The sequence below is a fragment of the Saimiri boliviensis genome, chromosome 18, assembly GCF_048565385.1.
Source record: "Saimiri boliviensis isolate mSaiBol1 chromosome 18, mSaiBol1.pri, whole genome shotgun sequence".
Classification (NCBI taxonomy): Eukaryota; Metazoa; Chordata; class Mammalia; order Primates; family Cebidae; genus Saimiri; species Saimiri boliviensis.
Genome location: NC_133466.1, coordinates 22,325,413 through 22,397,501, shown reverse-complemented (window position 1 = coordinate 22,397,501; position 72,089 = coordinate 22,325,413).

Sequence of the window (72,089 nt, the reverse complement as noted above, 5' to 3'; positions counted from 1 at the left end):
GATACTTCTGTATAGCAGTGTGAGAACTAATACAGGAAACTGGTACTGGGAGTAAGGCACTGCTATAACGATAACCTGAAAATGTTGAAATGACTATGGAACAGGCAGAGGTTGGAATAGTTTGGAGGGCTCAGAAGACAAGATGTGGGAAGTTTGGAACTTTCCAGAGACTTGTTGAATGGTTTTGACCAAAATTCTGATAATAATCTGGACAATGAATCCAGGCTAAGGTAGTCTCATACGAAGATGAAGAACTTATTAGGAACATTAGCAAAGGCCACTCTTGCTATGTTTTAGCAAAGAGACTGGCAGCATTTTGCCCCTGCTCTACAAATCTGTGGAACTTTGAATTTGAGAGAGATTATCCGAAATTGGAACTTATGTTTAAAAGAAAAGAGGAGCATAAAAATCTGGAATATTTGCATCATAAAGATGTGATAGAAAAGAAAAAAACTATTTTTTCTGAGAATAAATTCAAACCAGCTGCAGAAATTTGCATAAGTAATGAGGAGCCAAATGTTAATCACCAAGGAAATGGGAAAAAAAAGAAGTCTCCAGAACATGTCAGAGACTTTCATAGCAGCCCCTTCCATCACAGGCCCAGATGCCTAAAGGGAAAAATGGCTTCTTGGGCAGAGCCCAAAACCCTGCTGCTGTGTGCAGCATCAGGACTTGGTGCTCTACATCCCAGCTGCTCCATCTCCAGCCATGACTAAATGGGGCCCTGGTACTGAGGGAATGTGTTCTCTTCCCGGGTCTACAAGTGGGGGTATTTTAAGGGCAAGAACTTCCCAGCACCATGTCCCCCCTCCCATGTCTCTCCATCCAGGGGATTTAAAGGTCTTTGTTTTCATTTTCATGAGCTAGGGAAGAATCAAAAGTCAGTCACTCCAGTGGAAATTCTAAGGAACTCCTTTCATTGGCCAGCGGTCTTAGAGAAGGTGGAAGTTCCTCCCAGGTTAAAAGTCCCCTTCTTCCACACTCTTTCGGACTCCGTGTTTGGGTCCCTTTCCACTCCCTTCATGGAAGCCGTCTTTCTCTCTCCTGGATTTCCTCTCTGGAGTCCCCTTCCACACTCTCTCATGGAAGCCTGTCTTCCCCTCCTAAACTCCATCTCTCTCTATTCCCTTCCACTCAGTGTGGAAGCTGCTTTCCTCTCCTGGATTCCATCTTTCTGAATTCTGTCACTCAATGTGAGAGTTAGCTGTTTCTTTCTCTCTCCTTCTCCAGTTTTTTTTCTCTCTCTCTCTCTCTCTAAATAAATTACTTTCTACAAACACTTTTGAGTCTGGAATTTACTGTGCACTGTGCCTTGATGCCCTCTCTCATTCTTGAGAGGGCAGGAGACCAAGAACCTGGAGAAACGTCTTCTCAGGGGAGCTGAAAGCACCCTGAACTGCTGAACCTGGAAACAGTATAGCTCAGGCCATTGCTTCAGAGGATGCAATATCAGTATTTAATTTTTTACATAATCACAATGGAAATAGAGTTTATTCTCTTTTTACTTCTAAGAGCATGCAATGGTTTTGGAAACAATATGAAATTGTAACATTATTGAGCTAAAGCAAAGATAACATTAATTGTGCAAAATTTATCTTAAAAGTTAATTAAATGATGGCAACAGAGATTTAGCAAGTAGCCTGTAAGTCCAAACCAATGTATTTAAAAACTAAAAGAAATAGAGAAATATATTTTAAAAGATTTATCAGTGAGATATTTTTCTCTTTACCTAAAGAGAAATTAGAACAGGTAAATAATGCCCCTTGAAATTGCAGTTTCAATTTCTTTTTCCTTTAATACTTGGGTGTCATAAAAATGAACTAGATTTCATATTATTTTTCTTAGAAGACAGGATTGAAGAAGGGCATTTCACTAGAAGACCTATTACTTATACAATATAAAGAGCAATCCATCATGGTAAGTGGAAGATTAAAAAAAAAAAAAAAGCCATATCCCTTTCTTTATTTTTGGAGCACCTTAAAATAACATAACCTCTAGTTTGTTCTTTCACCTTGATTGTTTTCTGTAATGTCTCTTCTCTGAATTCTTTTGCTGATAATCTCTGTAACCGCTTTAGGAGTTCTGCTGCTGCCTAATTTTACTTGATGGTAATTATTTCACTTCTCTTATATGTTACTTTTCAACTAGACTGTAAGCCGTGGGAGAAATATCTCTGATTCAGGATGATCTCTCAGTTCTCCCACCTTCATGGAGTGGCCCGCCCTTGATTTTATTTGTGAAGGGAAGAAATTATGGTGTCTCATTTGTGAGAGACTATTCTATCTTGAACTACAAACAATATTCATTTATTAATTTATTAGGAATAATACATGTTTATCAAGTTTTCTTTCCCCATTAGTTGACATATTATCATAGCTATTTACTTGTGAATGTTACTACATACACTTAAATATAAAAGCAATTTTCCAACTGAAGAAGAGTTTAAACAGAAATCTGGGGTTAGCAGAACTCGGTGCAACAAGTTTAATGTTAAGAAAAGAATTTATTTGAGTCATAATGCGTTGTTTCCCTTCAGTATCTCCTAATTACAATAAAATATATATTCATTAAGATGAAATAGGTCGAACTATATATTAAACACTCTTAAGATCCAGAAGACCAAAAATGGGTTATGTCTGGTCAGACTTCAGCTGCCTTAAAGAACAGAGTAGCTTCAGGACTGCAAGAGAATGGAAAACAGCCTGCTGAAAATGAAATCAAGGATTCAGGAAGTAGGACTAATTTAAGAGAGGGAAACCAGATAAAAATTTTAATTTAAGTAAAAAGAAGAGTCTCTATTATTAATTCAGTCTAAAAATATTTTTTGAGCACCACCTTCTTTTTCAGAGATGATTCTCCATGGCTCCTTATGTTTCTGAACATCTTGCAAGCAGAGGTACTGACAGCTTTTTTTTCCAGACTGTATTTTCAAGGATGTCTATATAGTGAATATCCCTAAAAGATACAGATAGTATCTTTCTCTAGAGCAGAAAGATATTTTTGCTGGACACAAGTAAAAAATTTGGTCTTCCTATGAGGCAAAGTTTGGGCAGGTTTGAGTATGTTGCATGACAGAAGATTGGCATTTTCTGAAACTGAAATTCTCTGAATGTGAGAAAAACATTGCAAGTGCTTAATCCATCTAGAACAATCTGAATCACTGCCATGAGACCCGAGAGGCACAGAGAGCCAGAGTAAACATGAAACTCATGGTATCTGTTTTGCTGTGAATTAAAACAGCAGCACCAACAACAAAAAATCACCTTTACATCTGATATCTGATGCAAGGGACTTGGGTTAGCTTTGAAAGAAGAATAAAATCTCAGCCCATGTAGTTTTTGACACTGACTATGTACCAGGCATATTTTTAGGCATTGGAGAACATGAGTGAACAAAATAGAAAATGAGTTCTGCTTTACTGAAACTTGTACTCTAGGGATGCAAAATTTTAATTTCTATGGTTAAAACTTTTAAAAATAAATAAATAAAATATAAAATATTTAAATATTTAAAATTTTAACAAAACAAAATTAAGTCTGGTGTTAATTTTTTTTCTAAGGTAGTTGCCTGACAATGTAACATTGGGCAAAGGCTGCAAAGATGCTGTTTAGTAGATAACGATGGTAAATACATTATGACTGCAGTCTAAAATGAATAAATTAGCATATATTTCACAGCTAACTAGAGACCCCTTGTCGGCTCATATTTTGAAATTACTGATCACAGTAAAGATAGAAAAAAAGGTAATCATTTGTGTTTCAGAGAAAGTGGTGTAATTACAATTTAGCATTCACTTTAGAAAGGGGCTAACACAGATTTCAAAAATAATTGTTAGTCTGAAATTGATGGAATTGAAAATAGACAGGATAGCCATGAAGATAAAACTATGATCTTGAAAATGAGTAATGTGGAAACTGATAACATGAATGAGAGGGGAAAATAAGAAGGAACTTCACTTCTATTTTAGGCATCTTGAGTTTGAGATGACAGAAAGTGTAAGGGCTCATGAGACACTTAGAAATTTGGCCTACAAATTTAGAAAAAAATTTAAATATGAGGCAAGATTTTGGTATCATTCCTGTGGTGTAGATTTCTAATGCTTTGAGAATAGATAAACTCTAAAAGACAGTGCTAAAATGGAAGAACAGATGACTAATGACCTAATGCTGAATCACACTCACATTCAGAGATGTATAAAACAATCAGCTAAACAGAAATAGAAGAGGAGAAAGAGAACAGGAACAGGAAGAGGAAATTCAAGATAGTACAGATCCCTGAATACCAGGAGAGGTGAGAGCATCAGCAAAGAGGGGATAACCACATTGCAGAGTGACAAAAGGATTTTAGCTCCAGAGAAGAAAGTATAGGTAACCTTCAATTTTGTAAAAGTAGAGGTTACAGAATTCATAGATATGAAAACAAGATAGTTTTAAAACAATTATTTTAAATATTATCTATACTTATTATTTTTTTAAAAAAATAAATATTCTAATTCTCTACTTTAATAGTTTGAACAGAAATAATTTTATTTCATGAGATACTTGATATATGAAGAAACGATTAAGCCAAACTTATTCTTCTGTATATGTAACGTTCCAATGTTAAAGCTAATAATGATGGCATCTAACTATAGTTTTCTTTATTTTCCACAAGTCCTTTCTTCTTTATCATTGCTGAGTTTGGCAGAATATTTATGAGGTTCTTTCATCCATTCAGCTTGTAAGTGGATAAAATGATGAAATCACTCAGTATGAGCCAAGAAATGTCACACTGGAATAGCAATAAAAATATTTCATATTTTTCTTCACTTTAAAAATTTCATTAACTTACTGGGTATCTTTGGAAAAAAAAATCTATTTCCACTACAATTATTAAATTTTTCATATAGGGATAATAAAATCTGCTATAAACGCATCTAAAATTATATGATTGATTTCTAAGCAAGAGGAAAAAGAAGAGACTGGGAGAATATAATTTGAAGTTTCAGGAATGTTTAAATAGTTGGGGGGAATTCCTTACTGTATTATTTAGTTTAGCAGCACCACCTTACTATATTAAGCAGTAATGTGAAAACATATGCGTTTTTTCTAAAATACATGTAAATCCCTAACTCTCTATCTCCCTAACCTAATTCTGTCCAGGTTTATGAATAATCACTGAGTTCATTAGAAACTACTGATGTGTGAAAAATAATTTGGTAGTTCATAACTTCGTATATTTAGCTTTGTAAAAAAATATTGTAAATTCTATTAGATTTGATGGGGCTTTTCTAAGCCACATTTTTTATGTAGCTAACACGTTTTGTATCAACTGGAATGAAAATTAAAACGCAGCGCTTTGTTAGAATGCTAATTTTTATGACTTTTTGAAAAGGTTTTAGTAGACTATTATATACTCCATCTTGGAGAAAAGAAAACAAATTATACTACAGATTATTTACTGTGTTTTATGTCACCATAGTGTCATCATAAGCCTGGTAAAAATTTAGTCATTTCACCTTCATCTCTTTGTAATTTTCACTTTCATACTTTTATGAGAAATGATTATTTACAGACCAGAAGAATGGACTAAGAAAACAGCAGAAAGATATTGTAAAGCTCTATTTAAAGCAAAGATAACAAAAATAATTCAACATATACCTGCTACCACCTACAGCTTACAAGTTGGCATAAAATTTCAAGGACTATCAATTCAGAATATAAGCTATTGCCCTATTGTGGTAGTAAGAAATATTACTCCTGAGTTTTATTTTGTACAGGTGGAGATGGATGCTTCATGTATTATTATGACTAAAATGCTAGATTTTGAAGTATGTGACACTACTTAAAATTAAAATAATTGCATTAAACTACAAACTCCCAATACACTGGGAATTGACTATATTCTAAGCACTGTATTTGTGTGCAGGTTTTCATTTAATTCTTAAAATATCTACATATCCTTGGTATTATTATCCCCATGTCTAAGTGAAAAGAAAGAAAGAAGGGAGGGCTAAAAGGAGGGAAGGGATAGTCTCAACAGCATATAAAAGAAGCATGACATAATCGCAAGATAATTTATTATGTGAATTAAAAATGCATATTAATAGTTCCTCATTATATGTTGCCTAAAATATCACTGTTAACGGTAATATGCAATGTGAGCAAATAAACAAGTCTATGTTTTTTTAAGAATTATAGTGAACATTCTCATGTAAACTCCAACATTAACTGGAAAATTCTATTTTTTAATGAAAAATAGGTTTATTCTTGTATGATGTAAATTATAAGTACATTTTTCTCTCCCATCACTTTCCTCTGTACCAGCCTCATTTCAACAAACAGTTGTATTTTCTTTCCTTTTCAACAGTTACATACTCCAACTATAGATAGCCAGATTATACAATGAACAAATATTAATCAGTTTCTACTTGAAATGGGTTACTTCATATGATAAGAAGCAATTTTGTTTTCATTTCATTAAAATAACACAGATAATAATCAATATAAACAAGCTTGGTCAGTACTGAAATATCCTTCCATGTCATTCACATAGGTTTACTCGGTCACAGTGATCCTTCCAGACTTTTAATCAAAGATTACGTTTTATTCACCATTGTCACAAATATGCATGTACTTAATTATTAAATCTCCATACTCTAAACTATTGTTATTTTACAACCAATTTATGTTTGATAGCCTGACTTAAAAAAAAAAAAATCTTATAACCATGTGTCAACATCGGGAATTAGAATTGAACATGAGATTTGGGTGGGAATAAAAATCCAAACCATATCATTCCACCTCTGGCCACTCCCAAATCTCATGTCCTTCTTACTTATCAAAATATAGTTATGTATTCCCAACATTTCCCTGAAGTCATAATTTATTTTAGCATTAACTGAAAAGTCCACAGTCCAAAGTCTAGTCTGACTCAAGTCAAGTCCTTTCTGCCTATGAGCCTGTGAAACCAAAAACAAGTTAGTTGCTCCCAAGATACAATAGAGGTATAGGCATTGGGTAAATACTTTGGTTCACAAAGGGAGAAAATGGCCAAAACAAAGAGGCCACAAGCTCCAAGAAAGACCAAAACTCAGAAAGGCAGTCATTAAACCTCAAAGCTCTGAAATAATCTCCCTTGATTTTGTCTCAAACCTGGAGCACACTGGTGCAAGAGACCAGCTCCCAAGGCTGTAGACAACTCTGCCTCTATGGCTTTGTAGGGCTCAGGCTGCTGCAGCTGCTTTCATAGGCTGACATTGAGTGCCTGCAGCTTTTCCAGGCTCAGAGTGCAAGCTGCAAGTGGATCTACATTTCTGTGGTCTGGAGGACAGTAGCTCTCTTCTCACAGCTCCACAAGGCAGTTCCAAAGTAAGTATTCTATGTGGGGGCTCTGACTCCACATTTCCCCTCAGCAGTGCCCTACTAGAGGATTTCCACTAGGGTTCTGCCCCATGAAGCCTTCTGTTTTAACCTCTAATATATCATCTGAAATCTATGCAAAGGCTCACAAGCCTCAACTCTTGCATTCTGCACATCTGCAGGCTTAACCCCACATAGAAGTGACCAAGGCTTACAGTTTGCATCTTCTGAAGCAGCAACCAAAGCTGTACCTGAATTCCTTTTAGCAACAGCTGAAGCTGGAGTGGCTGGAATTCATGGAGCATTTGCTGCAGTTGCCCGGGGTAGCAGGACCCTAGCTGCCTGCAAAGGTCTCTGAAATGCCTGCCTTCTCCCCATTGTTTTGTCTTGGCTGATAGCACTTGCCTTCCTTTTATTTATGTAAATGTCTGCAATCAATTTGCATTGCTCTCCTGCAAATGAGCTTTTCTGTTCTACCACAAGGCCAGACTGCAAATTTTCCAAACTTTTATACTCTGCTTCCCGTTTAAATGTAAGTTCCAGTTTCAGGTCATTTCTTTGCTTACACATATGAAACAAGTTGTTAGAAGCAGCTAGGCCACTCCTTTAAATTTCTTAGAAATTTCTTCCACCAGACACCCTAAATCATCATTCTCAGGTTCAGTTTCACAAATCCCTACAGCAGGGGAACAATGCAGACAAGTTCTTTGCTAAGGCTTAGCAAAAGTGACCTTTACTCTAGTTCCAATCAGTTTCTCATTTTCGTCTGAGACCTCCGCAGCCTGACCATCTCTGTCCATGTCATTATCAGCATTTGGGTGGCAACCATTCTACAAGTTTTTAGAAGTTCCAAACCTTCCCTTATCTTCCTGTATTCTTCTGAGCCCTCCATACTCTTTGGGTCTCTGCCTGCTACCCAGTTCTAAAGCTGCTTCCACATTTTCAGGTATTTTTATAGCAATGCCTACTCCATATCAATTTTCTATGTTAGTCTGTTCTTGCATTGCTATAAAGAAATAACTGAGACTGAGTAATTTATAAAGAAAAGAAATTTAATTGGTTCTTGGTTCTGTATAGCTGTACAGAAAGCATGATGACATAACCCAAATGTCCATCCATCAACAGGATGAGGAATAAACTGAGTTAGAAACAAAATACATTGGAATACTACTGAATCATCAAAGGGGAGAAAACACTACCATATTTCCAACAACGTGGGTGATTTTAAACCACATCTGAGCAAAAACTGCTGTAGGAAAAAAAAAAATTACATGCTATGTGATTTTATTCATAGAAAGTAAAAAGATAGGATTAAAAAAAATAATAGTTGGTTAGGGGATTGTCAAGGTAAAGATTGACTAGGAAAAGGCATAAGAGATCTTTCCATCTGTGATGATGTAACTCTTTTGTATTTGATACCAGGGAGGGTCATTCAGGTATATGTCAATATACCAAAGCGATGTCTCATTATGTTTCCCAAGCTGACCTTGAACACCAAGACTCAAGCAATCCTCCCGCCCCAGCCTCCCAAGTAGCTGGGATTACAGGTACAACCCTGTCTGGCTGTAAATATCACTAACTACAGAAATGTAAATACACACACACGCGTGCACACACACACACACACACACACACACACACACACTCATATAGCTAGAGAATTATAATTTTCCTGAAGATATTCTAGGCATTTTCTTGATATCAGACATACATTGGTTGAGGTAGGCTGTTAACAGTATCATGTGTTATCTAAAGTAAAATGGAGAGTTTTTATATGAGATTTAAAAAAAGATAAGACTTATACTAAAGTTTTTCTGCAAACAAAATGAAAAATTTCTCTGAACTTCAGTGTTATTTCAGATCTGTATCAGGACATGCAGAAAATTTTCCACTACCTTAGCTAATAACTAACACTTTATTGTATCTAACAAAAGCTAACTGCCACGTATACAATTTGCTCATAAGTATTTTTGATAATTTATTTTGTATTTGAATCCTATTGTTTATTTAAAATTCTATTCATTGCACATTTTGCCCTATTGAAATTAAGAAATTTGAATATGTAATTAGGATAGGAAAATATTAGTGAGCAACCCATGATTAAATCTGAACCAGTCACAATACAATGTGAAAAGTGACATATTTTGATGCCAGAATTGTCTTTCTATTATCAATCTATATCATTATAATTGCTTCATGTAACAAAATTTTAAAATAAAATTCAGGTAACTTCAAAAAATTAATCAGTTGCAACATTATATTAACAAAACAGTATCTATAGGAACTTGATTTATTTGTATAATACTTAGACATATTTTAGCAAAAGTTTATCCATGGCTGAAGGAGACACAGTATTTTTAGACAACTTTAGAAAACAAGAAAGGAATCCATTTATAATAATTTTTACTACTAAGTTAAATGCTTATATTGTTCTACCTGTAAAGTATATGCTGTCTCATTTTAACAACTTGCCTTTAATTTAATGACCCAGAACATTTAATTGAAAATGACACATTTTTTCCATACCTATACACATTTTTTTAAAGTCTAGATAAAATCCACAATGACTCAAATTCTTCCTCTCTGTTCATTGCAGCATTTTCATATTTTTCTCTATTTTTCTTTTAATTTCAAACAATCTATATGAAGATTAAAAGTAGAAACATGGTGAAAGATTATAGAGGAAAGCAAAATAACTTTAAAGATGATAAAATCAGATTGTTTAATTAATGTCCTTTATTAAATATATGACTTATTTTAAATATATGGTGATGGAGGAAAAAAGGCTATTTTCAAATATGTATAAACGCAGGGAAAGTGGCTTTTGTAAGGCTATTTGACTGAGTTAGAAAGTTGAGGCATACAGTAATGGGGGCAAGAAGTTTGTGATGGAGAAATAAGAGATTACCAAAGATAAACATCCTGTATTTGACATTTTTGCTAGGAAATGTGAGCTGTTCTCATTTCCCTCTACCTCTTTCACTTCCTGACTGACTCACTACATGCATATGTAGATTTGTTTCGTCATATCCATTTCTCTTTCATTTTTTACAATGAAGCTCAGAACAAATTCTAGCTACTACACATGCTTTAATATTGTAAAAGAGGATACGTAAATAGAAACTCTCACAAAGATTGTTAAAAGTATGAGTGTTTCAATACCACATTTTCAATTTTAATGTGGTATTTCTTTTAGGGCTTCCCTGAAGCAGTGTTGTTCATATCTGGCTGCCTATTCCTACAGCCTAGAAAGATTTTAAAATACAAGGAGAAACACATCAGTATATATATTTAAAGAACCCCCTTTGATTCAAACACTTAGCTATATATAGAAGGAGCTACTGCCAAATATCGACTAAAACAATTGATACACTCAGTGAACTTTCATATATAATGGATAACGTCATCAAAATCAGGCAAGAAAATGATTTGTTAGAATGTTTTCCAAATATAAAGTGAGATACAAGTGTTTACCATGTTTACCCAAAAAGAAGAGTGAAAATATTGATTTCCAAGATGAAGATGCCAGAAAGTACCTTTAACATGCATTATGTGCTTCCTCTTTTTTTAAAAAAAAAATTTACTTTAAAAGCAAAGATATTATATTCATCCTCTTCCCTCTCTACTTTTTCTACTGCCATAACACAGCACAGGAGTTACTGGACCAACTATCTATTTTAACTTTTCATACACACACACACACACACACATACACACACACACATAAAATTGCACTTGGGTTCTGGAGTACATGTGCACAACATGCAGGATTGCTGCATAGGTATATACATAGAAAGGCTGTCACCTATATCTGGCATTTTTCCCCATGTTATTTCTCCCCAACTCCCTACCAGCCTGCTGTCCCTCCCCTATTTCCCCCCAGTGGACCCCAGTGTGTAGTGCTCCCCTCCCTGTGTCCATGTGTTCTCATTGTTCAACACCCGCCTATGAGTGAGAACATTCTGTGTTTGATTTTCTGTTCTTGTGTCAGTTTGCTGAGAATAATGGTTTCCAAATTCATCCACGTCCCTACAAAGGACACTAACTCATTTTTTATGGCAGCATAGTATTCCATGGTGTATATGTGCCACATTTTCCTTGTCCAGTCTATCATTGATGGACATTTGGGTTGGTTCCAGGTTTTTGCTATTGTAAACACTGCAGCAATGAACATATGTGTGCATGTGTCTTTATAACAGAACGATTTATAATCCTTTGGATATATACTCAGTAATGAGATTGCTGGGTCAAACGGAATTTCAATTTCTAGGTCCTTGAGGAATTTCCACCTTGTCTTCCATAATGGTTGAACTAATTTACACTCCCACCAATAGTGTAAAAGTGCTCCTATTTCTCTACATCCTCTCCAGCATCTGCTGTCTCCAAATATTTTAATGATCACCTTTCTAACTGGCATGAGATGGTATCTCAATGTGGTTTTGATTTGCATTTCTCTAATGATCAGTGATGACGAGCATTTTTTCGTATGTTTGTTGGCCTCATACCTGTTTTTTGTTTTTTGTTTTTTTGTTTGTAAAGTGTCTGTTCATATCCTTCACTCACTTTTGTATGGGTTTGTTTGGTTTTCTCTTGTAACTCTGTGTTAGTTATTTGTAGATTCTGGGCTTTGTCAGATGGGTAGATTGCAAAAATTTTTTCCCATTATGTTGGTTGCTGGTTCACTCTAATGATTGTTTCTTTTGCTTACAGATGCTCTGGAGTATAGTTAGATCTCATTTGTCTATTTTGGCTTTTGTTGCCAATGTTTTTGGTGTTTTAGTCATGAAGTCCTTGCCTATGCCTATGTCCTGAATGGTTTTGCCTAGGTTTTCTTCTAGGGTTTTTAAGGTGTTAGATCTTATGTTTAAGTCTTTAATCCATCTGGAGTTAATTTTAGTATAAGGTGTTAGGAAGGGGTCCAGTTTCTGCTTTCTGCACATGACTAGCCAGTTTTCCCAACACCATTTATTAAACAAGGAATCCTTTCTTCATTGCTTGGTTTTGTCAGGTTTGTCAAAGATCAGAAGGTTGTAGATGTGTGGCATTGCCTCTGAGGCCTCTGTTCTGTTCCGTTGGTCTATATCTCTATTTTTGTACCACTACCATGCAGTTTTGATTGCTGTAGCCTTGTAGTATAGTTTGAAGTCAGGTAGCATGATGCCTCCAGCTTTGTTCTTTTTGCTTAGGATTGACTTGGTTATGCAGGCTCTCTTTTATATGAAGTTTAAGGTGGTTTTTTCCAGTTCTGTGAAGAGGGTCATAGGTAGCTTGTTGGGGATAGCATTGAATCTATAAATTACTTTGGGCAGTATGTCCATTTTCACAATATTGATTCTTCCTAACAATGAGCATGAATGTTTTTCCATCTATTTGTGTCCTCTCTTATTTCCTTGATCAGTGGTTTGTAGTTCTCCTTGAAGAGGACCTTTACATCCTTTGTTAGTTGTATTCCTAGGTATTTTATTCTCTTTGTAGCAACTGTGAATGACAGCTCATTCTTGGTTTGGTGCTCCTTAAGTCTATTATTGGTGTATAGAAATGTTTGTAATTTCTGCACACTGATTTTGTATCCTGAGACTTCTGAAGTTGCTTATCAGTTTCAGGAGATTTTGGGCTGAGATGATGGTGTCTTCTAAATATACAATCATGTTGTCTGCAAATAGAGACAATTTGACTTCCTCCCTTTCTAATTGAATACACTTGATTTCTCTTTCTTGCCTGATTGCTCTGGCTAGAACTCCCAATATTATATTGAATAGGAGTGGTAAGAGAGAACATCCTTGTCTAGTGCCAGATTTCAAAGGGAATGCTTCCAGTTTTTGCCCATTCTGTATGATAGGGTGGGTTTGTTTTAAATAACTTTTATTATTTTGAGATAACTTCTGTTGATACCGAGTTTATTGAGAGTTTTTAGCATAAAGGGCTATTGAATTTTGTCAAAGGCCTTCTCTGCATCTATTAAGATAATCACATGGTTTCTGCCTTTTGTTCTGTTTATATGGTGAATTACATTTATAGACTTGAGTATGTTGAACTAGCCTTGCATCCCCAGGATGAAGCCTATTGATCATGGTGGATAAGCTTTTGACGTGCTGTTGGATTTGGTTTGCCAGTATTTTATTGAAGATTTTTGCATCTATGTTTATCATGGATATTAGCCTGAAGTTTCCTTTTCTTGTTGAGTCTCTGCTGGGTTTTGGTATCAGAATGATGTTGGTCTCATAAAATGATTTGGGAAGAATTCCCTCTTTTTGGATTATTTGGAATAGTTTCAGGAGTGGTACGAACTGCTCTTTGTATGTCTGGTAGAATTCAGACATACATACATGTGAATCCATCTGGATCTGGGCTTTTTTTTGGTGGGTAGCCTATTAATTACTAACTTAACTTCAGCCCTTGTTGTTGGTCTATTCAGGGTTTTGACTTCTTCCTAGTTTAGGCTTGGGAAGGTGCAAGTGTGCAGGAATTTATTCATTTCTTCCAGGTTTATTTTTACTTTTCTATTTGTAGAATCCTTTAAAAGAAAGCATGACCCATAAGAAAAGTGGTGCTTAATACGACACAGAAATTCTTTTAATAAATGCAATATATAGATTTCAGTAACTTAAATTTGAAAAATAAGTTTTATTTTGAAATACCTTAAAAAGGAAATTAGTTTGATAAGTTTAACTTCCAAAAAAACAGAAATTAATAAGAAAAAAGTGCTTATAAAAATAAATACAACACTGAAATGCATATATTCTGTTTTCCACAGGGCAAAGTTGATTTGATATCACAGTTTGGCCTAGAAAGTTATTTTCTATATCATATTCTGGGAAAATACCATGCCAGACTGGTTTACTTCAGAAATAAGTAACGTATGTATCTTCTTAGCAATATATCTAAGATGACCTTGATTTGTGCTGGTTCTCAAGGTTATTCATGATTCTTTATACATTATTCAAAAATTGTTCAGTTTTCTAGGAAACATACAGTCTCAAGGGTTTGATTTTGTTTCTATGAATAAATTCTGAATTCCAGAAAATTTCAGGTTTTAAAGATATATCTGAACTTCTATTGAGACCACATGCTTACTTCAGGAAATACTGATTTTTAAATCAAAAAGATTCACATAATCTATGAGCTATTGTTTCAGAAAGTGTCTGCGTCTCTGGCTTTCCATTTTCCTGTGGAGAATCTTCAGCTGAAGTAACACACCTGCCTCCCTCTTACCTCTCAGTCTCTGATCTCCCTAGGAGGCGACCTGTGGTGAGCTTGAGAAGAAGAAAAAATCTGAGCACATCTGGTTCTCTCCTCTACTCTTTAAAAATTTTATCTGGCTGAAGGAAAAATTCATTCTGGTTCATCCTTTAAAATAATGTTATCAGAGCAGGTTCCCTTTCCTTGTATATGTGGGATAGTGTGGATGGAAATTCATGGGACGAATGGGGTTCTGGGGAAGAGGACTGAATTGTCTACCCATGCCAATAACAAGGTAAAAAACATGTATATTCTTGTGATAAAATGTTATCAAGCTGTTTTGACTGAAATGTTAAACCATATTTTCACTGAGTTTACATATAACTGAGCTAACATTTTGATCTCTATTTGCTAGTCTTGTCTCTAACTTTTGTTTTCTTCTGAAATGTGGAAATGAATAGATAAATCTTATTTAATTGGCTTGCTAAGACCTTAACATTTTGGCACATTAACCACAGAAATAGATAATAAGAAGTGAGATTTGGAGAACAGTGTTAAACACAGAGATAGAGGATCCTGGTCCATCACAGGAGGTGGTTCTGAACATATGCCTCATGGGGTTGAGCATGGTGAGTTATAGCTAATTTCTACTACTTGCTGACTATTTTAATGATTGCTTGAATGGTTTTAATTGCAGGCAGGCAGTATGTGGATAAGCAAATACCAACTGCTTGGTAAGAATACACGAATCTGATTTAGACCAGACCTAGTCATGTGTTACTCAAACAGATTCAACTATAAGGCAGGGAGAATATTTGCATATCTAAGCGTCTATGTATCCATGGACTTAGTTTCTCAGCCAGGAGTGCAAAAGCACTTGTTCCATTTTGGAGTTTCTTACAATATTGCCAAGTGCATTCAAACAAACAGCCCCCAAACTGCTTTTGCTTTATGTTAATTTGAACTGATTTCAGGGCCCGTTTTGGGATGAATGTTTATATCATCTCAAAATTTGTAGGTTGTAGCCCTACCCCCCAGTGCAATAGTAATTAGGAGTTGGAATATTAGCACGGTGATTAGGTTATAAATGTGTGTGGTGGGGGTCATGATGGAATTAGTGGCCTTATGAAAAGTGGAAAAGACATCAGCACCTAATCTCCCCACTTACATTGAAGAAAGGTCATATGAACATACAGTGAGAAGACAGCCAAGTGAAAGCCAGGAAGAGATTCCTCACCAGAGCCTGACTATGCTGGCACACTGCACTTTGGATTTTCAGCTTCTAGAACTGCAGTGAGAAAATAAATATCTCTTGTTTAAGACACCTACTCTATGTCAGTTCGTTATGGTAGCATAAGTAGGCTAAGTAAGGGCCAAAAGAAGAAACTGTGAATAAGCTAGCCTCCTGTGTCCATGTGACTCTTTGATAGGCAACAAATTATTCTAGTACCACATGGTCTCGACTTAACTAACTACATAAACTCTGAATATGGTGTTAGGGAGCAGACATCAAAACTGTTTAATCACCCATGGAAGAAAAAGGTCACACATTTTATAAACAGAAGAAAAAACTGAAGAAACAGAACGTGATATTATTTAGTTGAAGCACACAAAAAACTTGTTGAAATTATTGTAAATTAAAGACAAACATTTTAAGACATAGCTACTGTAATATGAAAATCAATTTTATTCAAGAAATCAGGAAGTCTTGGGTTGATTTGAATTAAAAATTGATTATTGATGTTAAAAATGAATGAAAGAAATAAAGAACAAAATCAAAATAATATACTGTGGAATGTGACTCACTTGATAGAAGCACAGATATTCAGTCCCTCAAAACTTCAATAACTGGGAATGGCCATGATTTACAAAAAAACTAGTTTTTAGAAAAGGGTGCATACAAAGGTATTAATGCTCCCTCTGCAATCTCCCAGAGGTTCAGACTCCAGGAGCATCAGTTCAGGAAACCACAGAGGCAGTTTCTTCAAAATTGCTTAATTTTCACATATTTGTAGATATCCCACATTTTCTCTCTGTTATTGATTTCTGATTTGATTTCATTGTGGTTGGAGAAGATGCTTTGTATGATTTCAGTCCACTTAATTTTACTGGGACTTATTTTATGACTTGCTGTACATCCTATCATGAAGAATATTCCATGTGTACCAGAGAAATAAGTGTTTTGAAATACGTAGGTTTTTAGGGTAAGCAGTTTTATACTAAAACTCAGAGAAAAAAACTAAAATACCAACTTGCAAGAGAGCAGAGAACAGGGGTGTTATGTCACTCAACAAAGCCACACCCACTGAAGACCAAGGACCAGGCGTAAAGGGCTCCATGGGAAAGGATGACTTAGAAGATTTTGGATTTGCTGTAAATTTCTTGGCATTTCAAGAAGGCACTGATGTATTCAATGCCTCTCTATGAGAGAGAAGATACCCCCTCTCCTACTTGATAATTGGATAATGCCATAATTACTGTTTAACGTGCAGTTCCTTCAAATAGAGACTATGTATACTGGCCATAGTCTCTGAACTACTGACATAGAGGACTGGTTTAGAGGGGAAAACAAATGTATCACTTCCTCATGGAGAACTGAGCCTCTGCAACTGTATTTGGCAACAGAAATGAGGGTCAATATTAAGCAATGAGTGCTGAGTCTCAGTCCATTTGGGGAAACTGCTATAGTGGGTGAAGGTTTCTGTTTTTTTTTTTCTTTCTTTCTTTTTTAATGTTATGCATAAAGATTGATTCTGAGATGGTCTTGGGTGTTGCACTCTTAAAGATACTAAAAAAATGAAGCATACTAAACAGCTTGAACTAACAGAACTTCTGACCTAGAAAAGAACCCAGGCCACCAAGTTTTACTGGCTTTGGAGGGTCCCACGGAAGACACAAAATATTCTATAATTGTTGAATTACCCACAAATCCACTAAGACAGTTGAATAATAATTTGGAAAGCAGTTTTACGACAAGTGGAAGCCAAGTGCTCTGAAATTATGCTGGTTTTGGCACAGGGAGATTACCATATTCTGATGAATCATAGGTTGACTATTAAGCCCAATGCATTAAGAAAGAGAAACGTGTCACCATCCCATGGCTTCAGGTTGTCATTGCAGTGATTCCCATGAATAATTTTCATGATCTCTTTCTTCACTTTTCCCCCTCAGTATAATATCTTTAGCTTTACATTCACTAATTTCAGTAAGTTGAAAGTACCATCACCTTACTAGTACCTAAAGCAATAGTGTTGAAAATCATAGTCACGCTGAATTCTTCAACTTCCAAATTAATGTTTTAACCGCGTTCTTTGAGCAACACAATATTTAAATTACTATGTGATTCAGCAATTCTACTTCTGGGTACATAACCAAAGGAATTGGAGGCAAGGACACAAACATATATTTTTATCTAATGTCATTGCACCATTATTTACAAGAGTCCAAAAGTGGATGCAACTTAAGCATCTATCTGTGAATACTTGGAAAAACAGGGCATGAATAGAATATAGAATAGAATAGGATAGAATAGAATAGAACAGAACAGAACAGAACAGAACAGAACAGAACAGAACAGATCAAAACAGAACAGAACAGAACAGAACAGAACAGAACAGAACAGAACAGAACAGAACAGAACAGAACAGAACAGAATAGAATAGAATAGAATAGAATAGAATAGAATAGAATAATTATTCTGCCTTAATATAGACAGAGAGGATTTTGACATATGGTACAACATGAAAGAAACTTATTCTAAGTGAACTTAGGGATAAGGGAAAGAAGCAAGTCACAAAAGGACAAATATTGTATGATTTTATTTATATGATGTACTTAATACAGTCAAATTCAAAGAGACAGAAAGTAGAATGGTAGTTGCCAGGATCTGGGCATGGGGGAGCAGGCAATGGAGAGTTATTGTTTAATGGGAAAAAAAAATTCCATTTTGGAAGATGAAAAACATTCTGAAGGTGGATGGTGGTGGTTCCAAGAGGATACAAATGTGCTTACTGCCCCAGAACTGTACACTTGAAAATGATTAAAACTATAAATTTTATTATGTATAATTCACCAGAAAAGTTAATTAATTTTAAAAACCTTATTAGATAATGCAATTCTGGTATATTAATATTACACATGCAACACTGCTCTAAAATCATGTGTTTGAAACTTCTGTTGCTAATTTCTATATGCTTATCCAGTGTAGTGGTTTTCTTATTAGATTTTTCACCAAAATCCCTTATGATGGATAAATCCTTTATTAGTCTAGGACTTTATTGTATTTTTTTTCTTAATCATAGCTACTTAAACAAAGAAAAAATAGAACTTTCATTTGATTTGTGTGTTTATTTTCTGTAAACAGCATAATCAAATAACTTGCACATTAAAATATTTCTGCTGAGTTAACTTCTTAAAGTACTTTCAAGTATATATCTAGATGATTCACACCTAAGCATAAATAAAATAAATAAGCTCCTTGGAAATTGTCTCATGTTTTACTTCTCATACGAGTTTTACTTCAAAATATACATGTATTTCTCTGACCAGAATTGGGTTTCAACCAAAATAAAACCAATAGAGTCAAATAAACTATCCCCAGTATTTTTCAAAACAAACCCACAGGTTAGGCGACTACCAAAAGATTAGTTTGATGAGAACAAAACTAAACCAATAACTTGTCAAATTAATTATTAGTAAGAATAGTAAATAAAATTTAGTTTAGTTTTTTTTTCCTCATGAAAACTTTGAACTGAAGAAAGGAAGATGTTTGACAGAATGAAATTTTGCACACTCCAAAGGCATCTTATAATTATAGGCATTATTTTTGTGTCTATATGTACTTTGTGTCTATATGTATTTAATAGTGTGGGTGTGTATGTGTGTGTATCCATCCTTGAAATTTAATCCCAAGTTATAATCTTTCTTTTTTTCTCTACAGCTGAAGAGCAGTGACCAAGTTATTATCCTCAACTCTCTCAAAGGGTGAAGAGAGAGAAGCAACATTGAGTCAACTGGCTTTTTTTTAATCCCTTTCCCTTCTTCAGTTGTGGGCTGGAGAAGGATGTAATTCCAAGGACATTGGCAAGCCTTTTGTTATGTGGATATGCTTTACATAACTACAGTTTATCCATCAGAATGAAATATAGACAAAAGCTGGAAAAACAATCAGTCTTCTTAAAAGATGGAAAGTGATCCTTTCTGTTTCCAAATAAAATCGAATTATAACATTCTTCATATTTCTCTTGGTATGCATTTTGTTTAAAAATTAGAAGTTAAATTTTTAAAGTAGACCAAAGTTTGTATTTAGAGAAAGACATTTTTACTGCAATAGTGATCATTATTATAAAATGCTTCTAAAGTCCAATCAATGATAAATGTCAAAATCATAACAGAATATATTGTGTGCTATGTGAAAGATAAAATACATACAGCAAATCCACTTTAAATGGTTAAAAAAAAGAGAAAAAAATATTAGAGCTTTTCTCTAGGAAATATTCTATAAAGGAAAATTACAAAGTTGTGCATTAAAAAGCCAAATTCAAAGAGTTGAACAAAGAGTGGAATAATTTTTATTTGCTTTCTGCTTTTTTCAATCAGTGTTTCACTGAGTATGATTAATAGCACCATTTACTATTACTAGAACATTGAATTGGTTGGGTGCATCTGTGGCTCCTACCTGAGTAAATCTCTGCATTTAAGGAGGCCAAGCCAGGAGGATTGCTTGAGGGCAGAAGTTCGAGACAAGTCTAGACAACATAGTGAGACCTTGTCTCTACAAAAAATTAAAAGAAAAAAAATTAGCTGGGAGTCTTCACACAGGCATGTCATCGTTGCTTCTCAGGAGGTTAAGGTGGGAGAATTGCTTGATTCCAGGACTTTAAGGCTGCAGTGAGCTGTGACCACACCACTACACTGTTAAGGAAAGGTAATCATCAAGAACTTTGTGATATCATATTTGATATTAATGTTAGTATTCTAATGTAGATAATATTATTTTCAAGAGGTCTGTAACTTACAATATTCACACAAACTGCTGGCTTTATTCTCTGGCTCTCATTACCTTCCTGAAAGAATAAGGTTAAAAACATGCTGCAGGTTATGTATTTGATGAAGTAACATTTGGATGTGATACTGAATTGGGAAAAGGTACAGGAAAAACGTATGCAAAACTAAGAGATTTCAGAATACTTGTCAAAGGTCTCTGTTGAATTTTTAGTCTTAGCTAAATTATGGCTGAGCAAGCGGTAATGCATCAGAGTTCAATTGAGGTTAAAAAGGACCATATAGGTCAATGCCTGGGAACTTAAAGACAATTCCTCTGAGAACCTGTGTGACTAGGAACCTAGAATCACACAGTTAATAGAAAAACAGAACTTTGTAGATATGTGTTGAGAGAAGTGGAATTAGATAATATGGGAATTGTGAAGTTACGTAAATCAAAGGCACCGTTTGAGGGACCTGCCGTCTGCAGGTCATGTTGACCTTCCTGGCCAGGGAGTCTCATTGTATATGTTTTATGAATAGGTTTTGAGGATTCTGAGGGAAAAGGGTTTGAGGAAAACTAACTTCTCCCAGTGTTTACAGAGTTATATGAGAGGCCGAATGGTTATAAAATTTGATGAAAGAAATACAAGTAGTAGGAAGGCAGAAATTTTTTAAAGTATCTGAGGAAATAGAAATAAAGTCATTGTCAGGACATAAGATGTGGTAGAAAGAGGGATGTGTTGCCCAGATGCCTCTTCAGGGAAGAGCTTATTGCTCAGCTCTAGAGAGTACAGTCAGAAGTCTTTCCCCCTTCCATTACCTGGTGTTGGTTCTTATTAAATGTCATTCATACCAAATTCTGTCTCAGAATCTTCTTCTGGAAGATACAATCTGAAAAATAAAAAGTTATTAAATCAAAAAATGTGTTTCAAAAAAAAAAAGAAAGAAAGAAAGGATAATATGTTTCCAATAATGAGATGCAGTGCTTACAGAGGCTCTAAAATGAAGGTCAATCTTGAAAAAATAATGAAATCTCCCCTTGTATATGAAGATCTTAGAAAACCTTTAGTCCTTTTTAACAGAGAAAACATTGAAACTGGAAAGAGAAGACTAAATTTAGTCTTCCAGATTCTATCCTTTGTTTAATTAAATAAACGTGAGCCAGTCACTTATTATTAGTGAACCCCAATTTCTTAATGGTAAATTGGTTGGTACATAGCTAATCAGAGTGCATGTTCTCTTTCTCCTTTGGATATTTATTGTTGCTTCAATATCCTTTATAAATTGTACTAGAATGACCTAGCAACTAGAAAAAATGATAGATATGCAATAAATAATTTAGATGCATTATATATAAGATATGACTTTTTAAAGCACCTGATCAGTAACACTTCGGTTGTTTTTCAGAAACTAAAGCTGCTCCCCAAATTCCTTAATTTTACCTTTAGTAATTTGGAAGTATTTGTCCAAGAACTTGTATAAACTAACTTTTTTCTTCTAATTGAATTTAGGACATTGGGACAAAGTAGAGTTTATTTAGAAAGCAAGAAAAAACATTCCTCACCTCAATGCAACATTTTTTTAAAATCCCACAAGAATTCTTCTTTTAAGTTATGTATGATGGGTCACTGACATTATGATGATGCTTATAAGCTGAATAAAACTGACTATTCCTTGCTTTTCCCTTTCAGTGTATTAGGACTGCGATTACTTTTGCACCAACCTAATACATGTGCGTTTCTATATGTTTCTCTCAGATAGACTATGAAACGTCAAAAGCAATGAATACCTGGGCCCTGTATCCCCAGCAGTTTTCAAGTGTTTGGCATATGCTAAGGAAAAATATATACAATAAACTAGTTATGAGTGACTTGGGTATATACTGCAATAAACATATTTAAATTGTTCTGTGTTGAGTTACTTATTTTCTAAGATGGCAAGAGCAAATGGAGGATTGTTCTCTTTTCTTACTCCAACCACAGAATGATTATAAGTAGTTGAGACCAGTAAGAACACTGGTTCATTACATATTTGTGCAAATCCTGTATTCTACTTCTACCACATTCCAACAGTGTGAGCTCATAAAACTTTTGTAAACTTCAAGGACTTTGTCTGTGCAATGGGTGTAATAATGTCTACCTAAAAATGTAATTTTCAAAACTAAATAATGAATGCAAGTTTTAATGTGGTATCTGGCTACAGTTAGTATACCACAGCAATTTTTCTTCTTCTTCTTTTCTTTTCTTTTTTCTTTTTCTTTTCTTTCTTTCTTTCTTTTTTTTTTTTAACTATCCATGGCCCAAAAAGAGCTACCTCATGTAGTGAGTTTCCTCCAAAGTACTAGAAGATGGTGTAGCTACCAAGATCACTTTATTGATAGAATGCTGGTTTTGAGGTTGTAAGTCTTAAAGAGTTCATTCTAGCTCTCAGAATCAAGCCATGTATTGATGTTATGATGTCTGTCACATCATGGAAGCTAGGATATGGACTTCGGCACAACTCATGAATACATTTTCTTATTAAGACTCATACAATAAAAAGAAGTACTTAGCTTAATGTAATATTGATGTCAGCAGCAGCCCATCTGGAACACGATGCCAGCTGCAGTGAGGGAGGTTCAGCCAGGTCTGTGTGCTCTCTGGAGCTGGCAGGAGCCAGGAACAGGCAGGAGCCATGCCACCTTCTGAGTTAAAAGGGTGGGGTCCCTACCCTCCAGAGAACAGCTATAGCTACTCAGCTATAGCTGCAGACTCAGGCATTCCTGGGCTTTCTGGAGCCCCAGAAATACCCTTGCCCCACAGTCTTGGAAATGCATGCCCCTCTTGCCTGGCCGCTCCCTGTTCCTGGTGCTCACTCCAATTTCAGAGCAAAGTGATTGCTGAGCCTAGGCACTGTTGCTACTAGCCAGGTGTGTACTCACTCAGGGCAGTGCTGGCTTGCCAGCCCTCTGCTGCCTCAGACCCTTCTGGACTTTGGGCTTCAGTGAGCACAGGAGGGAAGCCAAGTGGGGGCAGAGAATAGCTCAGCATGGACCTACAGGAGACCCTCAGCACTAACAGCTGGGGCACCATGGATGACAGATTGAGAGTCGCAAGAAGCAGACAGGCTTCTGGGCAGAATGCGGTGGTTCCTGGTGAAGCCCCAACTTAAAGCCAGAGAGGGCCTGAAGCCTGGGGACTGGGCTGCCAGTTCTGTGAACCAGAGTGAGAACTTTTGGTGTTTTTTATGGACCCATCCATTGCCACCCATGGACCACTGAGCATGCATTTTCTTCCTTCTGAAGCCCATAAAAACCCTGGACTCAGCCAGACTTGGACAATGAAACAGCCTGTTGGCAGATAGGAGCTATTCACTGTGGGTTTCCTCTCTGCTGAGGGCTATGTGGATGATGGAATGTCCTGCTGGCAGAAAGGACCTACCCACTCTGGGCTTCCCCTCCACTGAGGGCTGCAAAGACATTGGGACTACCAGTTGCAGAAAGGAGCTACCCACTTTAGGTGTCCTGAGAACTGTTCTGCCCCTCAGTGAAGTTCCTCTCTGCCTTGCAGACCCTCCAGTTGTCTGTATATCTCTTCTTCATTCCTCCTGGATGTGAGACAAGAACTTGGGACCCACTGAATGGTGGGACTAAAAGAACTGTGGCACAAACAAAACTGAAACATGCTCCTTGCTCACCACACTGTGGGCAATGAGAAGGTGAGAAGAACTGAGGCCCTTTGTGAAGCCCAGACCTAGGGGTTCCCCAAGCCAAAGCTGTGACACTCTTTTGGGCATTCTGCAGTTCCTGGCATCTCCAAGCTTCTGGCACCATTATGTTTCTTTTTTCTGCCATGGGTGCCCTCAGTGGAAGTCACATGCAGTACATATGGTCCAGCCATGGCCATGCATGGAGCCAGCACACCCCTCGCCACTCTGTACCTGGCTCACATTTGGCAAATGCAGGATCTGAGTTGGTAATGGGAGCCGAGCTCAGCCTGTTGGGTCAAGTGGGTAGAACAACCCAATGAGCATGAGCAATACTCAGATAGAAGGTGCCGCCGGCCACAGAGGATTATGGCTGGCCAAGAGACACTTTAAGGATCCTGTGACAGTATTTGCCTCACTCCGTTCACTTTTAACTCCTTTCTAAGGAAGTGATTAGCAAGTCCTCCATCACAAAGTTAGATCATAATTCAAGAATGTCTTCAGGTTTCTTATTTTCTTGCAGTGTACTCATTTTATCTGCCATCAATAGTGAGTCAGAGATTCCATTTCTTCATCTGAAATTATAAAAAGACTACCTTTACAGGAATTTGTGGGAATTAAATGAGTTCAAGATTCTTATAAAACTAGAAATAATTTATTTCATCTGTATGTTTAATACTATTATGTTATTACTGGAACCCTTACTATTGATTTTATTTACCTACACTTTCCAGCTACATAAAGCAGAAATAAAATTAAATTACATAAATTCTATATGACAGCATGAGAAGGAATGTATAATAGCAAAAGAAAATTGTATTAAAAATAAAATACCTACATTTCTACAGTCTTATCTCATTTTGTTGTGCTTTACTTTATTGTGCTTCTCTTTATTGTGTTTTGCAGATACTGCAGTTTTTTACAAATTGAAGATTTGTGGCAACCCTGCATCCAACCAGTATATTGGCATCATTTTTTTCCACACCACATGAACACTTTTTGTCTCTGTGTTATAGTTTGATAATTCTCTTAATATTTCAGACTGTTTCATTATCATTATATCTGTTACGGTGATGTATGATCAGTGATCTTTGATGTTACTATTGTAATTTTTTTTAGAGTGCCAAGATCTGTGCCCCCAAAAATGTGGCTAACATATTCAATTAACAAAGCCCAGACAGACTGAAATCCAGGCCTCTTATGCCAGACAGTTAAACATGTTGTCAACAAAAAGAAAAGTTCTTGAAGGAAATTAAAAGTGCTACTCCAGTGAATACATGAATAATAAGAAAGCAAAACTGCCTTTTTTGCTGATACAAAGAATGTTTGAGTGATCTGGAGAGAATGTCAAACCAGCATCATAATTTTCATAATCTAAAGCTCAATCGTGAACTTGACTCTGTGAATGCCGAGGGAAGTAAATAAAGCTGCAGAGGAAAAGTTGGAAGCTAGCAAAGGTTGGGGAGGTTTAAAGTAAGAAGCCATCTCTGTAACATAAAAGCACAAAGTGAAGTAGCAAGTACTGTTGTAGAAGCTGCAGCAAGTTGTTAAAAAGATCTAGCTAAGATAATTAAGATGGTCACTCTATAAAACAAGTTTTCAATGTATATGAAGCAGCCTTCTACTACAAGAGAATGCTGTAATAGAAGGACTTTCGTAGCTAGAAAGAAGTCAGTTTCCTGGCATTAAAGCTTTAAAGAAATGGCTAGCTCTCTTGTTAGCATTTAATGCAGCTGATCACTAAGGTGAAGCCAATGCTTATTGACCATTCTGAAGATTCTTGGATGTTTAAGAATGTACTAATTCTTAAACGGAACAACAAAACCTAGATGACATCATGTCTATTTATATCGTGGCTTACTGAATATTTTAAACCCACTATTGAGACCTATTGCTCAGGATGAAAGATTTCTGTTAAAATATTACAGTTCATTGGCAGTTCAGCCAGGCACCAAGAGCTCTGGTGGAGATGCACAAATTTAATGTTGTTGCATGCCTGCTAACACAACATCCATTTTGTAGACCATGGACCAAGGAGTAATTTCAAATTTCAAGTCTTGTTATTTAACAAATATGTTATGTAAGGCTGTAACTGTTATAGCTAGTGATTTATCTGATGGATCTGGGCAAAGTAAATTGAAAATCTTTTGAAAATAATCTACCATTCTAGATGGATAATTTGGAAGAAATTAATTCCAGCTCTCACGGATAAACTTTAAGAGTTTAAGATTTTAGTGGAGGAAGGGAGTAAAGATGTGGTGAACATAGTAAGATAACTAGAATAAGAAGTGAAGCCTGAAGATATGACTTAATTCCTGCAATCTCATGCTAAGAAGTTAATGAACGAGAAATTGCTTCTTATGAATTGGCCACAAAAAAATGGTTTCTTGAGATACAATCTACTCCTGGTAAAGATGCTGTGAACACTGCTGAAATGGCAATGAAGCATTTAGAATATTACATGACTTATTTGATAAGCAGTGGTAGGGTTTGAGAGGATTAGCTCTAGTGCTGAAAGAAGTTCTACTATGGGTAAAATCCCATCAAACAGCATGGCATTTTACAAAAAACAAACAAACAAACAAAAACCTTGGTGAAAGAAACAATCAATCAATGAAGCTGACTTCATTGTTGTCTTAGTTTATGGGATTGCCACAGCCACTCCAACCCTCAGCAACTACCATTTGCTCAGTCAGCAGTCAGCAGCCATTGAAATTCAGGCAAAGGTTTCCCTCAACAAAAAGACTGTGACTTGATGAAGGCTCAGACGATACCATTTTTTAGTAACAAATGTTTTTAAATTAAGTACTTTTTACTACTACCAACTACTAGACTACGTTATAGGCAAACATAGCTTTTATATGAACTGGAAAATAAAAAATAAATGAGTAATTCACTTTATTGCGATATTTGTTTTGTGGTGGTGATATGTAGTAGAACCCACAATATCTCTGAGGTACGTCTGTACCACTGCACATCTATTAGAATGGTCAAATCCAGAATATGCATAACACCAAAGGCTGGAGAGCATGCAGGGCAACAGGAATCTTATTCATTGCTGATGGGAATGCACTGGTATAGCCACTTTGGAAAACAATTTGGCAGCTTCTTACAGAAGTAATCATACCGTTAAGATTCAGAAATTGAACTCCTTAATATTTATCCAAAAGAATTCAAAATATGTATATGTACAGCAACATCTGCACTCTGTTTATATAATGATAGCAACTTGATTCGTAAGTGCCTACACTTGGAAGCAACCAAGATTTTCTCCTGTAGATAAATGGATAGGTAAATTTCATTACAAACCAACAATAAAATATTATTCAGCACTAAAAGAAATGTGCTATCAAGCCCTGAAAATATGTAGGAGGAACTTAGATCCTTATCACTAAGCAAAACAGGCCAATTTGAAAAGGCTACATACTATATAATGCTAACAATACGACAGTTTGGAAAAGTGAAACTGTGCAGACAGGAAAAAGAGTAGCTTGTAAGGGTTGGAGAGAAGGGAAGGATGAATAGGTAGAGCAGAAAGGATTTTTACGACAGTGAAACTACTCTTTATGATTTAAAAAAAAAAAAAAAAAAGTGGTGGAAAAATGTCATTATAAATTGTTCCAAACTCATTGAATGAACAATTCCAAGAATGAACCCTAATGCAAAGTATGGATTTTGAGTGATAATAATGTGTTAATGTAGGTTCATTGATTGTAACAATTGTACCACACTGTTGAGAGATGTGGATAATGCTGGAGACCACACAGGTGTGGAAACAGGGAATATATGGGAAATCTTTACCTTCCTCTCCAACTTGAATCACAAGCATTTATGCATGAAATATGAGAACATAAAGAGAATATACAGTCACACTATGATACCTCCTGTCAATTACAGATATAAGGAGCATGAAATATCCAATATTGAATTTGTTTTAAATGTGCTTTATTTGGATTTTGTTTTGCATTTTCTTCTATTCCATTTAAGTCAAAATTCCTTGAAGGTAAGTTCTTCTACATATTAGACTTAAACCTTGTATCGATTCTGTCTTCTAAAATAACACACAGAATAAGTCAATATTCAAAAAATTTACAGCCATATTTATATTTTAAGATAGTAGCTTTTCCTTTGAGACATTTCCAAGGTATTCTCTTCTACCATCTATGTACCCAAATATTTGTTTAGGTTGATTATAATAAAATGCAAAATAATACAATAAGGCTTGTCTCTCAATATGTACAACTTAAAAAATCCAGAACTATGATTAAAATATTGTTTTAAACAAGGGTTTGATGACCAACTGGAAGAAATAGTACAGTGAAAATTTCTACATGAGACATAAGTTAAATCTTAGTAAAATCTTTTTATTCACACTATTCAAAAACATTTTCAACTTTATGGATTATAACACACATTTTAATACCTATAATACAAAGATAACATATAGAATATGTAGAAGTGTTCTGGTTTTATTTTACAAAATTTGGTTTAGTAATTTGTTTATTCGTCAACAAATTGATTAATAAGGAGAACATAAAAGCATAGAAAAGTTGTTTAGCTATCTACATTTATTTGTTATCTGTAAATTATAAACAGTTTAAGGACTACAGAATCTTTAATAAATCACACATATATTTTTGAAGATGTTTGATTGATTGAAACATAACGGATGTACATATTTTGTGGTATCTGTGATAATTTGATACATTCATGTAATCAAATCAGGATAATTGAGATATCCATCTTAAATATTTATCTTTTCTTTATGCTAGAAACATTCAAATTATTCTCCTCTAGCTAGCTATTTTGAAATGTTCAATTGATTATTGTTAACTGTAGTTACCCTACTGATCTGTTGACTAAAAAAAATGAACAAAATACTAAATAAAAATATGAAATAACCAAGAAAGCATAGATTTCCTTAAAATCTGGTTATTCAGTAAACTTCACTTTTATTACTTTTACAGGTGCCTTATCTACATCTTGTCTGGCAGCATTTTATTAATGACTCACTTTTTAAGAGTAAACCATGTATTTTAACTTTAACAGAATACATTACTCTTTCAAAACAAGTTTGATTAGTTTATCAAACTATTCATTTAAATTTAATCAGTAATTACAACAACAAATATCACCACCAAGCTCACAAAAAATGTTGATTAATGCTATAGTTGTTTCAGTTTAGTCTGATTGAGAGAGCTCTTCTAGTCTGTAGATATTACCATGTGTAATGGCTATGTTGCGATTTTTTAATGGACATATTTTTGTATACAAAAAATACTCTCCTATTTGTAATGGATTAAGTCTTCATTATTTTATTTTACACAATTCACTATGACCTAATGGTTTTAATTGTTTTCCCATAATTAAATAAGAATTTATAGAGGACACATTTTTCTGTAGCAGTAAATGACATTTTTTAAAAAGAGTAGTGAATCTTCCTAAAAGTTTCTTCCCCAAGAAGACACAGAACATATGTCCATACTTTTGTTTAATATTCTCAGTGATTCCCCCTCCTAGACATTATTATTCCCATATTACAGATGAGGAAATTGAAGGTGTATTTACTAAAAGTCCCCTGAAATAATTTGTATAAGTATTTTTCCTATAAAGTAAATGGAATATTTTCATGACTTTATTATTGAAAACAACAAATGTACATTTCTTTTTTAGGTTTTATATTCTCTACTCTTGAGCTATCCTTCCTACGTGCAATCCTGACTGCCCTGCCCTTTATCTCAAAGATCACTGTCCCCTTTGTCAGCACCAACTTTAATAAATTGTCTTTAATCTTTACGAGCTTGCAACAGTTGTTATACTACTTCAGTTAGATTAAAATGTGTCTTTATTCATGCAATAAGTGTCTTTATTCATGCAATATATGTAGATATTTTCCAGAAATGGTTATGTTATTTTCAAGTATTACACATATTTTATTTTCTTTGAAATGACATATTTATGATATTTTGACAAAGAAATTTAAAGATATAAGTTCAAACATAAAATAGTAAATGAAAATATATTATTTACACTGATCTTAAAAATACATTTCAAAGTAAAAAGATATATTATTTGTAGAGTACAAGTGAACAGCCTTAAAAGATGGTATAGTTTACTAGAAAGAACATAAGACTGATTATGAAACTTTTTGGATTCTGTTCTTAGTTCTACTGTTGCTTAGCTTTGGTAAGGTTTAAAATATAGTCAACTCTTCACTTACTTCTTGCATATGAACTAAATTAAATGATTTCCCTCCCACCCATATGGTAGTATTTCTGCACAGATGCAGTTAGTAGTACATGCTGTGCAAAATCCCAGCTGTAAACTGAAAACAGGGCTTTCATTTATTTTCTATTGTTTTTAAGTAAGTTTTTTTTTTTAAATAGGTTTAGAAAGCAAATGAAAAATGGAAAACAGAAACAATGCATTGGTTAGATCCACAATTAGTGATGGAAGATAGAAAGGACTAGAAACAAAAAGGAAAAATATGAAGACATTTAAGTGAAAAGTATGTTCAATATGGGGAAAATTCACATTTGTAAGCTTCTTAAAATATATGTTCTTCAGAAGAAATGTCCTCAAAAGAAATACTCAGTAGCCACAAATGCCCTCCAAAGTTCTATTGAAGAAAATAAGCTCTTAGAGGAAATTCTTATGCTATGTTTTATTCCAAGGAATATATAAATCTGAAAGTGAGGTAGAGAATGTATAGTAGCTCACATATATATCGATTGGTATTTAATTAAAGCCATGGACAATTCTGTTTTAATACTAAGTTCTAATACAGGTATGTTTAATATAAATTATTTGCTAGAATTTAAGTCTTTTTATGATACATTTTTGTCTAGAATATTCTTTGGTTCCAGATTCTTATAGGCGTCGTCTCTGTTGAGAAGCAGATTTACAATTCTTCAGGCTAAAAGCCCATTTGAATATTTGAAAGGAATCAGCATTGGGGTGTATGTGTATGTATAATAGGCAAAAGCAGCAATATGTTCAACTATGCATGTTAACTTTCTAAAATAATGTCTATAAAAAGTATAGAATTCAGCGTCATTTTTATGATAACATTATTTTTAAAAATCTGTATGTAGGTAACTAGTTTACCATTGGTTACAGTCTATCCCATCTATGGCCCTGTCTCTATCTCTCTCTCTTAGTTGAAGTCATCTAGGTAGGTGTCCAGAGTAACAAGGTGTGACCTTTGCTGTTTATTCTCATCAGTCTCATAAGTACTTCTCTTTATCCAAAATAGATATAGATATTTTGTATCATGTGAAAAAGGGTGTTGAGGTTGATGTCAAGTTGATATTAGACTACTCAATACAGTCCCCAGCAGAGATGAATGCCCTCCCATTCCACACAGATACTTCTAGAACCCAGCGCCATGTGAGATTTCTTCTAAAGACAATGCCTTTGAAGAATTGTTCACACAGAAAATTACAAAGCACAGAAACACTTCATTTTCTCTGAAAGTGAGTTAGCAAAAAGCAAAAAAAGGGAAAAATTGACACTCACAAATGTACAGATATATGTCTGAAATTTATTTTACAAAAATATAGCTAAAGTATTCAAAGAGATAAAGGAAAACTAGATAACGCACCTAGAACATTTTTTTTAAAAGGATACATTGCAGAAAAGATTAATATTGCCCTTTAAATTTAAAAGGGATCAATTACAGAGATAATTAATTAACTTGTTAATTAATTATTTGTTCAATAACTCTGAAGAAAATACTAAGAATTTATCACAGTGAGTTTAAGATGAGGATTGTGCTAAAAGTATATATATATATGTCTAAAGAAACACCAGAAGATGAGAAAGAAAAAAGCAGAGGCTATCTTTAAATAAAAAATAAATTTTCTCCAGAAATATAGAAAAAAATTCTCACACTGCAAAAGCACAATGAGTTTTGAATAGGAAAGTAAAGCAATCGCGATTTTCAGAACATCATGGGTAAAGAAATAGTATTTTCATTTACTTCTATGTGTACACACGGAATTGTGGGAATATTTGAACAATTTAGATGCAGAATAACAGCGAAAGTCCCTTCCAACTAAACCAGATACTGACTTGTTCTGATTAAGATGAACCTTATATATGCACCTGAAAATTAGGAATAGCTATGGATTCTAACTGCATCAGAGGGATGTGCTTAATACAAAAGCAGGCATATTTTGTATTTAAGTAAGAAACTTTACAGGAACATGCAAATATGGGTTCTTGGCTATGTCCATCACTGATTTGAACTCTTAAGGTGTAGTCATGTGTCTTTCATTTAGTGATTGTTGCAAAGTTTGTTGAAAATGTTTATTAATATGAAAAAATAAAATCAGAAAATAAAACATTTGAATGGGATGTTATTTGGGGAAAAAGTTGTAAGACAGAGGATAGACAAAAATTTATAAATTCTCATTTCCATTAAAGCATCCTAACTTTATCCAAATGATTTCATTGTAAGAATTAAATTGCTGCAATGAGCAAACAAGTTCAAGGTCAAAACTGCTTTCAAATACAAGAATAATTAGTGATAAAGAATGGTGATTTCTGGTTGTTCTGACCACCTTAGAATTAGATCTAAACAGACAAATCTTCAAATTTGGAGACATCATATTAAACTATCACTTTTCAAGAATGAACTGAGTTATATAGGGGGAGATATGTGGAATGGCAACTGTGTTAATGTAAACATTTACAAGAGCTTTTGTTTTTGTTTTTGCTTTTTAAGAAAAATGATTTGGAAAATCAAGATTCAACACAAAGTCTTCTTGCTTATAGTTTCATAAGTCACTATCATAGGAAACGAATTTATCAGTGAATCAATAAATTAAGTATGTGGTAGCAAACTTGAAATTTTAAAAATGGAAGAGGGAAAGACAAATTGTTTTTTATTTTGTTGTTTTGTTTATAATTTTTATAATGCATATCACAAAGTGAAAACATGTAATGTATACAATATAGCATATATTATTTATAGAAAATGTTTCACAAAAAAGTCAATGTCTGTAAATCAGTGATTTCTCAAAGAACAGATTCTTTTAAAACCAAATTATCTCATTCAAGTATAGAATGAATTTTCATAATGAAAACAGCTGTCTGTATGAGTACTTTCACAATACAAAGTTATCAGTAGCTTTTTCCCCAAAGAGGTCAAAATAAATTGGCACCACCTGAATCAAGGTTATGACTTCCTTGAGGCTTATTTCTGACAGATTCATTTTTCTGTATTTTTTTTCCTGTTAGCAACTATTGTCTGCCAATTTTCTGCTTCAATATATTCCCCTGTCTGTAAATCAAAAATGATTTAATAATTATTTGCACTTTTGTAAACAGTCATATTCAATTAAAATTGACTCAATTAAATATAAATTATAGTTTTTAAATTTCTGTTTTTTCAGATGGCAGTCTACTAAGCTTTAATGATGCTGTCTGACTGGAGTTGGAGAGCAGTGAATGTGACTGGTATTGGAGAGGAGAGAGAAAATCAATCTCTGTGGACTGCTATTATCCAGAAGAAATGGAGCTCTCCCAATGACCAGGCATTGCACTGAGCAGCAGGGCTTACTTGCCTCTTCTCTCACTGAAAACAGCACAGATCATGCAACACTTGCCTCACTCCAAAACTTCATGATTTTGTTCCATTTCAGGCAGTGTTGAATGCTGACTTAATAAAATACAACCAAAACAATTTGATGATGAGACAAAGCTGAGTTTATTTTTTTACTACGGTAAGAGTGAACACTACCTCAGCAGAGGCAAAAGAAATATTTTTTAAGATTTTGAAGTCTGGTGTTAGATTTTCAGTATGGGGGCTTGGTTAAGATGGGGCTAGCATCCTAATGTGGTTGCTTGGAATTGTGAACACAGGGAGGAGGGAATTTTGAGACAAGTAATTCAAAGAGTCTTGACATACACCATTCAGTAAGTTGCTGGAATGAAAAATAAAGTCATTTGCAATTTTAATCTTCTTGAGCAAGTACTTGCTGTAATACTAAAGTTAAGTTGATAAAGACAGTGGAGGAGGAAAAACATGTTAATGTAGACAGTAAGAGCTGTGAATGTAGATAGTCTCAGTTCTCAGCAGGGAGTACCAACATAACAATAGCAAGACTGAGGAAGCAAGACTGAAGAAAGCAGACACCATAACAAAGAAACAACAGGCTCAATGAAGAGAAACGTTTAGACAAAAGAAACCGTTGTAAGATGGGATTTTAAAATAAGCATGGCTTTAAGCATACATACATGCACATACAAATAGTAACACCATAAAACAGAAATCTAATTTTTTAAAAAGATAAAGTCTCAATACATAGGTTAAAGAGTACAATGGGGATTGTTGAAAAGTAAACTTAATGAGCAGGTGTGCTTAATTGAGCTGTACTCTCAAAGGGAATGGAGACTAGAAAGCATGAAGGAAGAGGTAAGAGACTTGTGGGGAGTATGTAACAACATCCAAATTGCAGGAATACTAGGCAAAAATAATAATAAGAAGAAAATAAAACTGAGAAGTCAATGACATATAAATTTGTTATGATTGAGCGTGTCCTAATGAGATATTGTGTTAAAGAAACTTCTCTTCCTGGGCCCACAAGGGGCGTGGTTTCAAAGGCCAGAATTTCCCGGCTTCAAGGTCCCATCCAGAGACCAGAGTGGTTTCAAATGTAAAGCTCTTTGTCTAGGTTTCCCATGTGCTGGCCAGGTAGGGAAAGCTAGGTGGGGCTCCTCTGTCCCAAAATCTCACCTAAAGTTGGGCTCCCTTTTTCCAAAATTTTGGGAAAGCTCTGGGAGGAGGGGATTTTATAACTCAGGACTGTGAACCAAGTAGCCAATCCAGTATCAGAGTCAAAGATCAATCACTCCAAAGGAAGTTTGAAAGAATTCTTCTCATTGGACAATAACATGAATGGGGTGAATGGGGAGAGAACAAGTCAAGGGTTAAAACTTCAGCTGCTCCTACCTATATGATTTCCTGCAGCAGGCTCCCCTCTGACAACAGCGTGGGCTGGCTCGCTCTCTCTCTCTCTCTCTCTCTCTCTCTCTCTCTCTCTCTCTCTGTCTGTTTCTCTCTTTAATAAATTGTTGTTCCACAAAACTCTTTGGGTCCACGATGTTTATTCAAACGGCATTTATTGGAAATGCAAACTCACCGCACCTCCGGGGCCCCTTTCCCCAATCTTCAGGGTTACAGAGGCCAAGCACCTCTTTGGAACTGGGAACTGGGTATGCTCTCCCGGTTATTCTAAGTCAGAGTTAATCATGCATTTGTATCCTAATCAAGTAATTTTTTAAAAATATGAAATAAAAAGAAAAAAATCGTTCTTCACAGAGTATTACCCTGCTACTGAGACAGTCAGAAAAAAAAAAATAATAATAGCTACAGAATGTCTTCTGAAATCACGCCATTTCATAGTCCAAGCAAGTGCCTCTTATTTATGCAAGGTGCAGTATCTTGGGTCAGGATTGCTCCACCCTGGAAATGATAGATGCAGGAGGCAGATAAGGGGCAGGGTCCCCCTGAAAATCTCCAATTGGCCTGAGCCATTGGAAGTTCTCCCAGCTTGTAGAAGGGAGGAGATTGGCCTCTTCAGTTTCTGTGAGTGTGTGACCTGGAATCAACCTGTGAGGTGGGGGGCCTGTTAGCAGGATTCCCTCCTGCCTTACTGGAAGTTTTTTACTTCTTTTCCTTTTTGCTCAATAAATTTCATTCCCCTCACCCTTTGATGTGTCTGTGTGCCTGACTTTTCCTACAGAATTTTATTTTCTTTCTGTATTAAAAACAAGTTACTTGGTTAGGATAAAAATGAAGATTAATTCTGTCTTAGGACATGCTCAGATATAAGGAATTTATATGTCATTGACTCCTCACTTTTCTTTGTATTTTTTTTTCAGCACTCCTGCGATTTGGATGTTTGGTTACATAATCTCCCCAAGTTTCTTACCTCTTCCTGTATGCTTTCCAGTGCCCTTTCCTTTTGAGAGTAAAGGAGACAAGACCGTGGTTTAAGTTGAACTAAGGGGCAAAGTTCTGCATCAGAATAAACAGCTCTTCCTTCTTTGGGGTCATGAGTCCTGGGAACTTAATGAAAGCTTCTGAGTGACCAGAAATACTTGTGAGGATAAAGTCCATGTTCTGGCCTGTAAAACTTCTTCTATTTCCTGAATTGTCTTTGCTATGACTAGCACCAAGAAAACCAATGGCACGTCACTTGCCTCCAAACTCTTCTTACCTTCTTTGACTGGACTCCAATCTGGCAGCCTTTCTAGCTTCTAGCAACAAGTCTCTCCTGCCCTTCCCAAGCCATAACTCCAGTCCTTTTTAGTCCCCTTCTTCCCACCTACCCTCCAAAATCTAATAATTTTCTATTTTACAAGTCATTTGGTGGTTTAGTTAATAACATTTTCCTACCGAAGTCCATGTTTTCTTTTACCACAAAATACATAGTTATATACTTTTTAATTCCACATCTGAATATAAAATTATTTGAACAAGATACTATCAAAATGAATCTGTTTTATTTAAAGAGGTATTCATGTTTCTTCAAAGTGGTTATTCAGAAAAGTAAGTGCCACCTGTCAAGTGCTCATCAAAAATGACACAAGGTAGTTAATAATGCTATTGTGGCCCAGGAACCACAATTTCATCTTGAGCAGCTAAGAAAAAAAATTTCCTTAACTGACCTTGTATTGCTAGCTTTGTTCTCTCTTTGGGTTCATAAAGATCTTTAACCATATTAAAAGAGCAAAGAGAAGCATGCTACCTTTCTCTGATACCCACCATTACAGCCAGTCTTCGGGTACACCTGCTGCTTTTATTCATTATGTTTTTCAACACTAACAGTAAAGTGTCTTCATAAACTCTATCGTAGAGGTTACACACTAATGAGAATAGAGGTGCTGTGTTTTCATTTTTTCTTTATCATTGTCAAATAAAAAAACAAATCTGGACTAAGTTAAGGAGAGAGTAATTGAAAGGAGTTTTGCAAGAGAGGAAAGGCCTATTGCAATATGGGAGGAGAATTATTCCAGTGGAGAGAACACTCTGATTATTAGATCTGCAAGCCTCTTAAGGGCTAGGCAAAAAGAGTTTTTCTTTTATAAAGAGACATGAATGAACAAGGGAAGAAAGAATTAACTGTCATTAAATAAGAGACCAGAGACTATTTTACCTTGAGAACAGACTATTCTCAGGAAAAGCTGTTAAGAAGGAATTGCATGCTGGGCAACACGGCCCTGGGAAAGCAGAGAAACTTAACCAAATTTATTGTTGGTATTGTTGGGTTTTGTCTTAACCATCATTTTGTGTTGATCGATCAGTGGGGACAAGGAGTATAGCTAATAATTTATGAAGCAAAAAATGTTTATTTGGAAGGTCAGTATATTTTTACAATGGGTAACAACGAGACATCCATCAATCTCAGTGATTTGAGAAGGGTGATTTACCACAGCAGACCTGTTCGGGGAACATAAAAGGTTGGGGGAGTTCCTTAAGCTTCAATATACTAGGATCACAGGGTTCAGGTAAAATTCAACATTGTCATAAAAAGCATTGTAGATAGTCATCAAAGATACTGAAAATTTTGTCTTGAAATTTCAAAGCAAAATTTCTACAGTTACCTAGTGAAGTTATAAATGAAACATTTAGAGGTTTCTTTTTGAGCAGGGGCCGGATCTGGATGTTGCATTTATTGTTTCTCCTATGTGGCACATGCATACATTAATAAAAAGAATATTGTCTCTTCGACACTTTAAAACTGGAAGACTTCTACCTCTATAATTAGTGATGTTTTTACAGAGCACCTTCCATTTGAGTTTTGTCAACATAGAATGGAATACTCATATTTCATTTTGTCTTAGAAAATAGCTAGAATAAGTGTCCTGAGCTTTTACTTTCTCAAAATATAAAAAAAGAGGTGAAAATTACTCCAAAGTTATACATAGACTATGATTCTAAAAATTATAAAATATAAACTAATATTAAATATTCTATAATAAAAATTCCAAAGTAACACACGTCAGATTTTTGAGTGAGGCCGGACTTCAAATGCTGACTCTGCAGTTTATTACAGGTATTTTGTCACTTTGGCAAGTTATTAACTTCCATGTGCCTCATTTTCTACATCTGTAAATGGATTATATCAATGCCTACTAACTTAGAAGAGGTGGAAGAGACCAGAGGTGAAAGAGGGCTTCCTCTGGATCTGTGGTATGGGAAAAATTAGATAAAATTTAATGTCTCTTCATGATTAAAATCTATCAACAAATTAGGTATAGAAGAAATATAGCTCAACACAATAAAGCCCTTATTTTGCAAACCCACACCTAAAATTATCCTGAATGGGGATAAGTTGAAAGCTTTTCCTCTTTGAAAGAAGGCAAGGATGCCCATTTTCATCACTTTTGCTTAAAATAGCACTGAAAGTACTAGCCAGAGCAATTAGGCAAGATAAATAAATAAAAATCATCCAGACTGAAAAAAAAAAAAAAGGAAGTCAAATTGTTTATACTTGCAGACAACATGATCTTATATAAAAAATATCTGAATATCCCACTGAAAAACTGCAAGAACTAATAAACAAATTTAGTAAAGCTGCAGGATACAAAATCAATATGCAAAAATCAGTAGCATTTCTGTACACCAATTGTGAACTATCTGAAAAAAAAATTCTATTCACAATAGCTACCAAAATAATCTTAAAATACTTAGAAATAAATTAATCAAGGCAGTTAAAGATCTCTACAATGAAAACTACAAAACATTGATGAAAGAAATTGAAAAGGACACAAATAAATAGAAGGATATTTCACGTTCATGGATTGGGAGAACTGATATTGTTAAAACATTCATACTTCCAAAAGTGATTTACAGATTAAATGTAATTTCTATCAAAATACCAATAATATTTTTTCACAGAAATAGAACAAAAATCATAAAATTTCTATGGAACTATAAAAGATCCTGAATATCAAAAACAATCTTAAGCAAAAAATGATAATTGGAGGCATTACACTACCTGACTTAAAAATATACTAGAAATCAATAGTAAGCAAAACAGCATGGTACTGACATAAAAACAGATAGATAGATCAATGAAAGAGAATAGAGAACCAAGAAATAAATCCATGCATTTAAAGCTAACTGGTCTTTGACAAAGATCTCCAGAACATTAACATATACAGAGAGAAGACAGAATGCTAGAAAAACTGGAAGCACATACAAACGAATAAAACTAAACCCCTTTTTCTCTTGCTTACAAAAATCAACTAAAAATGGATTAAATGCTTAAATGTAAGACCTGAAACTATGAAAATACTAGAAGAAAACATAGCAGATACACTTCATGACATTGTATGTGCTAGAATTTTGTGGATAAGATCTCAAAAAAAAATTAAAAATAGACAATTGGTAGCATATCCAACTAAAAATGTATATTAAAAAATTCTCAAAATTGCTAATTTTCATAGAAATGCAAATAAAATGTAACGAGATAATGTCTCATCCCTGTTGAATAGCTATTATTAAAAGATAAAAAATAACATATCCTGGCAAGCTTGTCAGGACAAAGGGACCCCAAAACACTGAGGTGGAAAATGTAAATTAGTATACTCGCTATGGAAAACAGTATGGAGGTTCCCCAAAAAATCAAAAATAGAAATACCATATGATCCAGCAATCCAACTGCTGGGTATGTTTCAAAAGAAAAGCAAATCAGCATGTCGAAGTTGTATCTGCACTCCCATGTTTATTGTAGCACTATTCTCAGTAGCCCAGTGGTGCAATCAATGCAAGTGTCCATCAACAGATGAATGGATAAAGAAAGCATGGTGTAGCTTCACAACAGCATTCTACTCAGCCATAAGAAAGAATGAAATCCTGTCATTTGCAGCAACATGGATAAGCCTGTAGGACATTATGTAAGCAGAAAAAGCCAGGCACAGAAAGACAAATACCGTATGACTGCATTCATGTGGAATCAAAAAGAGCAGATTTTATAGAAGTAGAGAGGAGAATCGTGGTTACTAGAGGTGAGGAATGGTAGCAGGGAGGAGAGATAGGAAAAGTCAATCAAGGGGGTAAGAGTTGCAGTTCGGAAGAATAAAGTATGGTGTTCAATTTTATAGCAGGATGACTATAGTTAATAATGATAACATATTATAGATTTAAAATAGCTAGGAGAGAGGCTTTTGAATGTCTCACCACCAATGAATAAAAAATTTCTAAGATAATAAATATGCGAATTATGCCAATTTTATTACTATACATTACAGACATGTATCAAAAGATGACACTGTATACCATACATACACAATTATTATGTGTCAATTAATTTTAAAAAATGAGTGTATATGTAAACTGCCTTTCCTGAATGTGGATTGAAGTCCCAGGAAAAGAAAATAGTAAAAAATAAGGAAGAAAAAAACAGTTTAATTTGGCAAATTTTATTATTGAATGAATTCTGGTAAATTAAATGACCAATAAATGGTATTTATATATATAAACTGACTGACTTTATCTGGCAAAAGTACTGCAATTCTGAATCTATTCACTTTCTGAACTCTCTCTTTGGTCTGCCTATGTACCACGTAAAACACTCTTACCTTTAATGATTTTTTTTCTTAGAACAAAAATCCAAAATCTTTCTATGCTTGTTTTTAAAAACTTCATACAAATATTTCTTATACCAGCACTAAAATATGTGATAAAGTTTCAAAAGCAAATCATTTTCGTGATGCACCCCTAGAGTTTCCTCAACTAGCATAATAATAACTGGGTCATTATTCCTCTGAGAACTGAAAATGAATGTTCATAAATAATTGAGTTTTTAAAAGCCATAATAGCAAGGACTTTTAAATGTCACATTTACTTACCAAGTTCACCTTTTGTTCTGCCATGTAATTTTAATATATCTTTATATGTATGTACATGATTCCATCCTGTAGCATTATCTCTAAAGAATAGTAGAATTTCCATAACTTAGCCAGCAAGACAAATCTAGAGGAATCTTTGAAATTTTATTGTGTGAGAAAACATGGTGATTCAATGCTGGGGAATTTTTAATCTTTATGAACATCTTTGATAATATTATTACACTGCTTAATAAGAGTGTCAGAAAGCAGTAGGGTGAACCTACAATCAATTAATAGCAATTAGCAAGAAAAATGTAGTCACTTACTTCTTTATGGTTTTTTTTTGTTTGTTTGTTTGTCAGGGAGATTTCATTACTACAGTATAGCACATCATTTTGGCACCAATAATATGAGTCTGCTAAAAAGTAAATTGGGCCATAACACACAGAGAAAATGGGGCTATTCCAGAGCTCCATGCAATTATCTCAAGGCCCTAAGGAGAGCAAATTGGAGCATCTGCTGCTAAGGGAAGAAACAGCAGTTGATGCCTACCTACATGCAGTGAAAAATCAACCAAATAATATGGGCACACATTTTCATACAGCATCCACTCTGAAACCTCAGCTCACCTTGTATTTAACATGGACAAAAACCACAGAGTCCAATAAACCCAAGTTAAAATTGTGTATGGCAAAGTAACAAATTTGTGATCTAGAGCCCTTAATATTGTTTACTTTAGCAACTCAGCTATTTATTTTTCTGCCTTGTCTTCCAAAAAGAGTGTAGAAAAAAAAAAAGGAAGAAAAAAAGGTAAAAGAAAATGCACTCGAATTTATTTTCCTAAAGTTATTTTCTCTATTTAATGCCTATATAGGCAACAGACACCTCCTCATCAGTTGTCATTCAAACACATATTTGTTGGATGTCTATTTACAATACACTTTGTGGATAGGGAAAAGTGAAACAATTGAAACCAAGCCATTACATTTTAACCTAATTGTTTTTGTGTTATAAATGTAAGGAGTACAAGTGCAGTTTTACTACACAGACATTTGATACATAGCATTACTGATTTATTGTTGTAGTTCCTAACATCAATTTCAAATGCTTAAAACATGTACAGACACACAGAGTTGATATTTCTTCTTTGAATGCATAAGACAGGATTTCTATCTCTTAAACAACAGAATTCCAGCCTATTATCATTTTTCAGATGAATAATGCCAAAGTTCAAAGAGGTTAAGTGAATTTTCAGAATTGCAACACTAATGCTAAAAAAGTATCTTGACTACATTTCAGAGAGTCTGGTTCTAGAGGCATTTCATTAATATTCTGTGCTTCAGAAATTAGCAATGCCAATTTCAACAGGGTCCTAGCAAATCACATAGGCAGAAGGCTGTGCTGAGTTGAGTGACGGGTGAGCTAAAGGGTACTTGCCCTTCATAAGGGACTAACTGCTACTCAGCTCAAGCCAACTCATTCCACTAGGCAACCACCCCAGTATTTCCAGTACTTCTGATGTTTTTTCGAAAGAACCTAGAAATTCTAGTTTTAATGTGGACTCTCCCCATTATAAATGCAGACAGCTAATTTCATATTGTGAAAACACTACTTCCAACACAACAATCTGCAAGGTGGAATTTTTCTACAGTCAAACACTTTGCCCGAATATGTGGGCACTTAAAATAGGAAACAGCCTTAATTCTCAGCCCCTAAGAGAATGCAAAGTATCTCGACAGGGATAAAGATCAGAAATCTAAACTCCTGTGTGTTTTCTTGTTCCACAGACAGCGTACCAAGAAACTTAAATCATAGTTTCAGTTTAGTATAAGCAATAAAATTCACACTAAGAAAAGTTTTCTCCATTCATTCTTATTGTCCTTTTGATGATGGAGACGTTGCCACCAATAGTCTGTTTTTTAAATAAAGGTCAAGAAGTAAGTGTATAAATTCTGCATCTGCACTAAGGGTACTACTGGGACTATGCCAATGCTTATTAAGCATTGGGGTGACAGTGTTACTACTAAGGGTGGCTTGGAGCTATGTGTGGTCATCTTTAGTTTCACACAGTTTTTCTCCTTGACAATGAAATCACTATAATATTAAACATGTATATGCAAACTATCTTATGACTGGAATATTTATGAAATATGTTACATTGTAGAGACTAAATTAAATTTTAGAATAATTTTAGAAGATTAAAAATTAATGATTAGATTTGTTGAAAATATTGTGAAAAGTTCCATTTTATGGTTATATTCAATGTGAGTGAAAAATGGTTTGTTTGGATTGAGACAGAAGCAAAGAAAACAATTTGTGGAGACAATGGGAATGAAATCTAGGATGAAAATTGCACTGGGGGCTGGCCTATGATGCAGTGGCTCAAGCCTATAATCCTAGCACTTTAAAAGGCCGAGGTGGATAGATCACAGGGTCAAGAGCTTGACACCATCCTGGCCAGCATGGTGACACCCCATCTCTACTAAAAATACAAAAATTCAAAAATTAGCTGGGCATGGTGGTGCATGCCTATAGTCCCAGCTACTCAGGGGGCTGAGGCAGGAGAACCACTTGAACTCAATAGGCAGAGGTTGCAGTGAACGGAGATCTTGCCACTGCACTCCAGCTTAGCGAAAGACCGAGACTCCATCTCAAAATGTTCTCTGAAACCAAATTAGGATTAATTCGCTTTTGTGCAACTGTTGGAAAAAAATATAAATCTCACAGTAGCATTAAGCAGGTGGGCTTATTGTAGAAATAATTTCAGTACATATTTATGTCCTCCACTTCAAGCTAGACATTATCCCTAATTTCCTTCCTTCGTGAGACTCTGTTGCCAGTAGGGAGACTAAGATAGTGGAAATACATCCATAGTCACATAGTCTTTGCATTTTTAGTTTCTAAGAACACATTTCTTCAAATATAAGGGATACAATATATTTTACACTTGGAACAGCCAGATGAAACTTACTGTGCTTTTCCCTACACTGAATCATATGTTTATTCCTATCACAAGCACACACCTATCCTCTGAAATAGAATTTCTGAGACTTAACTTATCTGTAAAAAATACCTCTACTTATAAAAGAAAAGATAATCATCACAGGAATATACACAGCTCAAACTTCGAGCAAGATATCACTGTATCAGAAACCCAGCTACAACATACAATAGAATTGTTATGTTGGATAATTTACTGTACCTCTCTGCTTCACTACAAAATATCAGTGACGACGGTGTCCTGCAGAGTTGTTGTGAGTGTAGCAGTATTCTGGGTCTGAACCATGTTTCTCCTAGCGACATAATGCACCTGGATATATTTAGGGTTAAAGCTCTTTAAAATGGCTGAATGAATAAAAAATATACCATTATCAGTCAAAATATCCTACTGCAAATTAGATTAAATGTACTAACTTGAGTAGTAAATAAAATCATTGGAAAGATAATAGAAAGATCACGGAATGGATGGAAATCTGAGAGAAATCTAGAAATAAAAGCTAATTGGGAAAGTGTTTCAGTAGTAAGAAGCAAATCCAAGGACACATCACAGAAACAATTGGTTGAGAAGTCGTGTCAGTTACATTGCTGTGGAATGCCTGATATTGCCATTACTGACCTCATGGTACCACCATTTCTGTTATGTACATCCAATTTATTGAGAGTTGGTCAGACGTCCAAGTGAGATTAGCCAGGCTCTTGTAATTCTGCAGTAAGACAGCAAGAATCATGCTCTCCTAAAGACTTAGACAACCGAAATACTGCTAAAGTAGGAAGAGTAAAGGCAATACAAAAAAATAGCAACATTTACAATGATGTTGTATAATATGATAATATTTTTGGTTATAAATATATTTATATGCCAAAATATATACTAAAATAGCAGCTGTTCCACTTGGATTATAAGACTCTAAATGAATTTATTACTTGTTTGTTCTCCATTTGTATCTTTGTATTTTAATAAAAATAAATAATTGGATTAAATTATAAAATAAAAGATAATTTATTGTTTTAGTTTATTAATTCACTCATTATTTTATTCATTGATTTATTTAGTAGGCATTTATTAAACACTATGTTTTAAAATCTGTTTCAGAAACTGGATGGTTTATTTCAATTTCAAAGTGACTAGGTCTTGCCCTTTATAAACTACATAGTCAATTAAGAAATAATCTATTATGCAAGTTCATAAAGAAATAGAAATTTTGATATGAAGAGAGGCCATAATTTAATCTGTGACATAAAAGATGAGACCTGAAGAATACAATATGATTTTGTTTTTATCTTTGTTCCCATGAAAATATCATGTTGAATTGTAATCCCCAGGGCTAGAAGTGGAGCCTGGTGGGAGGTGTTTAAATCATGAAGGCAGATCCCTCATGGCTTGTTGCCATCTTCATAATAGTGAGTTCCCATAAGATCTGGTAATTGAAAACTATGTGGCACTTCCCCGCTCCTACTATGCCTCTCTCTGATTCCTGCTTTCACCATGTGGTGTGTCTGCTCCAACTTTGCATTCTGCTATGATTGAAAACTCCTTAAGGCTTTATCAGAGGCTGAGCAGATGCTAGCACTATGCTTCCTATAAAGCCTGCAGAATCATGAACCAATTAAATCTGTTTTATTTTTTTAAATAAATGCCCAGTCTCTGATATTTCTATATAGCAATGCAAGAATGGTCTAATACAGAGAATTGGTACCAAGCAGGGGAACACTGCTATAAAGATACATGAAAACGTGGAAATAGCTTTGCAGCTAGGTAATGGGCAGAAGTTGGAAGGGTTTGGAGGGCTCAGAAGAAGACAAAAAAAAAAAAAGTGAGGGAAAGTGAGGAACTTCCTAGAAACTGGATAAATTTTTGTTACTAAAATTCTAATACTGATATAGGCAGTGAAGTCCAGGCTAAAGAAATTATTGGGAACTGGAGCAAAGGTCACATGTGTTATGCCTTAGCAAAGAGACTAGCTGAATTGTGTTAATGCACTAGGGATCTGTGAAGGTAGAACTTCAGAGTGATCAATCAGGGTGTCTGGTGGAAGAAACTTTTAAGCAGCAAAGCATTCAAGAAATTACCTGGCTGCTTCTAAGAGCTTAACTCAGAAATAGGAGCAAATGAATGACTTAAAGTTTGAAAAATGTGTAGCCTGACCATATGGCAAAGAAAGAAAAAGCTTTTTTTGTTGTTGTTGTTGGGGGGAAATGGGGGAGGGATGGGGAGGGACGGGGGTTGGGGAGAAATGACAGATACAGGCTAGGGGACGGAAGGCAGAAAACCACACTTCCATGTGTGTACCTATGCAACAATCTTGCATGTTCTTCATATGTACCCCAAAACCTAAAATGCAATTAAAAATATATACATATATATATATGTATATAAAAGAAAAAGCTTTTTTATGGGGTGGGCTGAGATGGGGGAGAGGAATTTAAGCAGGCTATGGAACAACCACTTGCTAGAGCTACATGCATAATTAAAAGGGGGTCAAGTGCTCATATCCAAGACAATGGGGAAACAAAAAAAATCTTGAAGATATAGGTAGATAGACATAAGCAGGGCAGGGAGGGCTTTCCCCCACCCACTGGAAATGTCCAGTGATGGTTTGGCAATTATCACATTGCTCTCTGAAAGTAATCAATTGGCAGACAGCAATTTAGGCAGCCAGGGAAAGTCTGTTTCCTGATGGTCCACACCTGTTAACATTAGAGTTTTCATTAAAGGTAGGCACCAAGACCCCCCACAAACACACTTCCCTAGGAAACCAACTTCCTGGGCACACACATTAAGAGACAAAAATGGTGACATGATCTTCTGAGCACACTCCACCAAAAAAAAGTAAGATAGCCTTAAAATGCTGTGCATGTAATTCCCTAAACACACTGCTGGTGCTTACTTCCCAAGAGTAAGGAGGGCTCTGTGCACGTGGGCAGCCCACCCTAAGGGAAGAAGCATGGAAAAGAGGTGCACCCCTCCTAAGATCATTGTTAAACAGGGCACTTGACCTTCACTCTCTTATTTTTTATCTCTTGGACCTTGGTGCACACTTTGATCTCTTCCAAGAGAACTTTCCTTTCTTTTCCATTCTAAAGCCTTCCACTCCTGCTCTGGACCTTGCCTCAGTCTCTTTTCTGCATCCCAAAGTGAGACTTTTGCTCAACTACTTGATTCATAAACTCCCCAATTCCTGCCACTGTGCATTCTGAATATAAAAAGAAAATTCCGGTGTCATCGTATAGATTCTTTTCAATATCTCTGCCATCCACATCACAAACTTTGAACCTGGATAGTTATTTTTTTAAAAAATGTATATATGTAGTGACAACTATGTCATTATTACTCTCCAGCTGACATCAATTTGAAGACAGAATCAATTATAAGATGTATCCAAAAATCAGATGTTATGCCCAGTGTGCACGTACATTAATTCCTAGAGATATGTAATTAGTGAAATGGTCAAGCCAGGATGCAAAAAGAGTCCATCAAGTGCCCCTCAGTGGAATTCTTTCTTCCAAGGAAGCAAGGACTAACGCTGCTGCAGACCCACACAGATACACTGTAGGTCACTTGGGGAAACTCAGATTCCTGCCACCAGGAACACTTCTTTGTATTCGCCTGTTGCCAAAGTAAGATGTGCTTATTCAAATCTACACGTTTTCAAGGTTTATGTTCAGGTCAAATAATTTTTTCGAGCTTCTTACCCAGGTATCCAACTGCCTACATGTTATTTTATTTTGTGTGTCCTGTAAGTAATTCAAATTTGTCATATTCGAAACAGAAATCATTCTCTCTGACACGCCTTCCTGAAGTATTTCCCACTGTTTCTTTCTCATCTCACATCACAGAATCAGTTATTCAAACTGGGATTCTAGATACTAGCATTGTTTCCTTTTTCTCCCTTTGCCTGTATTTAATCAGACCCAATCTGTACCTAATACATAGTAGACATTCAAAATATGTTTCTGAATGAATAAATAAAGAATTCTGCTCCTGTGAATAGAACAAATGTTTGAATGGTGCTAAAGACAGCGGTGCCTCCAGATAAGCATCATGAAACATTAGCTCTGCTTTTAAGAGCAAAACTGTGCAATTAAGATCAGAGTGCGGGGGAGGGGGTCAAAGTAACACTGCTTCTGAGATGTGTAAGTTAAATATTTTTAGAGAAATAAGAATAAATTGATTGAGGCAAAAGTATCATAAACTCTTCCGTGTTTATCTCCTTAAGTTTTATGCTCTGCACCCTATGTCTCATTTATAATTCTTATATCTGTCTCTACTTATGAATTCATATCTGCTTTGTTCTCTCAAAGGCACTCCATTTCTCTATATTTTATGCCTGGCTTTGCTAAATCAATTAAGTTCAATTGAATTTAGCTAAATAAGTCACAAAACTAAACCCACAAGACCACATTAACAAAGACAAACTGCTGCATTCACTCTCAATGAATATTTAGTAGTATTCATATTTCCTCATTGTGAAAGCCGACCTGATTTATTATTTAAATCTGTAAATAGAATAAAATTGATTCGTCTTAAAATAATAGCCACTATTATCTAAAGGGAAGAAAAATGTAGTAAACTGAAAAGAGTGGTATTCATGAGTCTGTCCTAGTCACTTGAAAATAAAATGTCAATAGGCATCCAAGCAGGATGTGACAAGCCTTCCCTGCCTCCCCTCCCTTGTCCCTGTTTCTGTAGAGATCCCTCTGCGCTTTGAAGCTGAACCAGAATGGCATATGACTTGTTTTCACCAACCGGTGATGGATAATGGCTAATAAGTAGTACTGTGGTAACACAGCACTATGTTTTGAACAAAATAGTTGTGGGACTTGAGGATATTTTAGTGCTTCTTTTGCTTCACAAATGCACCAAGTTTCCCAGAAGAACTGGCCAATAAAACTGCCAGAACAGGGAAGGTCAAAGCACAAAAGAACTAATAGGATCTCAAGGGAAGAGTGATGCAGCTGGTGGTTATTACCATTCATGCCTGGACCAGGAGGTCTGTTAAAAAAAAAATAATAATAATTATATATATTAGAACTCTTTGCAGCAGGTAGAATAAATAAACTTACTCTGCTCCATGTTGATGTTTCTTTCAGATGATCAAGACTGTATTTTCCATTTTTTAATGGAAAATTTAATGCATTTTTACTGGTATATATTTTCAAGGTATAGGTCACAATTTCATAATTCATATAATCGAATCAGGATAGTTGAGATATCCATCGCCTGAGGCATTTATCTTTCCTTTACACTAGGAACATTTAAATTATTCTCTTCTAGCTATTTTGAAATGTACAATCAATTAATATTAGCTATAGTCACTGTACTGATCTATGGAACACCAAGTGTATATTTGTACTTATTAGACTGCATCATTTTCTTCCTTTTGATGGAATTAAAATAGCCATCCTTTTAAACTTTTCTAAATGCTCCCTCAGGGGAAGGGATCTGTAATTTGGGTCATTAACAGTTAAAAAATCCTTAATTAATAAACATTAGATAATGCAGGAGACAATTTAAACTGACTTAAATAATCAAATAATTTTATTATAGACTATGGTCTATGTTCATAGATTTCCATGGACACAATATATTTTAGCCTCTTTCTATAGGTCAGATTTTGCATGGAGTAATTAATTTTTTCCTTTGGGTATGTATTATTACTGTTTCTTATTTTGAAAAATAAGATACTACTAGCTACTGTGTCACCTGTAGTCCCAAGTGCTTTAGGAGGCCAAAATGGGAACATCACTTGAGGCCAGGAGTTCAAGACCAGACTAAGGAATATAGCAAGAAACCTGTTTTTACAAAAACAAACAAACAAACAAACAAAAACACACACAAATAAATAAGATACTAAGATCTCTAAGAGAAAAAGAATAAAAACTGTGAATTAAACTGATACAATTTCTTATTAGTTAAAGCTTTAAAAAAAACACTGATTTTATTAATCAGCCATCATCATTGTACACATATAAAATAGAAATATTATTCAAATTAATTAAAGCATTACTAAAATGCATTACTATTTAGAATCTGATTGTTAATTACTTTTCTGTCCAGGTTTGACATGTGAGTTGACTCTCATCTTCTCTGTCATTAAGAGTTTTAGATGTAGTATTTATGAAAATGCATTATGACATAACCAAAAGCCAGTAGTGGGTGTGCTCTTAAGATAACTTTATAAAAATCCCACTTTGAAATTATTTCTCAACTGTTTGATTCATAAACTCCCCAATGCCTGCTACTGTAAATTCTGAAAATAAAAAGAAAATTCCAATGTCGTCATTTAGATTTTCTTTAATGCCTCTGCCATCCACATTACAAACTTTGAAAGTATATAGTTATTATTTTTAAAAAATTTATAGGTAGTGACAGCTATGCCGTTATTACTCTCCAGCTGACATCATTTTGAAGACAGTCTCAATTATAAGATGTATCCAAATATCAGATGTTATGCTTAGTGTACACATATTTTCATGCCTAGAGATATGTAGTTAGTGAAATGGTCAAGCCAGGATTCAAAAAGAGGACATCAAGCCCAAGCCCAAGATTAGAACTATCTTTACACTTGCATATTCAATATTCTGGAGGAGGGAGGGAAATGCGAATTTTAAATAGATTTGGCCTCCATCTGCTTTCCCAGACTAATTTCTGCTACACTTCTTAAATGCTATCCTACTGCCATCAGGTACAGAGCACTAGAGTATTCCAGCCATGTGAGATCACCTGTTTTCAATTCGCAAGTTCTTTCTTGCTTCAGGCACAATTGCATTAGACAGGGTATTGCTTGCTATAATAACAAATAGATCTTAAAAAAAAAAAAAAAAAAGAGAGAGAGTTTCCAAAAGAGTTTCATAGAATGATCTTGGTTGGAATTGTAGAAAAGTCTTCAGGAATCACAGATGATGAAACAAATCTCCAACCCATGGTTTCCAAGACTGTTTTTGTCTTATAAATCAGAACAAAGGGTGATTCCTAGTCACAAGACTTATGGAATTAATTATTAGATTGGTGCAAAAGTAATCGTGGTTGTTGCCATTAAAAGTAATGGCAAAAATCTTTGTTCACTTACCTTGAATAAAATATAAAAATTTTATTCTCGATGAATCCACTCTCTATAGAAGTCAAAAATAGCCCTTCAGCTCCACTATAATTAGTAGGTTGAAAGCATTTGTCTTTCAATGAATAATTCCTGCTGATCCAGTTAAACCAAGGTAAAATTAGGAATCAATTGCTACTTTCATTTTTATTCAAGAACACGTCCTCTTAGAAGACAGAAAGGGCTATTTCATTTTAGTAGATGAAATGGTGGCAATATATGAATGTGTACCTGGTTTAAATGATGTAATAGAACAAAGAACAAAGAAATAATTCTAAAGATATAAAAGACATTTTCATTCTCATGTTTTTTGCCACGTTATTCACAATAGTAAAGATAAGGGAGCAACCTAAATGTCTATCAACAAATGAATAAATAAAGAAACGTGGTATATATACACAAAGGAATATTATTCAGCCTTTAAAAAGAAAGAAATTCTGCCAGTTGCAACAACATGGAAGAACCTGGATGACATGATGCTAATTAAGTAAGCTTGACACAGAAGAACAAATACTATATGATACCAATTATATGAGGAATCTAAAATATCTACTAGGGATAGGGGAAGGAGGAAATGGGGAAGTATTAATCAAGCAGCATACTATTTCAGTTATACTAGGTGAATAAGTCCTAAATATACTGTGCAATATAGTGCCCATAATTAATAGTACTATATTATATAATTAAAAATTTGCTAAGGTGGTAGACTTTCTAAAAGTGTTCTTATCACATACACAAATAATAAGTAAAGATTATAGTAGAAAAAAATGACAACAAGGGTATGCCATTCAAAGATATCATGGATTATATAAAAGATATCTTATATTATACAAGATCATGTAGAGGACAAATGGAAAGATGAAGATTCCTAATATAGTGATCTCACCCCAAATCAATGAACACTTCTAAAGTTTCTACATAAAATCAGGTTTTCAGGGGAGACTCAGGATTGCATACAATTACGTTCTTCAGAGTTTGACAACAGATAAAAATGCTATTTAAGAAGAATAAAACAATAGAAATTTATGCATTTTAGAGTCCATTCACATATAACATCTCACCCTGGATTCAGATCACAATTTTTTTTTTTTAATGTTAGGACAAGTGTTATTTTCATGATTTTACAAATAAAGCAGCTCTGGCTTGAGTTAAACCATAACTGACAAGTTCAAGAATTCACCTCCAAGGTTTCTCACAGCATCATCTCTATCATTACTTCCTGGAGGTGTAAGTCATGGGTGACGTCATCCATTTGCTTCAGGGAGCCAGTTGTGAAAAAACTGCATGCATCACGAATAGTCTAATTACTCAAGCCGATAATACCTAAAGTCATTTTATATAATTTACTCGCCCAGATGCCCACTGCATTATATCCACCTTGTTTCACTATAGCTCCTGGTAAAAGTAATCTGCAGTATACAGCCATGGTCCCCAAGAACGTGACCAGAATTATGCCCTTGCTTCTTTTCCTTGCTTTAGTGGCCTTTTGATTATTTTTCTCCAGCATTATTTCACATTTACTTCATCTCTACTCTGTACTCATAACAAAAAATATTCTCCCTAATCCTACTGTTTCCTTGTTGGAAATTTAATGCTTCTGTGTTTTCAAGACACAGAGGTAGCATAATCAGTCCATATCTCTTTAGGAAAGTATCATGCCTCTATAAAATTAACTTATTCTGGATCCTTCTGATGGTTCTTCAAAGGAAGAAGACTGCATATCGTGAACTTTTTTATCAAAAAAAACTTGGATTGATTTAAATACCTCCTTTCAGTAATTTTGTGGTAAAATGAATTGAATTGTCCAAAAATGACCATGGGAGCTTACTCTAGGTTTCTTGGACAAAGGTCAATTAAGATAGTTGGGAGTAACACTCCACCCCTACCCTATTCTCTCGTCAGAAGGAACTACACCCAAATCTCAGCTTCTCATGAAATCAGCTGCTGCCTTTCCTTAACAAGAGAAATTGTAACATCTCTTGGGCCCCAAGCTCTCGAGGTGTCGACAGCTGGCATTCCTGCGCAACACCTATCAATTGCTGGCATCGAAATTCCAGGCTGCCTGAGACCAATTCCCTTTGTTTTCCCCATGTACAAGATGACTTTTTCACATGTGCTCTATAAAATGCAGACTAAAGGGAAAGCGATGCCCTTCACTAGGACTTAAAACACCCTGTGTGCCCATGAGCATCCCAGGCCCTGACAAGCCTCTTTGTTGAGAGGCCAGGAAAATTTGGGTTTCTCTTTTGTGGCTGACCTGGCCTTGCAAATAGCACTTCACAGAACTCATCCAGAATCCCACCCACGTAAAAAAGTTTAGAGACCCAGAAGAAACCATTTTTCACAGCACAATGCTTTGCAAGCTCTTACTTCTGGTAGCTAAATGACCATGTAACATATCCAGGCACAGAATGAGTGATGCAGAAGCAGTCTGCACTAAATGTTATGGCTGTCACCTTCTAACCAGTATATTGTTACCAAAGTAAAAATAAAACTAGAAATCTCACCATTTCTCCCTAAGCTACCAATTCCTTTTATTTGCCTAGCTTCTCTAGAATAGTGACTTAATTAATTAGAAATTATTAGCTTTACTTAAGCAGACCTTACAGATGTTTTTGAATACTTCCTTCTTCAAATGCTATAGCACTCTGTTACTTTTTATTGGGACATTTAAGTGCCCATTAGGAAACACTGCATATAAATGCTATTTATAAAAATTTATGCCATCATTTCTGCCCAAAGTAGATGCTTCGTATAACTTGAGAATACTTATTTCAACTTGTTATAATTATTACTATTACTATAATAATAACTTAATTGTGGAAATTTATACATTTTACTGCTTAGGTATTTTTTGTCATATTTTCTATGTTACATCCTAATTTCTGAAAAGGAATATTACCCAAAATAGTAAAACCAGAGAACTAGAACTGAATTTACACTTTTATAATATATTAATGATCTTGTATTTTGTATTCTTAAATTCATAATACATTTTTATTTCTACTTCATTTTTAATATGTGATTGATTTTTATGTGCATTTTGAAATTGTCTAACTACAAAAACAGAAAAATATAACAGTGGTTATATCTGAGTAGTAGAATTATAGTGACTTTTTTATTGATAGCCTATAGTTTTAAATTATTTTAAGTAACTATTTATGATTTAAGAACATAAAAAATGACTTAAAAGTCCAAAGCTGGCATCTGAAGAGAAAGAAAAAGGCTTTCTTCACCAGTCATTATCAAACAACTTATAGGGAAATAATTTCTTGGCTCAGGGTCTCTGGAAGGAAAGTAATACAGAATACTTAAAAAGTAGGACACACTAGATAACTTACCTTTTTTTTCCCCTTAAATTTTAACTGAAATGAGCCAATCACTTCAACTCCCAGGGTTTTAATTTTCTCATTTAGATACTCACCAAGTACTTCACTACTTTATCACTTTTTAATATCTGAATAATAAAATTACAATGTTCTTTTTACTTGAAAGGACTACCCTTTTAATACCCATGATTGCATCTAGGTCTTTTTAAATAGCACATATGTAACTATAACTCACTGCTCTCTATGTACCAGGAAAAAGTATTTCTACTTGTCAAAAGTATGGAGAAGATTTGCTTTAATTAGCCTAATTTTAAGGCTAATTAAGATAGGCATCATTACAATAATTTTCCCAAGGTCACCTATAAGTAAGCAAAAGAATCAAAATTCAGATCTCATTCTTTCTCCAGGGTCACTACCTGCCAGCTCCATGGAGCCTAAAGAGTAGGGCACCGGCATTCCATCAAACACTGCTGCCCTCTGCTCTGACTTTAGAATTGCTGTGAATTCCTTCTCAATATGCCAGGTTGCCTTCTAATCGCTGACAGCGAAATGTGGTAAATGGTCTTGCCTTAGAGCATACCGCTAAGTGCACAAGTAAACATAGACTTACATACTCCTGTGAATTAATCAATGAGCAGACAGCTGCATTACTGTTTCTATCAGAGAGGAAGCTACTGATTTAAGGTTGAATTTCGCCTTACTCTCTTTCTGACTGACTCAGAAAAATAACATAAAAATAAGAAAGCTGTTTTGTGTGTGAATTCATTTCTGTACAATTTTTTTTTTTTTTTTTTTTTAGGAAAGCCACAATCAATGGAAGTTCTAACATTCATATTTCCAATTTCTAGCAGGCAGTAAGTTTGCTTAATCTCTGCTGACTATGCTGTGTGAGACCCTAAATTTCCTGAGTTCAAACTATCCTGGCAATTTAGCATAATGCTGAGGTTACATGCCTAGACCTCAGGGAAATTTGCTTTTACTTTGATAAACTGAGATTTCTCAATACTCCTGTAGTAGCTGAGTGACCTCTTGTTCTAGAGAGAAAGTACCCTTCTTTAGTTTCTTCAGGGAGTTCTCCCATTGGCTTAAATGAGAGCCTACTATCTCCTTCAGATAACACCAAGTAACTGGCAGCAAGGGAAGTGGGGCAAGAGAAGAAAAGTAAATGGCATTTTTGGCATCAAATAAAGCCTTAAGTAAAAGTATTAACCACTTTGTGCTTAAGTATTTACAGAAAACACAATTGTTTCAATAAATCACATGTTGACAAATAAAAAAAAAACTGTATATAGCAGCTTAATAACTGTTTTTACTGTTTTCTGAACTAACTCATTTTAGTCCAAGAATTTTACTTCTGAAAAAAATACCCCAAATATTGCCATCTTTTCTCTTCTGACTAATGCACTGCATTGTACATCATAAAATCACATAGGACTAAGAATTAGTAACATTAACATATTATAAGATCTTTCAATGCCTCCTATTGATCTTTTTTTACATTAAATGTGATTTTTTTCATTACAGGGAATTGTAGAAGTTATATAAACAGTAATATCAATAAAATGAGTTTAAAATATTGTTTTAAATAATACAAATTTCCTCATGACTAGTTATCTTCATTGAAGAGAATTTATTCATACTTACTGTGGCAATGTGTTCTCTAGGCTCTCAAAAGGATAGATAATCTAGAACAAAAATATTTTTCAAAGTGGCAGAAAGATGCACCCACTTTGAGCATCCATCACACTGTTAGGTTCCAAGGTAAAAAAACCAAAATGGATTACACTAAATTTTAACACACCTAATATCAAGCAACTTCAACCATGCTAAACAAATTCAGGCAGAGGGTGGGGCTGTCTGGTATTGGTAAAGGCAAGTAAGCAAAATATCTCACGTTACAGAAACCATAATTAACCGGCATTGGTGTCTTCCTGACTTAGATGACTCTTTCTTTCATGTGTGCTTGTCACAGGACTTTCCTTACCCAGTGGGTCCTCCTAAGCTTCAGTACAGTGCACTGTCCAGCTCACCTCAGTATTTCCAACAACAAAAGTTAATGATGTAAGACCATGCTTTTCCCTGTTGTTCTCAATTTCACAAGTATTCCACTTGGGAAAGGTCAAGACGTATCTGGGTCAGTTTTCTTTTAATATGTCCACTTGGCTCAATAAAGTGCTCTGCATTTTTGGCAGATCAAACTTTGGAAATGAAAGTGGCTCTTACCAAAGTCTAAGAAGAAGTCTTTTAATTAACATCACAGGTAGCTCCAAGCAGACTCTCATCTTTAGATGTATCCAGAAAGCCAGGAGTGGTGGCTCATGCCTGTAATCCCAACACGTTGGGATGCCAAGGCAGGTGGATCATCTGAGGTCAGGAGTTTGAGACCAGCCTGGTCAACATGGTAAAGACCCATCTCTACTAAAAATACAAAAAGTAGCTGGGCATGATGGCAGGCACCTGCAATCCCCGCTACTCGGAAGGCTGAGGCAAGAGAATTGTTTGAACCCTGGAGACGGAGGTTGCAGTAAGCCAAGATCATGCCATTACACTCTAGCCTGGGCAGCAAGAGCAAGACTCTGTCTGAAGAAGAAGAAGAAAAAAAAAAAAAAAAAAAAAAAAAAGAGGTATCCAGGAAAAATTCAGGCAGTTTTTATGCTTCAAAAGGCTCAATAGTTTAAGATGACTTCCAAAACCTCTTATTTTGCTCTACTTTTGTCCCATAGCCATATTGGACTATTGCTAAATTTAAAAAAGAAGAAAAGAAACCAATGGCATCTAAAGCATGGTTAGACTAACAGTTTTCAGGACCATCGCAATAGATGCAGGGACTATGACAAGGAGGTCTTGCAGTGGGGAGAGAGATTGGGCTTCACTCCAAATGTAGCATGGGAAAATTAAAATTTATGGACAAGGAGAAGGGTGGGGTCAGTGGATGGAAAATTACTAAGAGATGTCAGGATTATGGAGATTCTGATTTAGCTGACCTAACAGGATACTCGCTGAGGACAAGTCAGACATGAGGAGACATTCCCTAGGGGATGGTGGAGGATGAGGAACCCAATTAGATATCAAGCATGATTGATATTAAGGGTGGGGGGGGGAAGTCTTGCTAAACTGACTTAGGAGGATTCTTGCTAAAAGCAAATTTTACAAGAAAGTAAACTTAGGGGAATACTTGACTAAAGTTTGGTAAAGGAAAGAATCTATGTCACTGCACAAGTCAGTGAGTATCAAGCTTCTTCCTACCAGGTAGGCACTTCCAAATTCCACTATAAACGTGTGACTTGAAGTCACTGAAAAGACAGAGGCACAGCAACAGCTACTATTATCTTTAAACAAACAGTACCCTCTGTCCCAAACTTCTTCTTTGCTTGTATATACTGGCCAAAAGTGGTTGGTGGATGAGAGTCAGAGAACCTGCTTTTAGCCACTGCTCAGCAAGTCCTGCTAATGATGCTTAAAGAACCGGCCGGGCGCGGTGGCTCAAGCCTGTAATCCCAGCACTTTGGGAGACCGAGGCGGGTGGATCACGAGGTCAAGAGATTGAGACCATCCTGGTCAACATGGTGAAACCCCGTCTCTACTAAAAATACAAAAAATTAGCTGGGCATGGTGGCAGGTGCCTGTAATCCTAGCTACTCAGGAGGCTGAGGCAGGAGAATTGCTTCAACCCAGGAGGCGGAGGTTGCGGTGAGCTGAGATCGCGCCATTGCACTCCAGCCTGGGTAACAAGAGCGAAACTCCGGTCTCAAAAAAAAAAAAAAGAAAAAAAAAAAAAAAAAAAAAAAAAAAAAAAAAAAAAAAAAACCTCCCTTGAGAACGTCATGAATTGTCCCTAGCTTTGGAACTTCAGCCCATAGTCTGAGTTATTAGGAAAACTTTGCTGTTTTGTTTTACTTTAGAGAAAGACTCAAGCTATTTAAAAATGAACTGGTTTTTAAAAATATGTTAGGAAGTTTGACATTGTAGCACATTTCAGAGGGGAAAAAAATCAGAGAGTCTTTAGGTACAATCTTTTCCCTCAAAGACAGTACATTTTAAAACTAATAGCAGTGTTAATAGCAAGAATGAAGGAGGGACAGAAAGGCAGAAGAAGCAAAGAAATCTTTTCATTGATCTATGTATAAAATTGTGATTGAATTCCTAAAGTAAGAAACATGATTGACATGGGCATAGAGCTTACTGGTAAAATGCAACTCATATCCTTATACATGTATGTAGATAGATAGATGTAGATATAGATATAGATATATACACACACAATACTTTTGCATCAGATTCCACCTCTAAGACAGGAGTCTACAATTGTTCATATCTATAAAATGCTGCAAAGTCAGTCACAAGGCAAAATTGAAAAAGTAAAACCTGCTTAATGGTAAAGTGAGGTGAGGGTAGAGTAGAAAGATAAGTCAGTTGAAACTGAGATGTAAGAACATTGGTATAAAGTCAGAACTAAGAAGACTGGGAGAAAAAAACAAAAGATAGAATTTTCTTAACTGATGAGATAGTTATCACATCTTGAAGATAATTTAACATAACAGTGCTTTAGACTGGGATTTTTTTACTTTGATAGCATTAAGCACTATTCACTGCTGCCAAAGAAAGAAAAGCAAGTTGACTATTCCTTCAGAAAAAAGTGTCTACTAAAAAGGATGAAAATAATAGTGAAATGCATACTGTGCCCAGATAATTAAGAAGATTTATCAAAGGAGTATTTTGAAGAAAGTTAATTTTGGTCCTGGGATTTACTTTAAAAATCTAGGTCTTTCAATAAACTGCTTTTTCTAAACTTCAGATTTTTTAAAAAATGTGTTATAGGTTAGAAATTATAGAAAATCTTTCTCTATCACACACACATTCTCCTTCTTTCTCTCCATACACATTTATTCCAAAATGTGGTCCATATTTACCTCTACATCCAGTCCCTGGAAACTCTGGACTCTATGTTACCAAAATGAGGTCTTTAGGAAAGCTGAAAAGATAAAAATTAACACCTTTTAAATAATAACATGAAAGTATAGTCCACTCATTCATGAATTCATGTATTGAGAGCCAATTGTAAGCTGGATACATATGAGGTACTGAGAATTCAGTGTTAAGTAAAACCAGATGTTTTCCACCCCCATGGAGCCCAGGATTTAGTAAATAAAACAATATTCAGATAATCACACACACAAAATACAAAATTACAAACTACAGTGTCACAAGAAAAGAGAGATGAATTATGCCACTACAGTCTTACTAGCGCGAATTGACTTGGTCATAGCCATTATGGAAGACGTCACAGGAGAAACCACAACTGAGCTGAGAAATAAAGAATAAATATGAACTAGAAGGAAAGTTGTTCTGGTGTAAGACCTGCTTGGGTAAAGGTCCTGTCTCAGAAGAAACATAGGAGGCACTGAAAGCCAATAGGGAGGTGGGAAATACTTGACTGAGGTTGTTATTGGTGACATTAATAAATGCTCCTTTCTAAATAAACAATCTGTTTTGTGATGTGTGGACAATTTATTTTATCGGATAATGTTAGATGGAAAGTTAAGGTTTAGGAAGATATTGCAATATAACCAGGTGAAGAAGATGTTAACAGCAGAGACAAAAAGAGAAAGAAAGATAACTTCAGATACGATTCTGATGTAAAATTGACAGGACTTGACAAAGAGTTTACTATGGAAGAATTGGAGAAAGGAAAATGCCAAAGAAATCATCTAGCGTTCCAGCTTGTTTTTTGTTGTTGTTGTTGTTGTTGTTTTAAATTGACAATATTATACTAAAGTTAGTTCATTTTGTAAACAAAAGGGACAATCATAATTTCAATTGGAAACACGTTGAATGTGAGATACTTTTGCTCAAACCAAGCAAGGATATCAAGTACATAACTGACGTGCAGATTCAGAAATTAGAGATCAGGGCCAGTGACTTTTTAAAAAGGATCTCATGGATATAGTTAACAGTTTAATCTCTGAGTATTAATGCTACAACATAATCAATGAAAACTATGGGAAATTCAGATTTTTGAGAAGGACTAGGGAAAACGTTGTTTGTTTATGCTTTATTTCCCTAAACGGAAACAGAATCTACTTTCCACCACAATCCTCCAGGTTCAATAAAATATGATAGAGCCAAATGAGATGGAACTGATGGAGAGAAATAAAGAAATAAGCATTTCCTATTGCAAAAACTGGGTAGAAAGGTTTGAGACAATGAAGAAAAAAAGAATGAGATCATAGATAAGGAACTTCTTTGTATCTATATGGGTTGCATGTAGAGTCGGACTGATAGGATTTCAAAAATAGAATGCTTTCTGTACTAAAGTCAGAACAAGAAGAGAGGACAGTTTGATCATCCACTAAGATCTATAGACTATACTTTTCTTTCTTCTAAACTTTAAGGATAAATCTTCAGGGCAAGAATCTATAGGAAAATTGACCTGAAATGTGGTATGTAAATTTAAACTTGAACTCAAGCATACCATAGAACTGAGTTTGATTTAAAGCTTATTGAATTGAGTCAGTTAGCAGGCCAGGACATCAACAAGACTGTTAAGGATATAATGTCAAAGCAGAAAATCATCTACCCAAAGTAGTACTGGTCTCTGGCATACCCATCTTTTGAGACAGGTATCAATGGAGGACAGTGATTGCAACTATAGAGCTTTGTTGATTGGTGGGTCATATTTTGAAGATATCATTGAATAAAAGTAAATATTTTGCTTTGTCATGTAATTTTATCAAACAAAGCCCTGGGAGAGATACTCAGGGCAAGGCAGCTAATAGACAATGGGTCACATACATGTATTGTCCAGCACATAACTATTAAAAAGAATAGATTTGCCTCTGAAGAAGGAAGGCAGGTTCCTGAACAATATTGTAAAGTTGTGGGAAGGACTCAGAACAACAGAATAAATATGGCACAGGAAGTACCAGGTTTCTGGACTAATACTCTGGAATGAAAGATTCATCAAGTAAAGCAGCTTGTGTCCTGGGTCTCCAATATTGACCCCTCAGTTTGGTTGTGATTTGCTGTGGGTTCCCCCACAGCGCTCAGCATGTAGTCATACTCATGCCAATAATTTATTACAGCAAAAGGGTAAAGCAAAATAAGCAAAGGAAAGAAGTGCACAGAGCCTATTATTAACAAATATTTGCACTTTCCCAAAATTTGTATGTTAAAGTTGTAATGCTCAATGTGATGGTATTTGGAAATGGGTATTCTGAGAGGTAATCAAGATTTGATGAGGCTGTGAGGATGGGGCCCTGGTCTGATGAGATTAGTGCCCTTAAAATAAGAAATACCAAATGAGGTGCTTTTTGGCTCTCTCTTTCCTTCTGTCTCTGCCACATGAGGATATATCAATAAGGCGGCCATCTTCAAGCCAGGAAGAGGGCCCTCACTAGAACCTGTATTAGCACCCTGATCTCAGACTTCCAGTCTTCAACGCTGTGAGAAAATAAATGTCTGTTGTTTAAGTCACCCAGTTGATGACATTCTCTTATGGCAGCCCAAGCTGACTAATACAAGGCTTTTCCAGAATAAGCCAGGTGCAAGCTTCCAAGAATCCTCCCTTAATTGAGTCACACAGTATGTGCTTAATTCCTCCAGCAATAAGCTATGACAACACATGTAAAACATTGTCTAACAGAAAACTCATTAGAGACTCAGTGCCCAGGGTTTTAATCAAGGGCTGCTCATGGAAGCACCCTCTGTTCAGTATGTTCCAAATTCCAGACTCCTAGTAGGAAAGCAGGTGTTCCGCTATTGTTTGTGCAAACAGATTAGGCACAGTAAGCCATTCTTATTAATTCTGGGAACGGTGGAAAGCCTCCCTAAATCCCAGATGCCAGCTAAGGGCCAGTCTTGCTAGCGGGCATTTCCAAAGATAGCAGTTTCAAGCCTGCTTTGTAAACTCTTTTCTCCATATAGCCCAATCTAGACCCTGCCAGTACAGAAATCCAAGGAATTTTTCAAGGGAAGCAAAGTGAGTGTTGAAAGATGAGGCGTTTGGATGGTGCATTGATGATTTGCAAAAATGACAGCCTAAAATCTATGAGAGCTTGAGAAACACAGACAGTTTTTGTAAGCTTCAGTGGCCTTGCTTTGAGGTGCTACCTGGGGTGAAAGGCAAGACTGCAATGTTACCTGCACTTGATTGGATACTGGCATTAGATGAAGCATTTGACAGCACAGAATTTGCCAAGGAAACATATGCGTATTGTGAGGCCATCTGGCATAAGAAGTTGAAAAGAATTTCAGCTTTGTAATAATATGAAAATATTGTTTGCAAAAGGCAGTGAAAAGGAAGACTGGGAAATATGGCTCAGAAAACCAGGCAATGATCAAGAAGACGTAGGTGGAGCTCACTTCATTTAAAACTTGGTTGTTTTCAGCTCATCCCCAGGCTTTCAAGGACCTGAGAGCTTCTCTCCAAGATCTCCTTTATTGTTACAATTTGTTACAGTAAAATTTTACAAGAGAAAGCCATAACACACAAACATATACCAGTCTTGGGATGACAGTATTTTCACTAATAGATACCTTAAGAAGTACAGCACTTTATACTGGAGGCACGGAACCCTAGCCTCAAGGATATTTCATGATGGAGGCTGTGAATGAAGACTGAGAACACTCGGTTTGTCTAGCATGGGATTCTATTCAGGCACATTCCAAACAAGGGAAAGGATGCTGAATTTTTTATTTTTAGAATTATTCAAATGATGGAAATCAAAAAATGCAAAGACTATCCCCAGTTATGTTCAAGGATATGCCTAAACAAGTTATTTAGCAGAAATTTAAAAAGCAGAGAATTTTCATTACAGAACAGAGCAGTGAAGCTTTCATGTGTATTTTCTTCTGTAATCATTCAAAACCATAACAACTGGAAGCATCCGTTTTATACTTCATCTCTTCAAATTCAGGAGGGAAAATGCCCTAATACCCATGCAGAAATACATACAAATTTAGGAACTATTTTCCAATTGGGATGTTAACTATCAGCTTTGGCAGCATAAGAATGACTTATATCTTTGTGTAAACACATATAAATAGATAAATCACATTCACATATTTATGTACACACATTAACACATATATATATATATATATATATATATATATAAAGCTATTAATATGTTGGGTCAGAGAATGAAAATTTTTGATATGGAAACTGAGAGTAATAAGCAGATATAAACTAACAGGCAGTTGCTGTGCTGAAAGATCAATTTTTATGTCATTATGGACTCATTTAAACTCATTCATTTGTATATTAATAAAATGAAGCTGAAAAGCATTAATAGAACCAGAGTCATAGCTGGAGTTTTTAACTGCTTATTCAAATGCATATCATCAATCAGGTAGGGAGCTGGCTTACTGGGAATCTTCTAGGCTTTAGAACACTTATGATCACAGCTATGGTCAGTTTAGCATTTGCCCTACCCTACAGAGATTGCCCTTAAAAGTCAACCTTTGAGATGATGGAGGTGAAAGCAATGGCACTACTCAGAGTAAACACACATTTACTCAATGTGTGTTTCCTACAAACACTGCAAGCACTACATCAGGAACAGTGAATCCCTTCTATAGCATGCCGTTGAAGGTATAATGATCAAGATTATGAGGCACAATGTCTCTAAGTCAAACAAAAGAAAGGGCAATTTAATTATGGGAATGGAGAAGGTAGAATTTCAGAGAAGCACAGAAACATCTTCCCACAAATACAGATATAAATACATATATGTGTGAGATGTGTGTGTGTATATATGTGTGAGTGTGTATATATGTATATGTATGTATATACATATACATATACACCATATGTACACATATGTATATATATACATATACATATGTGTACATGTGATGTACATATGTGGAATGGGTACATGTGTATGTACATATGATGTATATACATGTATATGTATACATACATCATATACATATGTATACACATATATGTGTGTACATATGTATGTATACATGTATGTATATATATGTGTGTGTGTAGATATATACACACACATATGTATGTTATAAGCAGCAGAAAACTCCAACTGTGACTCTGGTTTTAGTTATGCTTTTTGGCTTCATTTTATTAATATATAAATGAACGAGTTTGAATGATTCCATAATGACATGTATGTATATATGTAGTTATATGTATGTATTTATATACATAAATATGTATCTGTGTACATATATACACACATACATATAGCTCATAACATTATCGACAAATAAAAATACTCAAGTGTTTATGCCATTAGTTAAATTTGCATTGGAACTGGTTTACAAACGCTAACTTCAAGTAGAAAAATATATTACGTGATTAGAGAAAATTTGAGAAATAGCCAGGCACGGTTGCTCACACCTGTAATGCCAGCACTTTGGGAGGTCAAGGAGGGCAGATCATGAGGTCAGGCGTTTGAGATCAGCCTGACCAAAATGCTGAAATCCCATCTCTACTAAAAATACAAAAATTAGCTGGCCGTGGTGGCATGTGCCTGTAATCACAGAAACTCAGGAGGCAGAGGCAAGAGAATCACTGCTTGAACTCAGAGGCAGAAGTTGCAGCGAGCCAAGATCGTGCCACGGCACTCCAGCCTGGCAAACAGACTGAGACTCTGTCTCAAAAAAAAAAAAAAAAAAAAAAAAGAGAGAGAAGTACTAGGGATTTATCTGGTTCTGTTTGTGGATTTTACGTATAGTGCTTGAATAAAAACTCTTTTTTTCTCCCTGGAAAAGTGCTTTCCTAACATAATGTAGAAAAGAGATAAAAATGAAAATGATAGTTTTCTAAAAATACATTCTTTAGAACCATAATGTCACTGGGCTAGTTAATAGGCATTCTTCATACATGCAAAAAGTTGTTATGTTTAAACATGGGAAAAACGTTAGGTCAAGCAATTACATAGATTTTCTTGGTGCAGATGTGAAAAGAGCTATAATATAATACTATGTATACAATCAGCAAAGAATAGACAAAGTTTTATTTTCCAAAATGAAATTTGATGTAGGGTACATTAATATGCCTCAAAAGACATTTGGAAAAATGTTAATTTCAGAAGGATTTCTCAGTCTTTTCATACATGTAATATGTTACTTTTAGGGCATGTGGTATAGTAAAAATGTGTATTTAGTTTTTGTGGTCAGCTTCTGACACAGAGTTCCAAAAGCCCTTGGAATTCCCCGAGTGATAGGAAGGTCTTTTGTTATTCATAAAGAACCCTTTTAGACCAAACTGAGTATTTACTTGAGTTTCTACCTTGGTGAGATGGCTAGATAGCTTCAGGATGAGGACTGGTCACCAGAAAGACCAAGCACATGAATAGAAAATCAGACATTTCAGCCCCACCCTGTGACTTGTGGAAAGAAGGAGGGGGCTGGAGACTGGGTTATAAAAACTCCTGAACAACAAGATTTGAAGAGTCTTCAGGTTGGTGACCACACTGATGTGCTAGGAAGGTAGAGAGCATGGAAAGGGTATGGCAACTGTGCCACTATCTACCTACCTCCCATACACTGTTTTCTAACTTCCATTTGTCACTTTCTGAGTTAATCCTTTATAAAAAACCAGGTAATTCTAGGTAGAACACTTTCCTGAGTTCTGTGAGTCCTTCTAGTAAATTGTTGAACCTGCGCAGTAGGTCTTAGGAAGCCCTGAACTTGTGACTGGCTGGGCTGGATGAAACATTGGGAGGCTGGGAAGCCCATTTGCAGCTGTCAGCTGACGTGAGAGCAGCTGCATGAGATTGAGCCCTTGACCTGTGAGTCTGCACTAACTCCCAAACTTAGTGTCAGAATTGAGTTGTTAGATCCCCAGTTGATGTTGAATAATTAGAGCATTGGTTGTTGGTGTGGGAATATGTCACACATTTTGTGCACAGAAAAAAAAAAAAAAAAAAAAAAAAAAAAAACCACAGGCTGAGGGAAGCAAAATAAAGAAGCTGATGATGCCCAAGCTGATTAGTCCCAGCCAGGAGTCCTCAGCCAGGCCCCAGGCCCCGCTGCCTTAAGAATAGGGAATGGTGAGCCTTAACCATGGCAGCACAGAACCATCATTTCCCCAGGACCCATTTCAGAGAAAGAAAATGTTGCTTTTAATTCTAAATATGTTTGTCCCATAGTATATATAAAGTTCACATTTTATAGTGTACAACTTGATTAATTTTCCCAAGCTAACTCACATAAGCTAGTAACCAGCTTTTACTTGAATGGTAGGGTTTCTTTATTTATCCTGGCTATGAGATTTCTATTGGATATATGAAATGTGAAAATTGTTTCTCACTTTGTGGTTTGAATTTTCATTCTCTTCATTATGCTTCTGATAAATCAATTAATTTTAAAATGTAGTTTAATTTGACACTTTTACAAGTTCTGGACCCTTCTTCAGAAACTATTGCCCATTCAGAGGTAAAAGTTATTCTACATTTCCCTCTCAAACCATTATCCTTCAAACCATGGTAATTTCATTATTAAAAGCACACATGGTATTTTTATTTTCTTAATATTAAGATTCAAAATCTATCTAGATTTTATTTTTGTCTATGGTATGAGGTGGGAGTAAAGATACTATTGCCTGCTCCAAGATTAAAACAAATTTTTCTTGAAACATTATTACTATTATTACATTTAGACCTGCAATCCATCTAAATTTTGTTTTTGTGCACAGTGTGAAGTAGGGGTGAAGATCCTACCTTTTCATATGTCAATGTCTAATTTACATATATTAACAACACACTTATTCTCTGACTTCTTTGAAGTACCACCATTATCATAAATGAGATGACATTGCATATTTTGGGTATCCTTAGAATCTATATTATGTTCTATTTTTTTCTGTTCTTTTGTCAGAATCATAATGTTTTAGTACAACTTTATAACTTTGTAGTAGAATCACAGTTGTTACTACAGTTTCCGTGGGTTTTTCTTTCTGTTGGAGATTACTTTGTCTTTTCATGACATGTTTCATAAATATATGGATTCATAATCTGTCAATGTCTGAGAAAAAAAGCCTATCATATCTTGATGGTTTTGCCAACATAGAGGTAAATTTGAGCAGAACTGACATCTTTACAACATTCAGTTTTCAGAACATAGACATGATATTTGCTTTGGCCATGATTAACTTATTTCAATTGTATTTTATAGATTGTAACGTGATCCTACAAAACTTTGCTTGATATATTTTTAGGTATTTAATTATTATATTGCTTTGTTAATGGCATTACATAATTTGTTACCCTTTGTTCTTGTCTTAAACTTCCGACTGTGTTGTTTTATTTGTGTTAAAAATATAATTGCTCTTTTTTTAATCAACCTTGGATCCTACCGTAAATTTGTTAATTTAGTGCAATCATTTAAAAAATAACTAAATTTTAAGATAAAAAGTTGCAGGATGCAGCTAGAGCATCCTTTAAAGGAAACAACGAGAGCCAGTATGCATATATGAGAAAGAGCAAAGGACAAAACTCAACAATTTTTATTGTCATGTTATACATAAGAAATTAACAGTTTTATTTATTTCTTTCCAATCCCATGTCCTTAAATATCCCCCCTTATTTATTTATTTATTTTTGGATTATTGCAATGTTTAGTTTCCCTACCAAAATATTAAAACAGAAACAGTGAATATGCTCATTTGCTTCCCCCTCTACAGAAGAAAGTTTTCTATTTTTTTCTTTTGAATCACTGAATGTACACTCACTCTAGGTTTTCTGTAGATACCTCTTCTCATTTTAAAAAGTTTACTTTTTCTCCTAATTTACTAAAACATATTTCCTGAAGGGGTATTAAATTTTAGTCTAATGCTTCATTTTGGCTTCTAGGTTATATTATTTTTTTCTTGAATGTCCTTGACAGAATTTAGAATCATAGTTTTGTTAGCCACCAAAAAGTAGTTAGGAAAGATTACCTTCATTATTCTATGTTTTGTACAAGATTGGGGTTGTTTCTTTCTTAAATGTTTGGAAGAATTCACTAGTCTTCACCATCTGCTTCTGGAGTTTCCTTGTGGAAACTTTTTTAAAATAACAAATTTAATTTCTTTGACAGATGCCTCACTACTGAGATTGTATATGTCATCTCGGAACTTTGATAAGTTGTGCTTGGAGAGTAACGTCCTCATTTTAACCATATTATCCAATTTCTTTGCTTAAAGTTGTTTGTAGTGTTCTTCTTTGTGTATATGTATAGAGCTTGTATTTATGTCCCCATTTTATTTTTGTAATTCGGTTTTCTTCTTTTTCCTCCTGATCAGCATCAAATATTTTTAAAATTAATTAATCTTCAAAGTTTCCACCATTGCTTTGGTTACATTCACTACTCTGCGTTATTTATTCATCCATTGCTTTTCTTACCTTTTCTATTCCTTTCTCCTTTCCATAGGTTTGGTTCTTGAGATGAAAAATTAAATTGTTGAGTTTTGTCCTTTGTTCTTTCTCATATATGCATAGTGGCTCTCGTTGTTTCCTTTAAAGGATGCTCTAGCTGCATCCCACAATTTTTTTATCTTAAAATTTAGTTAAATAATTGTATATTTGTATGCTGATTTCTTATTTGATTCATGAATTGTTTAAAGTATATTCTTTAATTTCCAGGATGTTGATCTTTTTTCAGTTGTAATTTCCTTGTAATTATAATTAATCCCATAATTAGAGCGCATATTTTAAATCATTTTGGTATTTTAAATTTTGGTGAAGCTTTTTATATAGCTTATTGCACGGCTGATTCTAATTAAGCTCAGATGTACCCTTGAAAAAAGGTTAAATTCTGTTTTTCTCTAAATATATCAATTAGTTCAAGTGTATTAACAGTGATGTTCAGATCTTTTCTTTTGTCTTATTTTTGTGTGACTTTCTAACAACCATGTAGATACTCCAGATAATTAAAGTCAAAAATCCTTCCAGGTGGGCTTCAGGCAAGGGAATGTTTCAATATAGCCTCAGGTGATTCTAATTTTCAGCCAGCTTTGAGAAGCTTCAGTTGAGATTAATGTCTTGGTCATTGATGTAATCCTTAAATAGATGACAGTAATCCATTTAATGCACAGGTTTATACTAAAACACATCTCAGGATGTTCTGCAGAATAATCCATTGGCATCTTATTTTTTCAGTAAGGCAGTTTTTCCAGTAAATTTAATAATGCAAAGGCATACTTCTTTCATAGAAAAACATTATTTTATCTCTAATTATAACATTTCCTAAATACATCTGGTTAAAATAGTAAGGAAGCCTAATTCCATAGAATCTAACTTGAAAATTTCAACTGTTGGGAAAAAAATAATAAACAGTATTCTTCGGTTGCTATTATTCAATAGATCACAAAAGGAATTTTTATTGTTATTTATTTTTCTCCCTAAATATTCTCAGCTTATGTTTGGTAGTTGCAACTCATCAAAAAAAATTTTTTTAAACGGAGAATACAGGTTAGAGGCAAAATGAAATCCCCAAATTAGACATGTCTAACTGGTAGCCTAAAAGCAAAATTTGGCCTTCACATATCTTTTGTTTGGCCTGTAGAATTTTTTTTTAATTTTCTCAATATTTTTTACATTGAGAAATGTTGTATAAAAATGAAGATTTAATTTTTTGACATATTAGAAACATAATGGACCAATACTCTAATTTTATCAGCACCCCACTGCCTCCCATGTGGGAGCAAGCATTTGCATCCTAGAAGTTTGATCAACATAAGGGTCTTGGTTGGCAGTGTGGGTAGATTATTTGCAAGCCCAGCCATAAATAAATTCTATAATTTTAAGCATCCTAATTATCACCATTCATTCCACACTTTGTCAAGTGGAGTGTGTTAGGGGTGCTGATTGTGTGGAAGATGTAGATCAATCTATACTAGAGATTGTCAGAGGCAACTGCAAATAATATGTGGAGAAATCTGCATCAGACTTGTAAAAACATATGATTGGAGATATTTCTAACAAAGTTGTTAGTGGAATTTTAATTAGATAGATGTTAAGTCTGAGGAGTTTTAATTTAAAAAATTACAGATATTGACACAATCCCAGTAGGTGGAGATAAGGTGTTAGAAATAGGAGTAACAACACAAAATAAACCTGGAAGAAAAAACTGGGACCTAGTTATTGCCCTCTAAGAAATTTCCCTCCATGCTGTCCACCCCTCCACCCCATATGTGTGTACCTATGCAACAATCTTGCATGTTCTTCATATGTACCCCAAAACCTAAAATGCAATTAAAAATAAAAAAAGAAATTTCCCTCCCTTTCCCAAGCTCCATGTCATTGAAGCAGAGCAGCAGTAAAGAATTCTCCACAACAAGCAACAGATATATGTATTATATGGGTGTCTTGAAGTAGCCAGGAAGTTCAGTATTTAAAATCCAGTGTCGATGTCATGTAGCATTTATGTTAATAGAATTAGTTAACCTGTTTGGAATGATGACTATCATAAAAGTGTGCCATTTCATGGAATCAGAATATCAGTTTAGAGAGAATCTGTAGGGAAGCTGACTTGATTAAAAGACACTGATTTATGTGGAATCAGCTTATGACATCATTCTGCCTAAAAATATTGTTAGTATCAATATGGAAGATAGAAATACATCTTCAGAAAGAAAGGGGTTAAACTGCCCTGCAGCTGTGGCAAAATAGTTATTCACATTATTTTCCAAGATGAGAGAAAAAAATTGTTTTGGATTCTAATGCTTCTTTATATCGAGAGAAACACAGAGGACAACAGAATTTCATATATTTCAGAACTAAAAGAAAATCCATAACCTGATTTCTCTGAGCTTGTGTAGGTTCTAGAATATATGTTATCTGGAAAAAAAAAATACAGGAAGCAATATTCTGAATACTAACAACTCTCTCTTTCATTAAGAAAAATGGATAAGATCAAGTCATAGTTTATGTGTAAGACAGAAAAAGAAGCCCAACTGAAAAGAATATAAAAACATTCTAGAAAACTAGACAAAAATATTGAAACGTGGAAGAGGATTTCTCTTTATGAACATTTGAAAAAATACTACAGTTAATCTTTGGATAACAGCACCAATGTAGCTTTAAAATTTGTTATAATACAGACTTTCTTCCACCTTGATTTTATATAATTTACTAACATATATAGATAAGAAAAGTCTTTATAATCTTCCATCATTGTGTTTACTCACCCAGATATTTCCTGGATGAACTATTGAAGGCCTCTACAGATGTCTGTATCTTATTCTTCACCTTCCTTGAAACAAGAAGCCATTCCCTGTAAAGAAATATTATGAAAAGTTACACAGATGGCCTTGAAACTTAAATATATAATTGAAATTTCTCTTTTCCTCACCGAGAAAAAGAAACAGTTCTGGTTGGAGGTGGGGAGAGCTAGTTACCCATGACCCAATTTATAGCTCTATTTCTAGCCCATTAAATTCTATATAGGCAAAAGTTTAAAAGTAGTCCAAAAAGGCAAATGACATACTTTTAATCATTTAAGAGAAATTACCAACTTGTCTACTTTCTCATTGTAGGACAATTATTTTTGGGATGTCTTGTTGTAAAAACTTTAGTATTGAACAAATAATAAAAGCAATTATAAAATGAGTGAGCAGTCCCCTAACCTATTCCTAAGAAAAATAATTTCCCATGATACAGCTTCATTTTCACGTGAAAAAT